This window comes from Protopterus annectens, chromosome 12.part0 (assembly GCF_019279795.1).
Source record: "Protopterus annectens isolate FY-2018-M chromosome 12.part0, PAN1.0, whole genome shotgun sequence".
In the NCBI taxonomy this organism is placed as follows: Eukaryota; Metazoa; Chordata; order Ceratodontiformes; family Protopteridae; genus Protopterus; species Protopterus annectens.
Window position 1 is genome coordinate 375,865,776 of NC_056746.1, and position 72,089 is coordinate 375,937,864.

A 72,089-nucleotide genomic window follows, 5' to 3' on the forward strand; every position below is an offset into this window, starting at 1 on the left:
TTGTTTCCTGAGGCCGAAACCGGTCTGTTCAATGAAATCTTACTATTAAAATGTAATATTTCTCACAGTTCACCTGTTGCTGGCTTTTTAATTTTTTTATTTTTGAATTACGTGTTTTTGCCGTGCAACTTCCTTTATGCAGGGAGCTTTATTCTGATATTCTAGTAGATCTCACCATCCAGTTCTCTTAGGTTATTTGACCAGAGGTAGCCTCTACCTTCTTTAACTTGCAAACTCAATCTGAGGTAACAGGGAGAGGGGAATTGTGGGTAAGAGTTTAGCCCAAGAGTTTGAAGCTGATGGGAGCTTGGAAAATGGCCGGCTCGGTTCCGAGCTCAGAACAGATACCCATGCGTAATGACTGAACGAGGATCAACAATACAGATGGAACATTATGGTAAGACATAACTTCTTTTTCTCAGGAGAAATGGATGCACCCCCAAGTGGTGCCCACAGTTTTTCATACACACACACACACACACACACACACACACACACACACACACACACACACACACACACACACAAACACACACAAACACACGCACACACATATCTTTCACTGTGGGTATTGAAGCTGCTGCCTGTCTTGTTACATAATTTAGAGAGCACAGTACTAGTCACAAGTACCACAGGAGAAGTCTGACTCTTAATGGGAGATATTACACTTTTATCAGGATGACCACATCAGTGTATTTCAGAGAGGGTGTTTCTCTGAGAATTGGGATAAGGAAACTGTAAGAACAGTTAAATGTATTATTTTTAGGGAAGTGGCTACACCACAAAGTGATACATACAGTCTCACATGCACAAGTCTTCTATATAGGGTATTGAACTTCCTACTCACCTATGTTACACAATCTCGAGAGCACTGTATTAGTCACAAGCATCACATGTCTGAATCTTAATGGGAGAGATGGCACTATTGTCAGGATGACCTCATCAATGTGTTTCAGAGAGGGTGTTTCTGTAAACTTTGGGATAAAGGAGCTGTAAGAACAGTTAAATGTCTTTCTCTCAGAAGAAGTGAATACACCACAAAGTGATGCATACAGTCTCATATATACACAGTGACACAGCTAAGTCTTCTTTATGGGATATTTACCTTCCTTCCCATCTATGTTACACAATCTAGATAGCACTGAATAATGAGAAGTCAGATTTTTAAGGGGAGATATTGCACTTTTGTCAGGATGACCTCATCAGTAAGTTTCAGAGATGATGTTTCTGTAAAAATTTGGATAAAGGAATTGTAAGGACAGTTAAATGAATTATTTTCAGGAGAAGGGGATACATCACCACGTGATACATACAGTCTCTCTCTCTCTCTGACACACACATGTACAAATGTCTTCCCTTTGGGTATTAAACCTCCTACCTGTCTAGGTTACACAATCTAGAGAGGACTATATTAGTTGCAAGTGCCACAAGAGAAATCTGGATCTTAGGGGGAGAGATTACTCTTTTGTTAGGATGACCTCATCAGTGTGTTTCAGAGAAGATGTTTTTGTAAAGATTGGGATAAGGGAGCTGTGAGAACAGTTACATGTATTATTCTCAGGAGAGGTGGATACACCACCAAAGGAAATATACAGTCTCTTTCTCACACACACACACACACACACATGTGCACAGACACACACACACACACACACACACACACACAGATGTCTTTCATGTTGGGTATTGAACATCCTACCTATCTAGGTTATGAAATCTAGAAAGCTATGTACTAGTCACAAGCACCACAGGAGAAGAGGGAAACTGGACACTGGAATACTGTAAAAATCAGTGCTTGAAAGAGATGGTACTGTATATCACACGCCATGCAACAAATACATATGTATCCACAGGACAATATAACATCACTCTGATTATCCCATGTGATGACATGATTTTATAATGAAATGTAGAGCCTGTACTTACTATACATTGTGTTACTGTGAGGGACATTGACGTTCCACATAATGGGCTGACATACACATAGACTGTTGCACACCAGTGGATTATCAATCAAACATTTCTATGACTTCATGTTGGGATGATTGCACACTTGTATTGTCTCATACTTGCACTATGTGCATTGGCAATACAAACATGAAAGCTGTACATAGAACAGTGCACTGCAGAAATACAGTAATGGATTTTTTGAGAATAGGTTAACTAAGCTGGTAGCACAGTGCAAGTGTACAGAATGTATGACAGATATAAAAGCATTAATTAAATGAATTGACATCATACAGAAATCATGGTCATCTTTTAACAACAGTAATACAGACATGCGAACTTTGTGCAACAGAAAACTATAAATCTTTAATTTTCTCTTTTTCATTGTATCCTTTGTATGCAGTACTGCTAAGCTGATTTATGGTATTGATGGTAAAGTGTTAGTGCATGCATATTCATATCTGAAGTGTTGAACTTACAATTCTAATTAGCAGTACTCTGTCCTGCTCTGTACCAACTTCTGTGCTAATATCTTACAAGACAGCCTTCACAATAGGTAGCAGGCAAATTAGTGCAGCAGCAGTGTAATGATGCATTAAGTAGGTGTTTAGTTAATGTTTACAGACACAGTACTCAGATAAAACATCATGAAACATGCTGTCATTCACATGTATTCAAGCTTTTTCAGCATGCCAAGAAAACATTTAGACCTGGCTATTATCTTAGCACAAGATGTAGAAATTCATAACTGTCATAGTTAATATTTGAAAGTGGACTTTAGTGAATGTAAATGTATGTATTCATCTTAAAAAACAATGTAAGAAATTTATCCTTGTGGAAGTTTTCTAAATCCTGTATGTCTAGTTAATCAGTATATATTAAAAAGCAGAAAAGGATCAGGAAATGGTAGTAGAAGTAGCAAACTTACTTCTACTACCATTTTCTAATCTTTTCTGCTTTTTAATATATAGTGATTAACTAGACATACAGGATTGGGAAGACTTCCACACAGAGAAGGTTCTTACACTGTTTTGTTTTTGACCCACTATACTTGTATAGTGTATTGTTTGAGACTTAGGGGATACCAAACTGATTATTTGTTTTATGTATTCATCTATATTACCCTATTGACCACTGTAATCTTTACATCCATAAACTTGTTTAAAATTACATTAAACTGACTAAACATAGCTTAGCATGGTGGTGTGAAGTGAGACCCAGTAATGCGGACAAAGGCAATCAAATCCAAAGATATTTCCATAAGCTGTGCACTTCCATTAAGCCTTCTTCTCATACGTTACCCATCACCAGGCATTTCACAAATGCAGAGGTGGAAGAATAATGATACAGAAGGAGAAGATATATCATCTGGGTGATGTTGAGGCAGGGACAAATATTATTACTGAAGAAGTATAATGGTGGCTCCCAACAATATCTAGTCAACGGTCATTGTTGAAGTGACACACCAACCCCATGTGCAAAAATGGGATAAATGGGCTTGTGGATGGATGGATGGCTGGATGGATGGATGGATGGATGGATGGATGGGTGGATGGGGTTTACACCTAAATTATTGAACCAATGTCACTCAGTAACACTTAGCTGATGGCTGGATTAGAACCCCTGAAATTATTCAAAAATCCTTATACATATGTGAGTATTAGCTCATCATGCCACAAAGGAATCACTACTGCACAGCATTAATATAACATAATTGAACCACACTGAATACTTACTGGAGAAGGAGGGGTGAACAGAGGGAGTGAGAGACTGATGCAGGCAGGAATAGCAACAATATGTTTTGTGGGACATGTATGAACATCTGTATGGTGTTTTACTCTTATTAAATAATCATTAGTTTGTCATGCTCTGTACAATAAACTGATTGCTACAGGTACAAATAATGGGTGGAAGAGAGTAATAAACATGTCTTGCTGTACTATTCCAATGTTATGTTAAGGAAATGTGTTACACGTAGAGAAATACAGATGTTTACAAGTAAATGTCTGCTAGGAATATGAACTGTTATGAAGTAAGAAACTGACATAGAGCTGTAAATGAACCCATCACACTATGCCAATTATCTCAACATGCCATATAGGAACTGTTATTTTAATATACCCATCAGCCTAAGAATTGTTTTAATTAACTGTATCAAAGTACTGCCTTTAGTATGGCTGTACACTGTATTCCAATAGTGCAGTGGGTTTAAGCACATTTTCATTACAGTAACTAGACCACTGCAGATTAAATTGAAATCTTCAGCTTTAGCAAGAAGTTAAACAACATTCACCATCACCAAGTAGCACAAATATTGAGGACATAAAGTTAAGACTTTTCCATCGGCCATTTCTGGCCATGTGTGCTGTATGTGAATCTAATTTTTGACCAGATTAAAAATGTGAAAAAGGGGTGGGTAGGACAATGGTGAAAATTGGATGGCCAGCAGACCATAGAGCACAGGGAAAGGAATACAAGTATTTGCAAGCAGGTCATGGGAGAGCACCATAGTGATCTCCTTTTTCACACTGTATATATACAAGTGTACACACAATTTTATGATTTTGTAGAGTCAACACACCAGTGATGGGTGACAACATAATAATGTTGTATGGTCAGTTGGACTGAGAGAATTGTGTCAGGATGAAACCTAGGTGAAGTGAAGATCTATGCATGGAGAATATTTTTTTTTCTGGGAGAGGCTCTTATTTTTTTTGGGGGGGGTGGAATGTTGAGAAAGGTGCTTAGGAATGAGAAGGTTAGCTTGGTAGGGTAGGTTAGGAAGCATCCAGAGACATACAGGACATACAAAACAGGGATGGTGATGGAGACATAAGATTGAGGGATACCATGATTGGGGATAGGTTGCGGACATTGAAGGTGCACCCACTTCCAACTTGAGAACAATGAGAATCTATTCCTCACCCTCAGAACTGTCATCACTTTCTCCTGCAGCAGGTCCCTGGATAAGTGCTGAATGTGTTCTCATCTTTGCAATGTGATACAGGATCTTTTCAACCCTATCAATATATGCACCCAGTTCTCTCTCCATTATATTCTACACCAGTGTTGTCAGTTACTACCAGTTGACAAAATCATCACCTCCACTACTACTACTCCCAGAGAGTACCACTGCAGCAGCAGCTGGAATAGAGCTACTTGAAGCACTTGGAGAAGGTAGAGTAGAGATGTGGAGGCAACACTGACAGGTTGTGGCCCTGAAGTGCCCCATGTTGGTGATGTCATCTGTGGGGGTATGGTGGGCTGAGCTGCAGTGGTCGATGTACCTCTCTGTGCTGTTAATGATTAATTAAACTCAGCAATTTATGTAGATAACAGATTGTTAATAAATTATAGTGCCCCCCCCAAAAATAGAAAAGGTTTAGGAGAGACAAAAAAAGAGATAATTAGATATATGCATGTCACAGTACTATATATTTTAAGCAAACTTGGTTTAGCAATACATAAACAATTATAATAAATTACTATTGCACACCTTTGCAACATTAATATATTTGATGGAACGGTATTTATGTGTCATTAAATAAACAAATGTCACTGTTCAATATAAGAAATAGCTGCCATTATTTCACTATGCCAAATTGGAATTATGCATTTTTAAATTAATAATTACAATTACCAAAATGTAATTCTTTCTGTTAAGATATTATAAATAATTATTAATTAAAAAAATGTTGCTTCTGGGTACTGAACTGGTCAGTATTCTAATCACATAATGCAAGTAGCAAGAGTTACTGGTGAAGGCATGCATTCTTGAGATGAATGTGAGGTATGCTTGCTTGAGATACTAGTGTTTGAGGGAATGATAATAACATCATGTCATGAATTATTATATGAATCATAATTACCCCATGCCTCTTTGAGTTGATCCTTCCTGGTGTACCTCATGGTTTGCAGCTATCTCATTTGCAGCTGTACAGCACAAAAAAAGAAGTATACATGAAAGTATAATGAGTAATTGTGTTGGCTGGGTAGATAATTACTGCCATATCATAGACAGGTTATGGGTCAGGATACTAGCACAACTAATGTGTTCCCAGTCTTAAATTCAGCCTTCCACCATCTACGGTGGGAGGAAAGCCCTGCTTGCACTTTTAAGGTTACTATAGTACTGATGACATTGTTCCCCATTTTGTGTAATGCCATTTGCAGTGGAACCAGCCTTGGCTAAACTATTCCACCTCAGCTTTATACTGAGACTCATTATAATCCTCCTGCAGCAGCAGCCTAAGGCTGTAGCACTTCACAAGGAGTGCCACAAAATATTCTGGACTCCTCAACACTCTACATTTTTGCTCTAAATTTAGCATATATCTCTCCCTCACCAGCCATATCTGTAAAAGTCAAGCTAACAAATATGTCTGAACTGGTGCCTATTTCATATCCCACATGTTACTGGTACACAAAGATGGACAGCCTTGTCAGCTGCATTTGCACAACTGAAAGCAGATCGACTCCTTGGCAGACACATTGATACTATATATGTCACATAGCAGTAAAGGTATAAATCATGGCATTAAGCTATGCCATGTGTGATGCTCCATGTACTCAACAATGGACTGCTTAATGGCATGGTTTTTGAGGGATGCACTTTGGAAGATGAAAGATGCTGAATTTGTGACATGCTGGAGCTAACCCAATGTTAAAATGCTATTGTAACAGGTTGGAATTGAACCCATGGGACAAAAGCTGCAAAAATTGCAGTGTAATGTATTAACTGACATTGCCACAAGAAAGATTTCTTATCAGTTTAGAAATCTGACATCTAGTGATCTCTGAATGAATGGAGATGCACTTCAGACAGGCCTATATGTGTGTATTTGTAAATATGTCTTGGAATACATTCCTATGCAAAAGTAATTATTTTTGCAAGTAATTATGGTTCAGATGGACATAGTTGAATGGTATGATTAATACAGTTCAGTTTATGTTACTTACATACTTCAAATGACATAAGGGTCCTAAACTCATAGCTGGGATATGTGATGAGTCATAATGATTACAGCAACAGTACTGTGACCATCATAAATGTGCAAGTGGATTTTATATGAAATATATTCATTGTTATGTCTAGGAAAATAGACACACATTAGTTGTGTTTATCTGTAAAATATTACGCATATATGCAAAAAGTACAGTTTCATTATACAAGGCTTACTGATACATTACTTGCAAGAACAGATTTAACATTATCAGTTTTCTGTAGTGTTACATTCCTATTCAACAAATTGTGAGTATGGGCCTCTTATATCCTTTTTTAAATGCATCTTGTAGGTGGAGTTGAACACTTAGTAGGCTGTACTATTTACCTAAAGTCACTGTACTTACACCTTGTTCCACAAAGACAGCTCTATGAAAGGTGTAATTTCTCCTCTTAGTATTGCCCAGAGCACTGAGGAAAGCACACCATTGGCAGGTGTGTCTGAGATATCTAAGGCAGCCTAAAAATGGGAAAAAAGTGGAAAAGCAAATATTGTGAATTATCACAAAATGATCTCTAAATATTTGGACAATGCTTCATGTGCCTTATTTCTCTCAGTTCACTTTGTAGCATAGAATTTGATATATGTCACATGCTTTTACTGAAGTAAGTAGTTTCCTTGTTGTGGGGAGTGCACGATGATGCCAAGCATGTTTGAACTACCTAAGGTAGCATTTTCACTTTTCCCCTTAGTGCATCCTATTTGTGTGCTGCCAAGTGAAGGGCAAATGGAAAATACATTTGAAGAGGTATAAATGGTAGTGAAATTACAGAAAGTAAATTAAATGCAATGCATGGATATATGTAGTGACAACCCGAGCAAGAAGTGCATTCAAGTGAAAAGTCTTCCTTCCCACATCCCCTTGCAACATCAGATGTATACTTTGTGGAACACATTATCAGACTTGTAGTTAATGAGAAATAATGTGAAATTGGAGAGACTAATGATCATATGTTGCTAGCAATAGTGACAAAAGTTGATTTTTATACAACACAATGGTATCACAAAATGTTATTTAATATGTATTCAGACAATCCTCTGTAAAGGTATCATGTAAGTGGATTCAAGACCATGTATCATATATCCTTTATCTATAAACTCACTGAACCTACACCTTATGCCCCACAGAAAGTTGCATGTCAGGTGTATTTTCTTCCCTGAGTACTATCCAGAGTGCTGACAGCCACGTCACCTTCCTGGTTTGTGCTACCTATGGCAGCCTATTCTAAAATTTTCACTTTTTTCCTTAAGCCATGAATGTGATTTTTATGCTGTTAAAATGGCAAGTAAATGATACAAGAAAAAAAAAACATAAAAAACTATTGCAGATCATTTGAAATGATTGCTTTCAATACCCTTGTTATGTTACAATAGGGACCTGTAGGAATTTGAATCCTTAAACAAGGGTATTGAAAGCAATCATTTCACACCATTTCCCAGAGTTGCCACAGAAAAGGACATATATTAGCAAGGCAAGAAAGAGTTTAGAATTATAAAGTAATATTGAAGTTGCAACCAAAACACTTTATGAATGTTGTCTTTTCACATTTGACTGTGAATATCTGGATGACTGGGATACTTAAGACAGCTATCATAGGCATGTGCTCAAAGGATATTAAACAAAGACTGCAGACACTACAGTTTTTTTACCTTAATTTCTGTCTGGTACATTATCTATGCTTTCATAATTGCAACTCTAACTCCATTTTTTTTTGCCATATTTTATCTTTATCACTGCTTATAGTACTCCCTTTAATAAGAACAACATTTCCTATGGGCTAGAAACTTTGGTAATTTAAGCCAGCATTTAATGTTAGAACTGTTAATCTCCTACAACAGCCAATGTACCTGCAGACTTTTTTAAAGTCTTTTCTCCCTGACACACCCTTATTAGGAGTATATAAAAGAAGAGAGACTGTGAAAGCTAATTGTTCCTGCAGGCAGGCTAATCAGAGACACCTGAAATCCATTAATAGGGAACACTTCTCATTGCTCTTCCTTGCATTGCTAAAGTGTGTGCATATAATCTTGAAGATCCTTAAAGCATGTTTCCCTTCCTTGCACTTAATGCAACTTTTGGTATTCAGGAGTGCTAATGATTTACTCCTTATATGCATGCTCACAGTGCTCACAGTGCTCACAGGACTGACTATGAACTATATATAAATGTAATTGTGTAGCTAATGCTTTTGTATCATACTGGGAAGACTATTTTAAAACATAAAGCTTGATCTTGCTAAGAATACAAGACTTTGGAGATTTATCTATTTTTCTACAATTCTGTATTGTCAAGGTATGTTGCTGTTTCTTAACTAATGCTTTTAGTTTAACATTAAAGGTTGAAGTGCATTGACTGCTAAAAGCATTTGCATAATCTAGCTTTACTTACTTTATTCCCTTTCTTTTACCATAGCCATATTTGGATTTCTACAGTTATGCCAATGAATGCTACATGATCAATTTCTTATTTTATTTATTGTGTATGTCATGTATTAATAGTTGTTGCAGATTATTGTATTGTAAGCATGTAATAAAGTCTAGTGTTTTTATATGTGTTAGCAGGAAAACAGAAATTTGTTCTGTTTGTATATTTCTACCAGACTGAAGTCCACCGCAGTGGATATGGCAGTTGTAGCTGACTGGTGTGAATTTTCTAATGTTGCATTTATAATTGTTATTGTTAATGCAGTGATGTATTACAAAGTTTAAACATCTGTTATTTCCGTTACAGAAATATTCTAATATCTGTGCTGATAACTGAGTTTTTAATATACTTCTTTTTTTGTTGAGGGTTGGGGTGGTGTTGGGAGGTTGGGGTATATTAGGGGGCCTAATTTGTATGCAATCATAGTGAGCACTTAACACATAGAAAGTGCTTGGGTGCATGTTACATGCATACAGTCACACAGAATTAAGCTCACTGCCATCCTGTCTGCTTATTTTGTGTCTGCTTTTTGTTTAATCTCATACAGGGATATGGTACCCAAGAAAACATCTCTACCCTGTAAGCCAACATACAGTGATGCAGAAAATGAGGTCATTATGCAGGCCTCACATTGACATGGAGCTTTTCTGTTAGGGAGAAGTAGAGGTGACCAATCTTTCTGAGACAGGATATGACAGCAGGTGGTTAATGACCTAAACACTGTTGGCATGGTTGAAGCTACTCCCAGATTAGACACCAGACAACTGACCACTTTAGGGCCACTGAAATTGCCAGGGAACAGGTAATTGTGGGAGGGTCCAGCTACCAAACCATCATAATCTGAAAGTGAGAAGTTCCTGTCTGCCATCAGAGAACAAGATAGCTTGTCAGAGGGCTCCACCTGACTCCTTGATGTTGGGGCAAATGTGGATGACAGACTGAGAGTGTTACAAGCAGACTTCAAGGTATGCAAAAAGCAAGTGTAATTGTTATACCTTTATACACATATATCTTAGATGTCTTATATATATAATCTATAGAGAACCTTTTTAATCTGCACTTGTGAGGGGAATTCTCTCTTGTTTCATTTCCATTGTGATACTTAGCAGATTTTTTTGAAGAGTATGTTAAACTACTTATTAGATGCTAACACTACAATACATTTACTGTCATTTAGAACTGAATCTACCTTATATACAGTATTAGCAATAAATAGATGTGTGCTTACCATATGCAGGTGGGTTGGCAGCCTGCAATCTAGAAATACCTGTATGTGAGGAATGGAAAGGAAAAAAGCTTACCTTACTCGTGAAAACTTAATTATACCTACTCAACATGGCTTCCACCCCCACCACAGCACCACTACTGCACTTATTTCCTTTACTAACTTCATCTCCCTAGCTAGAGACAGTGATAAATGATATACTAGTGTTCTGCATCTTTTTAGATCTCTACAAAGCCTTTGACACTATCTCTTATCCCATCCTCCTCTCCAAACTCTCTCAACTCAACTTCTCCTCAGCAACTATCTCCTAGTTTAATACCTACCTCACAGACAGACTGCAATCTGTAAAATGGCTCTCTGCTTTTTCTCCTTTTCTCTCCATCAAAATGGGCATCCCTAAATGCTCTATTTTAGGCCCCCTCCTTTTTAACAATTTTACTAGCCAACATCACACATCCTGCCCTCAGTCTTCCCATATACAGTACACAGATGACTCCACCATTATTTCTACTGCTGACAGTCCCACTGACCTACTAACCCTGACACAAACATCTTTCAACCTCACTGAAACATGGCTTACTAACAACCAACTTATACTAAACCCTAAAAAGACAAAACTTCTTCTCTTCCTCCCAAAATCCCTTTATCATCTTAAATCCTCATTCACCATCTCTTCTCTGAACAACACTATGATCATAGCTGAATCACGCACTAAACTGCTTGGTGTTATAGTGGGTATAGCCTTTAGGATACTAGCTACAGGGACTTTCCAAAGACCAACTGGGGATATGATGGGGGTCTCACAGGCATCAGCATCAGCATCCAGGGTACTCCACCAGTTCCTAGATGCTATGCTACCACATGCCAGTGAGCACATATCTTTTCCCCTCACCCCTGAGGTGAGTGCTAGCAATATGCAACACTTCTACCATGTAGCACACTACCCTGAGGTACTGGGTGCCATTGATTGCACTCATGTACGCATCAAATCACCACCCGGTGAGGAGGGTAGAATCTACATCAACCTCAAGGGGTACCATTCCATCAACTGCCAAGTCATGTTATCATGAATGTGTGTGCTGGCAGCCCTGGCAGTTATCATGACTCCCATATCTGGCATGCATCACAGCTGTACCACATGTTTGCTGGGGGGACATCCCACATGGCCATTTACTGGGGGATGCTGGCTATGTCCTGGAACCATGGATGATGACACCCATCAGAAATGCACACACACACACACACACACACATGGACAAATACCATAATGAGGTACATGCACAAACTAGGAACATCATAGAGCATGTGTTTGGGCTTCTGAAGTCATGGTTTTGGTGCCTTATTATATCTGGTGGAGCCCTGCAGTACTCTCTAGCCAAATGTGCACATATGTTCACAGTATGTGCCATGATGCACAATATGATCCTGTGGAAACAGCTGCAGAAGGGATACACAGTCCCCCACCACTACCTAGGTCACCACAGCTGCAGTCCCAGGAGGACTTGGAGGAGGAAGCCCCTGATGATGTCCCTATAGGCAGATGTAGGCATGCCCAGTATGCCCTGGATTTGGCTAAGAGACAATGCATAGCACATTCACTGACAACCTTGGGCCCTAGGGACTACAACCTTACTCCTCCTCACATACATATAGTAAAATTGTTGATACCAGGCAACACACACAATCTATACCTATCCATGTATTGGCTGCATACTGCCTGCATCACAGAGTCAGCCCTGAACTACAGTTTTGTCAACTGCTGCATTCACAAGGTAAGTTCCTAACCTACACACTACTTCTAAGGATTACTATAATATGGTATCATGTGTATGGATCTGCTGCATTTATGCAAAGAAATATAGTGGGCTATGTGGACAGAAGTAGTATCCTTATGGGACTACAGATACCCAGTCCAATAGTATGTGTTTCCTAATAATCACTAGACTTCATGGTTGGAATATTCACTACATCACTCAAGGGAGATGTTAAACAGTGGGGTCACATGATATTTGAACTACTGTCTATCCCAGCAGATCATGTGCTGTTGTTCTGCTCACCTCCAACACAGCAGTGTTCCCATATAACTGCTTTAACAGTAAGTCAGCAATGGTATATCAGCAGACCAGGCAATCTCAGATCTCTAAGACAGAACTTGATCATACATTGTATGTCACACATAAAGTAGGAATAACAAAGTACATATTTATGCTATTGATTGTGTGATGAATGACTCTTCTCTGTCTGGCAGCCTGTGTGGCTCAGTGGACTAGGAAAGTGCTTATGGGTGAAGTGTGATTGGTTCTAATCTGGAAGTAGTCACACCTTTTGCATTTATGTTGGTGTTTTTACAGTCTGTCATTCTGTGTGTGGGTAACATTATGAATTTCAGTCTCATATTAAGTACAGCAGACAGCTGGGGAATGCCGTGGACATTTTGAGTGAAGTGCAGTACTGCAGAAACAGGAACAGGTGTCAGTGCCTGTAACACACAAAATTCCGGACTACAGTACAGGTAGGTATGGCCTGGACTCACTTTATAAGTATTGACAGTCCCACTGAGCATGCCCAAATGCTTAGTTAAAATGAATGCAATTCTACTGCCCTTTCATCAAAATGGCCTGTTATGTACACATATGTCTATACATACAGACATATACCTATACATATCTGTCTGTCACTATCTCTCTCCCACAGACATAGTATATTTATCTCAATGTAGTGTCAAATAGATATATACATATATATATATATATATATATATATATATATATATATATATATATATATGGCTATATATATTAAAATGATACATAGACTCTCTCCATATATCTATGTAACTCATATACATATCATATACACATGCAGCTGCATTTATATATACTTCCTTGTTTTTTATATATATATATGTATATATATATATATATATATATATATATATATATATATATACATAAATATGTGTGTGGATGTCTGTATTGTCCTACATACCCTAATACAGTAAAGAGTCAATTATCTAAACTAATTGGGACCTAGGGTAGTCTGGATAATCAAACTGTTTGGATAATCAAACATATAATTGAACTGGATAAAAATCTTCTAAAATGTTTTTGATGAACATTAAATAAGAAAAATAAAGCACATTTACTGTAAGTACAAAACAGTACAGTATATTATTTTAGTACAACCAAAAACACATACAAAGTGAATACGTATAATCTTTACATATTCAGACTTTATGATTTTTCCTACTCAAAAACTTTGGAAGGCTGCATTTGGATAACATTTCAGATAATCGAAGTTTGGATAATTGACTCTCTACTGTAATGGTGAGTAAATCTGCACTATCACACATCCATACTGTTACTCAAAGGATCAAAACTAAGGGTGAAACAGTACATAATCATAGGTTCATAGGTTCATAGGTTGGTACTAGGCTATCAGCCCTAGGGCCTATACAAGCCTAGCCATAACAATTCCCTGGCTATTTCTTCCCACACTATTTACTTCCCTGGACCCCTGTCTAGCAGGGTGACTGACGTGATCCCCGGGGTGAATTTCCTTTCTCCCATCCAATCGTCAAGGTTCCTTTTGAAGAGGGCCAAAGAGGCACTCTGCTTGACATGTATGGGCAATCTATTCCAGAGTCTGGGGAGTCTCTGGGTCAGGAACCTATCCCTCCAGCATGTTTTGTTTATTGTGATGACAAGGTTTAGATCCCTGGAGCGTGTGGCTCTGAGGGATTGGGATTTCTTTAAGTGTAGCATGTCCAAAAGCTCTGGGTTTGACATGGCCTTGTATGTTAAGCAGAGATCGCCTCTGAGTAGATAATATGCGACAGAGTATAGCTGGAGTTTTTTAAGGGGGTCAGCATAGGGCATCTGCTTTAGGCCTGTGATTCTTTTAGTGAGGTATTTCTGTGGCCTTTCCAGTTGTTGCAGATGTCTTGAGAGGTACATACCGAACAGGGCATTGTATTCTATAATGGGTCTAATGAGGGATGAGTACAGTGGGACAATGACCTCCTTTTTTCTGGATGAAAAGCCCTTAGTGATGAGGTGTGCCACATAGAAGGATTTCCTGACTGTTGTGGTGATGTAGTTATTGAAGGTGAGACCACTGTCCACCTGTGTCCCTAAGTCTCTTATTACACTTTCGGTGTTTAGTGTACTGCCACCTATATGGTAATTCATGGATACATGTTTTTTTCCCAAAGGGGATAACTATACATTTCTTGGCATTAAGCTTGAGCCCATGGCTCTGGTACCAAGCATCTGTTTCTGTAAGGCCCTTTTGTAGAGTATCCACATCATTTGGGGATTCAATAATGGCTCCCAGTTTGCAGTCATCTGCGAACTTTTTAGCCAGAGTCCCTTAGTGTTGGCCTGTACTTCAGAGATGTAGATGCCAAACAAGAGCGGTCCCAGGACTGAACCCTGAGGTACTCCACTTGTCACTTGTCTGGAGCTGGATTTGGAGTCGCTTACTTTTGCAGTGTGGGTTCTATCAGTAAGCCAGTTAGCAACCCATTGGGTGATGTAGGGATTAATGCCCAGCTTAGTAAGTTTATCTATGATTCCAGAGTGGGGGATGGTGTCAAAGGCCTTGGCAAGGTCTAGATAGGCTGTGTGGACCACCTTACCCTTGTCCATGGCTCTGGAGACTGATTCGAAGAAGTCAATCAGGTTCAGGAGACAAGATCGGCCCTTCACGAAACCAAACTGGGTGGGGTCCAGTGTTTGAAGGTTGCCAATGTCTTTGCTTATAAGTTCCATGATAATACGCTCTATGGCCTTGCAGATAAGGCTTGTCAGACTGATGGGACAGTAGTTTCCGGGATCCAAGGTGGATCCCCCCTTGTGGAGTGGGATAACTGCAGCTCTGCGCCACTCAGTGGGCATGAAACCTGAGGTGAGGCTATGATTAAACATAACACTTAGGTGAGGTGCCAGTTCATATTGTAGTTCATGTAGTACACAGCCTGGGATGTCATCTGGTCCCATGGATGCTGTATTCTTAGCTTTGGAGAGTGTGTTTTTTACCTGTGTGGCCATTATTACCGGAATTTGGCAATCTTCCGGTATTGAGATGGGCCATTTAGGGGGTGAGAGGGGGTGAAGTTGGCACTGAATCGATCTGCCAGGATATTGGCAATATCCTTGGGATCAGTATATTTAATGCCATTCTGTTTTAGCACAGAGCAGATCTGAGCATTGCCATTTAAATTCTTGACATAGTAATAGAATGCCTTGTGGTTGTCTTTGGAATCTTTGGCAATTTTATTTTCATAACTAGCTTTGGAGGATTTTATGAGGGATCTCAGTTTCTTACTGAGGCTGGTAAGGGAGTTTTTTGCATCCTGAGATTTTCCTCTTTTCTGCAACAGTTTCTTCCTTTTGTTGTAAAGTTTGTTTATGGCAGGGGACAACCAGATTGGCTTCCTTTTTTTGGATGAGAGTATCTTGGTTCTATTTGGGATGGCACGATTCATGCATGAGTGGATGTGCTTGTACAGTGCCTTAGTGTAGGATTCAGCAGTTGCTTTCAGTTCCCGTCTGCATGGGTGTCATGAAGTTTGTCACTTCTGACTTGAGTAGCATGAAATTGGCTTTGGAGAAGTTTTTTATGGAGGTTTCCTTACTGGGGGGTGGGGGGTGGGATGTGGATGTTAAGGGTGATTAGCTTATGGTCAGACCTGACTAACGAAGGGGTGACCATAGATGTGGAGCATCGATTTCCCATGTTGGTAATGACCAGGTCTAGGGTATTGGAGCCCCTGGTGGGACTATGGATTAGTTGATCCAGGGCGTTTGAATTTATGAATTCCAAGAACCGTTGGGCAAAGGTGTTGGTACATGAGTAGTTTTCCCAGTTAATGGCAGGGTAGTTAAAATCACCCAGTATTAGGGTGTTTGGTTCTATCTTAATATTTTCCAGTATGTTTAGAAAGGTGTAGTGAGAATCTTGGGGTATGGTGGGGGATCTGTAGCAAGCTACAATTTGGATTGCAGTCTTACCTAGTGTTAGTTGCACCTGGAGAATTTCAGATGCATTGTGTTGGGCAACTAGCCTGGTGGTGTGAATATCCTTGGTGAATATTGACACTCCTCCACCTTTAGTGTTTTGGCCCTGGTTTGGTGGCCGAAAAGTGTGGTAAGAGTTGTAGCCTGGTATTGCAGGGGTGCTCTCTGGAGCCTTGAACCAGGTCTCAGTTACTGCACAGATATCAATGTTCTCCATTTTTACGAGTGCCTCGAGAGAGTGCATTTTGAGGTTTAGACTTCTAGCATTGAGTAGCATTACCTTCAGATTTTGCATGCTTGTACCTGTTACGGTGGTGGTTTTGTCCTTTGAACTTTGCCTAAAAAAGGCACTATAGGGTTGGCAAGAGCCTTAGCCAGTAACCTGAATCCCAGGGGCGACAGGTGCAGACCATCTCTGGCAAAGCATCGTGGTCTGTCAATCAAGTCATCCCAGGCAGACAGATACTGGATCCCCTTTGAATGACACCAGAAGCTTAGCCAATTGTTGAAGTCAATCATTTTGTCCTTATATTGTGGTATCATTCTGGGCGAAGGCAGGATGCTACTCAGGGCTAGGGTCATACCTGCCTGGGCCACATGATCCGAGAGCTCTTCCATGTCTATTTTCATGTAGTCCAGGGAGGTACGTCTCACGTCATTTACTCCAACATGGACAATAACAGAGTCATATTTGTACTTGTTATGGAGTGACTTGAGTGCATGCGTTATGTGGTGGATCCTGGCACCCGACAGGCAGCTGACTGTAATTTTCTCCTTGTTCAACCTGGTGAGAGGGACATCAGTGTGCCGGACTATAGAGTCACCTATGACTAAAGTGTTAGGTACATTGTCTTGCCTTAGGGGCTGTTGCTGGGTGGCACACTGGTGTTGTGAACTATGTGACACTTTGGTTGTGATTGGTGTTTGTTTGCGTTTCTGCTTCAGAGGTCCTTGTTGCTTGGGCAGGTTACAGTTAAGGGCCTCTGCATATGTGGATTTAGTGTTTTTATATTTGGGTGTTGGTGGTGTGGGTTTAGAAGGGCTACGTGTTGCTTGAGGTGTAGTGTGGGTGTTAACCTTCTCCTTTTGACTGTCTAGGACAATCTTGGGTGGAGAGAGCTTTGTTTCCATTTTGGCCATGTAAGTGCATCTCTCACAGGTTGTAGTGTTGGGTGGTAGGAGGAGAGGGTTGTCTGTGTACATGAGGCAATTGCTGCATTGCCCCAGTATGCCCAGATTCACCAGGTGAACAGGAGAAATCACAAGCTGACCCTTGGACATGCCTGGTTTGGTGCTTTTTTTTTTTTTGTAAAGTACAGGAGCTGTTTTCCCTTACCTTAGCAAGGTACTTTGCAATTATAGGCTGTTTAGTGCCTACTATTAATTTCCCATTAACAAGGAGAGTTGAGTGCTTGTATAAGTTTAAGGCTTCCTAGTGCTTTCCAGCAGGTATTAGAGAAAGTGCTAGTAACAGGGATGCTTAAAGGTAAGATGAAAAAAATGCACACTGCAGTGTGCACTAGAGAAGTTAGATGTGAAAGTAGGTAACTTAAGTTTTACCTGTTTAAAAAGTTAAGGTTTAGTGGAGAGTTACTATTTTTAAAACAGCAAGATGGGTTGAAAGGGGTGGTCACTTTTGTATTCTGGTACTATGGAATACAGTAGGATGGCCAATAAATTTAAATAGTTGAAGGGGAGGGATTTCAAAAATGATGATTTTGTGATTACTCCCACAAGCCAGTGAAAGTAGAGAGGAAATGAGATATATGGTCAGATTAACATAAGAGGCAGGCAACTAGAAAGACAGTAGTATTTAACAAGATGACTGCAACTGGGTGGGAGGGCGGGGAAAAAAATTCTGAAAATTCTGCCTGACTCAGAAGAGAGAGAGCTGTGGTCTCTTTTGAAGTTTTAATATGCTGTTAAAGCAGAATGCAAGTAAAACACAAGGTAAAGAAAGCAAACCACAGTATTTAAAATATAGAAAGGCAATAAAGTAATACAAAATACAAAAAATAAAAGCAAACTAACCTTTCCTTCACAGCAAAGTGTAGCAGAGTCTGGGTGAGCCTTTCTGGTAAAGCTCTGAAATGTTTAGTTTTACCCCTTAAATAGAAGGTTTAGTTCCTAGCACCACCCCGTCAGTTAACAAATGATTAACCTTAAGTGACCTCTTCTATCTTATGAATGAGTCCTTAATTGATCAGTTCTAATTTCTGCCTGACTCAGTTCTAATTTCTGCCTGACTCAGAAGAGAGTGAGCTGCGGTCTCTTTTGAAGTTTTAATATGCTGTTAAAGCAGAATGCAAGTAAAACACAAGGTAAAGAAAACAAACCACAGTATTCAAAATATAGAAAGGCAATAAAGTAATACAAAATACAAAAAATACTTACCTACAAACACCTGTGCCTGCTGGATGTCACCATGTAGACAGATACAGGTGAGCAGGTGGTATAATGTAGAATGTTGACAACACAAGCATGAGAAGACCACATTGTTCCTGCCCACAGGTTTGCCTATCTAAGTGGAAAAAGCCACATATGGCCATACTGGTAACTGTACTCTACACACATAGCTAGGATAATAACAGTTATCTCAATGCTAGGATACTAGATGCAGATAACAGTATGAATCACTATCATTCTGCAGGCCACAGATGCTGTTCAAAACAAGCCTAGTTTTTGTAATGCTCAAGTAATGTGCCTGCAATCATGTATGCAACAGAATTAACCTGTGGCACGTGTGATAAGTACAGTGAGCTATAGTGTGTAAGACTAGATGGGTTGGGGTCCTAATCTCACTCAATACTACTTGGGGCATGTGAGTATCCCCCTGTAAAGCAACTGACATGCCCTCATGGGCTTTCTACCTGCAATGGTTATACACCTTTTGGCCCTGTAACTTCCCTGTAACTTGCTGCTGGCTTCCAAACAGCCCTCTTCTACAAGGCCTGGTGATGTCATCCCCCTTAAGACTACCAGCTGACAGTACTGTAGCTGAATTACCTTGTGGTGTGTGTGATAAGTAGTATGATCTATAGTGTGTAAGACTAGATAGCAAGGGGTTTTAATGTCACTCCAGACCACTTGATGCATGTGTGTATGTGTGTGTGTGTGTGTGTGTGTGTGTGTGTGTGTGTGTGTGTGTGTGTGTGTGTGTGTGTGTGTCCTCCAAAGAAATGGCCATTCCCTCATGGGCTATATGACTGTAATGACTATACACCTTTTGGCCCTGTAACTTGCTGCTGGCTTCCAAACTTCCCTCTTCTACATTGCCTGATGATGTCATCCACCTTATGACTATCAGCTGACACTGCTGTAGCCGACTTACCCTGTGGCATGTACGATAAGTACTGTGAGCTATAGTGTGTAAGACTAGATAGGAAGGGTTTTAATTTCACTCCAGGCTACTTGGTTCTTGTGTTGGTGTATCCTCTTCAATACACCTGCCATGCCGTCATGGGCTATCCACCTGTAATGGTTATGCACCTTTTAGCCCTATACTTTGCTGCTGGCTTCCACACAGCAGTCTTCTACAAGGCATGATGTCATCCACCTTAAGACTACCAGCTGACAGTGTTGTCACAGACTTAAGCCATAGTGAGTATGATAAGTGCTTTGAGCTATAGTATGTAACATTAGATAGATTGGAGTTCTAATCTCACTCCCAGCTACTTGGGTGTGTGTGGTTGTGTTTGTGTATCCCCCTGCAAAACAACTGATATGACTTCATGGGCTATCTACCTGCAGTGGTTATGCACCTTTTGGCCCTGTAACTTGCTGCTGGCTTCCAAACAGCAATCCTCTGCAAGACCTGCTGATGTCATCCACCTTAAGACCACAAGCTGACATTGTCATAGCAGACTTAAGCCATGGTGCATGTGATAAGTGCTGTAAGCTGTAGTGTGTAACACTAGATAAGTAGGGGTTGTAATCTCACTCCTGGTTACTTGGTGTGTATATGTCCATATGGCATAAATATGATCACCTTAGTAACTTAGAAATAGGTAGGCTTTTGAAGTATTTTATTTGTAGCATGTGATGTGGCCCCCCCAAAGAACTGACCACAACAAGGGCTGCCAGTGTAATCAAGCATAATATGTCCTAAACTGATAGTACTAGCAGACATGAGCTGTGTTTCCTGCATCACTTACTATGATCTGTGGTGTGTACCAGTACATAGTTAAGTGTTCTTATCTACATACAGCCAATTGCACTATGCGTGCCTTGGTGTGTCCTTTAGACAGTGATTGGAAGTGGTGCTAGCCTCAATGTAGCCATGTTTGTGTGTGAGCCTGTTAGAGCATTTCATAACTGGTTATGGAACCATAGTATGTTTGAACTTCATTAGTATAATGGCCATACAGCCCTTGCAATTACAGGTATCTTTATACCCATAGTTTCAAGATCAGCACATATTGCCACAGTCCATGAGGGACATAGGCAGATGCCCTGTGTTGAGATGTTGGTCGCCCAGCCAGTCATACAGATAGCATGTGCTGAGGTACACTGAGGTGCTCTGTGTGGCATTAGGCAGGGCTCTGTTTCAAGGGTGTGTTTAAGTCTGTTAGACAAATCTCTCCCACAAGCATGTAGTACTTTTGACACATATGAGGTTAATGTCCTTACAGTGAGTTAACCATCTACTGTGCCTCCTATAGATAGGCAGCATATGCAATAAAGCAGAGTCACACATTGCCCCATATGCAAGGCACAGATCACCTCTGAGTAGTCTATATGCCATAAGTGACAATGACACTCATAGCTGACGATCCCCATTGAACACACACATTTAGTTGTGAAGTGTCCTTGTGGGGGACCATACTGTTGTGTGCAATTTCCAGTACTGCTTGGAAATGTACATCAACAAATAGCCATTCCACTCAGATGTTGGCATGCTGAGGGAAGAGTACTTGGAGGTTATGAGTATGTGACTTACAGGTGACTGTGGCCTCAGCTATGCCATACGATTCCTGCCATACCACTGAAGAGACATGGTGACCTGAGGCATATTAGGTGTAAACCTATGTGGCCAGGTCTGTGTGCCCAGTTATTTCACCCCTGAATATGTACATCACATGTTGCGACTGATGTGCTACATACCAGGCACATAGGTCTAACTGACGAAAATGATACTACATTTATATTTGCATGGAGTTTATGGTCATTAGTATGTCAACAGGCATGTGTTTTCAATACCCTTTTGCAGAATGGTGACATACCACAAAGACTGTATGAGTGCTCACGATTTGCAGGCCTCAGCCAACATTGTTAGCCACAGTTAGTCAGCATTCACGTGTATTGTGATTAAATGAATTCCAAGCAGTAGAGGACCCAGGACTGCAGCCTATTCAGCACTGTTGTTTACAGATCGACTATTGCAGGTGGATGCCCCTATGTTGTGTATGTGTGCCATCAATGGGTCACTTAGTGACCCCTACAATGGCAATATCGTGGATGGCTAAGTGGGTGCTTTGCAAATGTTGCCTGAGCAGGGGATATAGTCAAACAGCTTGGCTCACTCTAGGGGGTTGTAGTCCCTGATGTACCCTCAACCAGGTCCTTGGTGACTGCCTTGGATATGTCCACTTGTAACAGTCATGCTATCCCTGTCACATATCCAAACTGTGTACAGTCAAGTGTGAGTAGATCATATATATGTGTGCTAATCAGCTACATGATGATTGCCCCTACGGGCATACAGATATGGATGCTTAGACAAAGAGGTGTATAGTTATGTTGGTCAGTTGATGCACCATCTCTATGCAAGGGTATAACAGTTGCCGTTGTCAACTCAGCTGGCATGCAGCCAGTGGTGTCAGTATGATTGCAAGGGTGTCTAAAAGGTGTTAGTAATTCTTATCAGATCACATGCGGGATGCAGCCTGGAATGTTAACATGTGCAATAGATGCTGTGTATCTATGAATAAGAGGCCATTTACAAATTGGTATGTAGACATGGAAGTTATGGGGCAGGTTGTAGGAATATGTCACATTTGGTGGGGGCAAGGAAGTGTAGTTGATGCAGACAGTCTGTGAGAACAAGTTAGGTATGAGTACAGACCCATCATACGTGGCATCATGACGTATGAAGTCACCGACAATCTGGGTCTGTCCTTTGAGGTCACACATGTAACTACACTGTGTGTTGTGGTTCTGCTTTTTGTGGGTGGCTACTTTTGTCACTTACCATGTCTACACAACATCACAACAACACTATGTGCTTTTCTTAGCTGAAGAGGTAATGCCTCCATGTTAGGGGGCACCCTCACCCCAATTGTCACACAGAAATGTCCACCTGTTATTGTTCAGCCTGCTAATGGCAGTTGTCCACCAGTCAGGTTTGCTGAGCCATGACAAGCCTGTGTCCCTCTTGTCATGTACAGCCGAGTTCATGCATTTGTAATGCTGCTGATATACTGCATGAGTGTAGAGCTCTGCATACTTGTGTGTCCCATCTGAAGGGGAGGTGCAGTCATGATATGTTAACAATCCCACAGGAGGTAATAAATGGCTTTCTTGACATATGTGTCTGTATTGTCTGCAAGGGGGCTACATGCTGGTAGTTCTTAGAGACTGATCTGTCACCAGATCTCACCAGGGAGGACCTCACATTGGGGGGGGGGGGCTGTACTGGTCATTTATATTAGTAAACACATGATGCAGTACATTGGTTCCCCATGTGGGGATGTCACGACACTGGTGCAGGGCATTGTATGTAAGGACCTGGACCATCTTTTGTGCAAGTGAGCCACAGCACAGCTAACACAGTGTGTACATAGTACATTTACCTAATGTGTTTGTGCTCTATACAGACACCTTGCATGACTCTCTTCTTGCAACATGCTGGAAGTGACTGCAATACTTACTTGCACAGAGGACAACTAGCATGTAGTGCCAAGTAGTGTCCCCAGATCTCTGAGTCATGTCACCTGAAATGCCATGATAGGAGTTACCATGGATACAAGCACTAACACTGTTGTACACCTACTTACATTGGACCAAACACTGTTACTTTTGCTCAAGGCCAGATCATGCTTACCGACTGTAACCGGTGGAGCCCATTGACTGTTACACTATGCAATGGATGTTGGACATATGTCTCACTCCACCAACCATAGCCTGAGAAGGTGTATGACAATATTAGGCCAGCAGGCCTTGCTGGAAACTGTGGATGTCATGTACAGAGTGTTATGTCAGCTGATGGATATGCAAATGTCTGGCAGTCATACTCTGGGAAGATAGCATTGGGAGACCTACACTGCAATGATGCCAGTCACCAGTGGAGGTCACCATCCTCCATTATTGGTGTTCCCCATCTACATACTCCCTCTCTGCAGTTACCTCCACTGTCAATAACCTTTGACTGAGTACATTAGCAGGTGATTGCATATTAGTAGCTGTCACAGAATCACACACAGAACCAACAGCTATCCAGTATGGAGTAAGACACAGTCAGTTGTTCTCTGAACCACTGACAAAGACTAAATGCCAACAACTGCACAATACTATCCTGTGGGAAGTCATCCACCCCTGCAAAATATTGTAGTGTCTGCACACTGCACACAGTTAAGACATTACACATGGAGTTATGGACACAGACAGTAATATAGTTTTAAACTTTCACTGGTTGGTAAGATGTGGGTATGCATTCACTGTTGTGCAACCTATACTGACAGATTTGGGATGTAAATCCAAGACTGTCACTGTTATACTAACTGTGGTAATCATCACAACTATCATTGTGTGCAATGGTACCCTTGCTGTGTCACTATACAGGCATATCGTACAACTGCAACAGCCTCACAGGTTCCATAGTACACCAATACACAGTGCAGATAACATGCCCTATAGAGTCTGTGCCACAACCATACATGTGTAGTCTGTCACCTACATGCTTTGGAGGGGGTGTGTATGGCTCCATACAGGGAGGTGTCGGATCCCACTCTGTACCTCCAGAGTATCCATGACAAGATGAACACATGCCTCACCTGTTCTACAGGTCTACAACATTACTGTGGTATACCTAGACAGGTATGTTACACAGACAGTACACCCTTCATGAAATAGGCCCCCCCATGCATGTGAAGCACACATCTGCTGTTACATACATCATGTGCAAGTTACACAATGGGATGCAGAACATGACAATCATAACTGGTATCAGGCAACTGTCTGCACTGGACACAGGATATTTGTAGATGGGTCATCTCCATCACCACAGCTTGTAGATTTGTTACTTCCCAAAATCCTGGTGACGCTTATCAAGGGTACCAGACCTTTTCACAGATAAAGGATGCATGAGTACACGGAATGCTGTCATTGTCCTTGTTAGCCTGTTATACATATATGAACCTATGGAGCTATGACTTATAGTGCTGTACCTTGCTAAAGACATATTTCTGCTGTGCTGACATGCCATCCTGTGCTGCTTTATTGCCACTGTGTATCCATAGATTATCTGAACAGACCCCTGAAACAGAAACATTAACAGGTCTGTGACACACCTGTCATTGTGTAACTATACAGTCATTACAACATCATACAACATAAGGTACACAAACGTATATGGTGTTCTCATGACAAATGCCAGCATACAGTATCTGTTAACCACTACAAGTGGCATGGCAAAACAACACTGCATTACACAAGTACATGTTAACTAATATAGTCACCATGTGCATCAGACACATAGCTTAATTATCCTGCATCAATAGCAAGGATGACAGAGATGTGGCACAGGTATCAGCACTTGTGCAGGGTGTTGTGTAGGGGTGCAGGTGGCCTAGGCTGACCCAAACAGTTGACAGCACGTGTGTAAGTCAGGAAGGGAAGCAGGTAAGATAGACCATGGAAAGGTACTATGTGAGTCTGTAGGTGACCTGCATTTGACAGTGGTGTGTGAGTGTGTGCATGTACACAGTCAAGCTCAGTGCTAGCTATGCATGTGTGTATGTTGGACAGCTTTGTCCTGTACATGGTAGATTTGACAGTTCACTGTCTCTGGCCTGGAACATGGGAACTGGCTCTGCCAGGAGTTGCACTGACACCTCCATGCCCAAAGTCAGAAGCGGTGCTAGTACCTGATGGTGACTGCTGTCTGCTGGGTCTGTGTCCCCAACAGAAACACCCAGGACCACGTGCCCATGGCCTGCCATGTCTTGGTGTGGACAACACACTCCCCTCTGTAGCAGTGGATGTACTGCCACTATGAGAGCTTGAATGTGCACGGCCACGTGGACTCTCAGCAGATGGGATTGCTGACCTACATCCACAAGTCCGATTCTCAACTCCAACCACACATTCCATCACAGACAATGTGCAGTCCAAGACAGACACTGTCTCAGCCCACCTTATGTCCACTGCATCAGTCAACTGATCCAGGGTTTCGCCAATGTGGTGGAGGCAGTCATGGATGTCTGACTATGCTGCATCCATAACCCTAAGCATACATCTGGTGTTCTGTTCAGAACATGTCTGTGCCTCCATGATGGCCTGAAAAATGTCCCAAATGACTCATGATGTGACACCTGTAACAGGTGGTGGGTGGACAGCAGGCTTCCTACAAGCACCCCTGTCAATCCATCTATGTGAGACCTTGACAGCTGTCTGGCTATGGCCAATGTCTGCACTCACTTGGAGCCATAGTTGCCACACTTTCTTGTTCAATGTTCCCATCCTCTGACTGTCCAATATCTATGGCCTCAAGGGACTGGGTATCTGTGGGCACACTGTGTGTGGTGACAATGGGGGCAGAAGAGGGATGTCAACCTCTGGGACAGATTCAGCCCCCAAACCCTCCACCTGTGCCACACTGTGGCCATCATTATCATCAGAGTCTGAGGAGACACTGACATCAGGTTGTGTAGGGGACAGAGACCAACCCCTTCTGGTTACCTGTGATAAGAAAGGAAAAAGCACCACATTACTACCTGCACTAGTATGCTCTGTATTACTATTTTGTGATATATGTAAGGCTCTATACACTGTTTTCACTATGACAGACCTATTGAAAACCCAACCTCATATAATAGGACTTGAGGGAAGTGCTCTTCCTACTAACAGCTGTAGTTACTTGTAAATAAACTCTCATTACACTGCAATCTCATCAGTAACAGTGAGGTACACTGTTGACATTAGTGTAGACTCTGCACAGTTGATGCACATGACACTCTGTACTGTCCTAACAATACTGTCACAGCTATCAGTGTGGTCACATCTACAAGGCATAAGTATGAGTCTAACATGTGTGCAGTCAGACAATATGTGTGCATTTGGCAATCATGCCAACCGTACATCAATGCAGGCAGCAGGCCTAGGATGACAATCTATGGATTACAATACTACAAACAAACATTAATAAGAAAACAGTGTCATGCTTATCAGAAGCAGGACCATGGGCTTGTGTGATACCTGACAGACCTGTGAAAATTTGAGGGACAGATAATGTCAGTACCACCACATGTTCCATCACTGCAAGCTAATATGTCCATATATCTTACATTTACAGTAGGTACTGTGTTAATTGTTATAGTGGTCACAATATGAGCATGACAGACAAACTGCAGTTAAACTTCCCCCAAAAGAGACATACCTGACACCCATGAAAGACTATGTATGCCCTCACACACTGAATGCTGCAGTATCACAGTTCTGATCAACCTGAGCTTACCTGCATGCTCCTCTGCCATGGAAACTGTTGCACCCACATCCACAATGTAGGGTGAGATGGATGCCTGGGAGCTGCTGTGTGTGCCTAGATTTGCCAGGAATTCCTCTGTGGTTGTGAGTGGTTGTTCCACTGCAGGCCCACCACCAGTGGTGCCACAATCCCAGGCTACATCTGCCGCACTCTGTGTGCAGCATTGATCATGTCCATTGCACAGTGTCACACCTGTTCATATGCCTTGTTCTGATGACCTATGGCATTGGCATCACGGAGATAGTCAGCCCCCAATGTCTCCCGCTGTTCCCTGTTGTCCCTCTCCCTGGACAGTAGGACTTCATGGTGGTGACAGTGCCCTTCCAGGTTGTTATGCATACATGTTTCCTGAAAGACAACAACATGTGATCACGTCAGGTTCACGTAAATGGAAGTACACATGTAGAGATACAGCAAGGACAGAATGGCTGGCAATATCCACTGCTTGATCACACATCTCATATTCCACAGTGTGCAAACATAAGCGTGTGGATAAAACTAGAATACTATTGATAGTCAGGTAGTCCTATATGTGCCATGACAGATACCGCTGTATGATCATATGACCCACACTGCAGTCTATTTTAGTGTGTCCCCAAGGCTTACCCCCCCTCGATAATATATGAAAACAACTGTGGCAAACAAATAGCAGTGTACGATTACAACCACTATAAAGAGGGAGTCCCAAGATCCCAGTGTGCCACACTGACATTATACAGTCCACCTTTGAGGTATTGCACTTCTTCTGTATGTGGAATAAATCTGGACATCATTGACGTGTCATTATCACAGTTCTAACAATGGCTTATTGGTGTGATCCCTATTCCCCTTAAGTATATTCACACATCTGCATCCTGATGTAAACGAAATGGTTACATACCTGATGGAGTGCAGTATTCCTCTGCTGATATGTGCTAATAGTTAATATTTTGCATACATGTGTTCTGTGTGAGGAAAGTCTCATACAGACTGGTTTCCCATAGCCAGCTGCTTGCCTTTATAACATGCTTCTCAACAGCAGGTGATCACCTCTTAACAAATCTGTGGTTCTGAAATGCTAATTGCAGCCAACACAGATGATATGCAGTATCATCAGCCAATCACATGCAACCACAGTACAATAAATAAGACCTTCATGTAGATTAGGGACCCTTTTTGATATGTTGTGCTGGACATTACTGGGGTGAGGAAACTACTTCATCACACTGGGTAGGTCTTAGCAGCAACTTTTACATTGAGATGGGTATGCTACAGGCTGCAGCTGCTGCTGCAGGTAATATGCATTTGCAGAGAGTGTTTACACTTTGGAGGACAACAAGCTGTAGGAGTAACTGTGGGAGCTGTGTCAGCCATGTTCTAGAGGCGGAGCCAGAGTGAGGCAACACTTTCCAGATCAATTAAGGCATGTTTTTAAGGTAAGTATTTTAGGCAACAGTATCACTAACAGAGTACTAGGCCATGTTTGTTGTGTCCTTGACCAACATGGGGGATAAATATAACAATACTATAATTCCACTGCTACACACCACTGGATTTGAACCCAGGACTGAGTGTGGCAAAATGTACTATTTGCAAGGCATTTAACAGACTGAGCTACTAAGTTGCTGCCCTAGACGGTGTATTTGCAAGATATATGTGCACACATACAGGATGTGACAGACATTTTCTACATCCATCAGTATGTGCATGGCTTTACATGGATTTAGTTCTGCACCAGGGTGCCAGTTGAACATGTATTTTGCCATTAATGCCTTTGCAGGTGTCTTTCTACATATTGCTGATAAAAGGGAACATTTCATTATGATGTCTTTGGGTTTCCACTGCTGTAGTATTGCAACAGAGTCCAAGGTGCACTCCCATTTTTTCCATTACTTTTTAATCAAGTTTGTGCAGCGTGGTGCTGCACACAGCTCTGCTGAAACATGCATAATGACTGTAACTGCCAATTACTATATTTTGTTTAAACCACCTGTTTTAATTAAGAGTTGTAGCATTGGCAGGTTAATGCAGTGGTCTGCAAGTGTGATGGTCTTGGGTTCAAAATAAGGCACAGGTGTTTATTTTGTAAGTATGTATTACAATTTTAAAAACACATATAGTCAATATAGCTGTATTAAGCTCAGGTTAGCGAAGCTGCATGACGCAGCACATTGAGCAGCATCGTGATAAAAATATAAAGAAAAGAAAAATGAGGAGATAAGAAAGTGGTGAAATGGGATGCAAGCAGGGGAAAACATAGTGAAAGGCAGGTGAGTATGTGCAGGAAGGGTGTAGGAAAGAACCATAGCTATCCATTTCTTGTACAACAAGAACTGTGCACTTTGACAGAATTTGTACATGACTTTGAACTCTCAACCCCAGAGAGGGAGAGAGGTGAGAACAACATAACTACATTGTCAAGCCAATTGGATTAAATAACATGTGTCCAATGGACACGTGCAAAATGGAGAGCTATGTATGGGATGATATTTTTTTTTGGGACAGGTGCCCTTTTTTAAGGTGATAGTGGAATGTTGGGGTAAGGACATAGGTATATGTGGGGGAGGTAAGTTTGGTAGGTGAGAATGCATTTGCAGACAGACAAGACAAACAAGCAGCTGGCAGGGGTGGTGTATGACATATGAGGGAGTCAACACCTTTGATAAGGAGGGTGTTGTGGCTCTAAGTCTCATGTGCCTCCACAAGGCAGCAGCATGACTCACTTCCCCACCCATAGGACTGTGTGCATTGTTCATCACTGCCCCAGACCTAGCAGTGGTGGAAGCTAGGTACCAGGGTGAGGCTGCCCTACTAGGTTGGCCAGCATGTCCTCAATCTGGTGCAGGCAGCTGTCAAAACCATGATAGAATATCCTGCACACCAAAACCAACAGCACTTCCCAGGTGACAACACCCCCCAACCACTGCTCCAAGAGGGGATCCAGCCCAGTCCTGTGGGCTGTTACTACCTGACACCACAGGTAGTGCAGGGGCAGCAGAGGGGGCACCATCAGTCTGGGACTCCGATGTGCTGGGACCCAGTGCCACAGCCGGATAAGGCAAGGTAGGTGGATCAGCCAGAACTGGCCTACCTTGAAGTGCTATAGTAAATGAGGTATAGTAATACGTTAAGGTTAGTAATATCCAAACCATTGTTAGTATTAACAGAATGAAACATCATATTTATCCATCCAAATACATATTAATGTATATTGTGTGTAGCACAACATTAAGTAACATAATAGTCAGTATGTAAACAGCATGCCAGTAAGAATTAAACCATATGACCAATAAAACAGATTAATAAAATATCTTAATATTGAATCATAATAACACATAATGATAAATCACATTTTGCAAAAATATAGTTAGTTTAACAAAATATGCTAATATCAAATCATAATAAATAACAATAATAAATAAATGAAAATAAGGGGTGGGGAGAGACAGAGAGAAACATTCCATTACTAACAATGCAAACTATATCCCTGAAAACACTGATAATAAATACTCTACAGACGTGTACTATCAGTTTTGAGTACAGTGACTACAATTCTCCTATAGTTGATGTAGTACGAACATACCTCTCAAGTTGTTAGCATGGGTCAGTATAGGACACGCAATAACAAATGCAGGTAGACAACTACACAGAACACTTTTACATAAAGAAAACTTCTATAACTACCAAGGTGTTCTGTAAGTGGAATTAGTAATACATTGCATTCCAGGTAATCTTTATTCTGGTAATCCTGTGATAGACAGGTTAGGCAGTTTTAATTACATTATAAGAAATCATAACACTTGAGAGGTATGTTTGTGTACAGTACATAAACTAGACATCCGTCATGCCTTACTTGGCAGGCATGGGAATATTACCCAATAGCTGTGACTGCAAGGTACATCTCCAAAAATGCAACAATTGACTGCAGCAAGTTAGTACAGACATGCAAGGAATACAGCTGTACTGGAAATATGTATGCAGATTTATTTAGGAGTCAGCAATGCTGCTTAATGCTTTATTGGTATTTCTTATAAATGTCTGTGAAATGTAAACACAATCATATCTGCTCATAACATGGGCTAACTCAGCCATATGCCTTCTGTTCCCAGAGTAGGAGGAAATTAAAGCATTATGTGACTAAATTTGTTTTGCATTCTAGAACTATTACAGTGTTATACTTGACTTCAGTGACAGTAGAACACACATGCATGGAATACAGCTGTACTGCATTAATTAAAATAGATTTCTTTAGGAAGCAACAATGCTGCTTAACACCTTATTGGTATTGCTAATAAATGTCTGTGAAGTCTGCACACAACATCTGCCCACAGAGTGGGCTATCTCACCCATATACCTTTATTAGCTGGAATAGGAGGAACGGAGAGCATTATGTGACTGATACTGGATTGGAGACAGTGTTACACTTGACTGCAGCAACCTTACCATAGACATCAATGCATACAGCTCTACTGCAATGGTTATGACAACACAATCCTGCTGTACACCATTTTGCTTACTGTTAGAGGTATTGCTTATTGTTTATTGCAGTGAAGTTTTTATTGTTCATTTATTGTACTATAGCTCTAATTGCCCATTTATTGCACTAAAGTTCTACTTGCCCATTTATTGCACTACAGTTTTTATTGTATATACTTTATTGCAGTAAATGCTTTACTCTTTCTTGCTTATTGTACTACAGTTAGCATAATAAATCCATACTCACCACACTCATGTTGCAACCTGGCCAGGCGCCCAGCATGGGACTCAACATTGCAAGCCCTCTCAGCTGCAGCTGTTGGAAAATAATCACACCATTATGCATACCAGTTTTGCAGACATTTAGCTTGCAGTTTGATAAAACAGTGGAAAACATACTTACATATATGTGGGGCATTCCCAGCTCATGCCTCTTGGACCCAGGTATCCAATATTCCCCTCTTTTTCCTCTTCATGTCATCATAATGGTGACACCACTGCTCACCAGTGCAGGAGATATCAGTAGCACTGGTAAGTTCCCTGACCAACTGGATAAGGGCAGGAGAGTTATGATAGCAATGCAAATGGAATACATTAACAACATTTTAACATACTTCTTGACAATAATTGGTATATGGTAGCATCCAGGAATGAGATTAATGTAGCTTATAGAAACATCGATTTGTTTTTAGAGGATGCCCTTCTTCAAGGTATTACCCCGGATATATTTGATTTTTTGCCCAACAAGAATCCACTAATTCATTCTGTGTTTGGTATCCCAATAGTGGACAAAAATGTGTTAGAGTCTCTGTACAGGTTAATTGTTGCTGCCCAGGGTTCCAAAACCTACCCTTTAGCTGTGTCCATTGATAGGAAATTGAAACCCCTACTAAATTAGAACCCATACATTTTATGTGACTCTTGGGATTTCTTAGCTAAAATAAATAATGATATTCTTAGAGAACAAACATGCTTTTTGCCAGTAGATATAGTAGACCTGTTTTCCTGCATCCTCAGTGAAGCTGGATTAGAGTTTTTGGAGGAAGTGCTTTTATAATGTCATCCGTTTGATGTTAATGAAATTCATTTTCTGTTGGACTTAATGGAACTGATATTGGCTAACAACTTCTTCTTTTTTGAAGGAGAATATTATAAGCAAGTTAGTGGGGTACCGATGGGGGCAGCTTGCAACCCCAGTTTTGATAATCTAATTATGCTATACTGGGAAAAAAATTGTTATCAATTCTAGTTTTGCTTCACTATGGTCCTTTTACATCAGATTTTTGGATGACATGTTTTTTTTTATTTGGAAAGGAGATCATTTAGAAAAAGAGGTATTTTTGGATTACTTGACTTGTACAACAAAATTTCTGAAGTTTACACACAATTTCATTGAAAAAGCCATACATTTTTTATATGTTCAACTTACATGGGAGAACGGTGGCTTTCTGTCTAGTATATATAGGAAAGAGACATTCTCAAATTGTTACCTTCATTTTGATAGTGGTCATGCTAGGTATTGTAAGAAAAATTTGGTGAATGGTCAGTTTATTAGAGCTGCCAGAATGACCTCAGATTATTTATTTGAGAGAGAATTAAAAATAATGACTTCTCTGTTTTTGGACAGGGGGTACCCCTTTGAATTGTTAAGGTCACTAAAGAAAGAAGTTGTAAAGAATAGGGGTTCAAATGTATGTGCATCTTGTGTAAACAAGACTTAGTAAAAGGAATAGGTTTAAGTAAGTAATTAAATTCTCATACTTTTCAACAAGCAAAAGCTATAAAATATAACAGTTTGAGTCATAGAGTAAAAAACATAATTTCTCAGAACTGGACCATTTTGAAAACTGACAGTGAACTTTATCAACATTTGGGTGACAAACCTACTTTTATTTAGAAAGTACATAGGAATATTATGGAAGTGTTGGAGAGGGGCAAGCAAACTATAAGGATAGGAACCAGAAAATGTGGTAGGTGCAATTTTTTGTCTATATATTATTGAGAAGGAAGCGGTGATTTAGAATAATATTGCCCAGACAACTATCAGATTTAAGAAAGGTGACTATAATTCAGTAGGGCTGGTATACTTGGCCCTCTGTAATCAGTGCCTTTTGTTTTATGTGGGAAAGACAGAAACAAAATTTTCCAAAAGGATTTATGAACATTTGTATGATGTGAGGAAGGCTAATCAGAAAAATGCACTATATAGACATTCTATTTCATGTGTTGGTTTCAAGAAGTTTGTTTTTGGCATCAAAGAAGTTTTCCCTCAAGACAGTAGAGGTGGGGGCATGGGAAAATTGCCTAGAATATAAAGAGCTTCTCTGACAACTCAGACTGGATGCTACATGAAAGCCAGGTCTTAATGACTGTGTTTCAATTAATTCTGTGCTTAGGATGAGAGTAGCAAAATTGTAATTTTATGGGGATTTTTTGTTAAATACTTAGGAACAACTTGCACATTAATTGTTTTTTGCTATTCATCATTTTTTTTTAAAGTTTTAAGTGATTTATAAAGTTTTTCAAGATACATTTTTTTTAAAAAGCTGTTCCTTTAACTGTACTGTGACCAATTGAATAGCTTAAATAATTGATGTAATAAGGGGTATTTAAAAGGAGTAATTGGTAAAGGTGTTTTAGTTCTGATGAAGTCCTAGTGGATGGACGAAAGCACTTAATTTTTGTTATTTTCCAATAAATATCTGTGTGGAATTGTATTTGCCTTGAGCTTTGGATACCATGTAATATTATTCTGTTCGCAGTGGAAAACATACTTACATATATGTAGGGCATTCCTGGTTCATGCCTCTTAGAACCAGGTGTCCAAGATTCTTTTCTTTCTCCTCTTCAGGTAATCATAATGATGATGACACTGCTCACCAGTGTGGAAGATACCAGCAGCATGGATTACCTGGCCAACTAGTCTCAGACCTCTGCCTTACATTCCAAGCCCTGGAACCCTCCCTGCAGCAGCGTGGGTTCATAATTTTTTACATGGAGCCCAACAAAGACCCTGGACTCCTGAACACCCCATCTCTGTGCCCAAAAGCGTGCACCTTCACCAGTACCGCCTGCCATATCAACAGTTGATTAGACTCTAAAGAATGGTGCAGAATTCCCACCTATTGCATGTCATTGTTGTTTTCCTGCCCTTACACGTCACTGAGCAACATTTAAAAAAGCATGTCATTGCTTAGTAGTGTGCAAACCAGCTAAGCACAGTTAAGCAGCATGAAACTCACACAGCTGAAGTTTTAGCTAAGCTTAGCACTGCACAAAGAGCAATAGCCATTACCATGTTTAAGCAGTGCTCAGCACAGCAGTGCCATATTTCAAAAATTTGTTTTGAAAATTAAACATATATAATAAATGACATACATCTTATCACTGCTCCAGACTCAAACCCAGGACCTACTAAGCATTAGGCTGTAACTATGCCCATTTAGCTACTTGGATATTATGAAAATTAGTATACCTTCACATATACTACTGGGCTACCTGTCAGCATTGCTAAGCACCACGCTGTACCACACAAGCAGATTTAAATATAGACCCATAAATAAATAATTACATCCAGTTTCTATTTTTATATGTCTGGGAGCCATCGGCTATGTCTGTATGAGCACCGCTCAGCTCTGTGGTGCTCTGCACCGTGCAAACAGCAATTAAAAAAAAGACATAATTATGATAATTAATGACATCCAGTTTTTATTTTTTGATGTTGGGCAGGTGTCAGCTGTCTACATGTGAGCACAACTTGGCATTGCTGCACTCTGCGCCGTGCTGCATTAACATAAAGAATGGAAAAAAAATCATAAAAATAAAATATTGCACATCTAAAACAATTCACAGCATTTCAACAATAGTGGAGAGCAGTACAGGGAGCCTCACCCTGTATGCATCCACAGCCATGGGTAGCCTCTACATTTCTCCCTACACTGATTCAATATCCCTGTTCCTATGATCTCCCTTGGCAGCATGTTGTCATTAATATGCATGGTGCACTGCCGAGGGGGAACTGTGACTGTGTACATGGATACATTCTGTTTAGGCTCTACACAATGCCTACACCAATTTTATTAAATCCTGGGGATTAAGTATTTGAAAATCATCCTGATTTTAAGACGGACTTATCAGATATGCAGTCCAAACTATTACGCATTTCCGACTAAATGTTTAGCCAGTTTTGCAGAAAATAAAACAATTAATTTCACATTTATCTACCAATTCAGTGTTTAAAGTTGTGATTACATTTCTTATCATTATTATTAAATTCTCAAAAAAATGTTGCTTGATGCTCTTTTTTCTTACAAGCAAGCTTGTGAATGAGTCAAACTTTGTAAGCTAAGGTTTTGTTAAAAAGTCAGCATTTTCTATTTTTTTATTCTATTTCCTTTCTACTTAAGTTTTTTTTTGTTCCTTCTCAATGAATACTTGTTTCTTTCATATCTCATTTGAATTCCATTTCTTTTTATGTTTCCTTTGAGATTTTGTTAATTCCCATTTTAATTTATATTTTTGATCAACCCGTTCTATTTTCTTCTTAAACTGTGCCTGTCTAGGCACAGTTCTTTCTTGCTTTTGTGTGTGTGTATCACCCTTTTCTGTCTATGTCTTACTTCCTTGTTTTCTGCCTGCCCTCTGCTACCTGCCTTTTTCCTATTTTCCCAACCACAGCCATGGTGTCTTCCTCATCTACATTTCTGTTTTGAAAATAAAAAGGGGCCCTTTATCCCCCCAAAAATAAATCCCCACCACCATTCATGCCTTATGCTTACACTTCTGCAATTACATGCGCTTCTTGCTCTCTTCTTTCCTATGATCCTGTCTATCCCACTTCCACTCCAGTTATATATGAATAGGGTTGATCATTTGTTCTGTGCACCCACAATGGCCTATCCGTTGGCTATTGTTTTGAACTGTGCGGTCCTTTTGGTTGCTGCTACTGACTACACCTCTGTGTTGCTGTCTGCATGTGTTGGTGCATTCTGCCTCAGACATAGTAGTGCACCTTAGACTTGATGTGACAGACATTACACGTGTGCTCTGCTGTAGCACTGCTCTGGATACATACGATCATTGTGTCACACTTCATGTCATTGTTGCAGTGCTGATGAATTACACTGCCCTTTGCTTGGTATGCAGGAACTATCCCCTACCTGATAAATCTATAATTGCCTCTCTACTGCATCATGCAGTGAACTCCTTGAACCTATGAATGACAACCACAATCTGAATTGGTAAAAATTCAGAAATAATTATAGAGCTTTTAGATATCTGCCATTCTCTTTTCAAGAAATGTCACCCAAACAAATGCAGTCTATGCTCAACGCTCAGCAAGTTTTCAAACTTTGTGGAGTCATGCATATGCTTTGAATGGTTATAAGCATAATAGTTTCAGGAAGAGAACTGCCTGTATAATCAATCAGTCTTGAATTTGATGAGTATTAACAAGTGTTTATACACCAACACAGATAATTGCTTTAACTTTTCCTATTGACTCAATAGTTTTGGGTGTCTCATTAATACTGTTTTGAAAGTCATTAGCAAATATTTTGTTACATGTTTGTGACAGGTAGCTTCTAAAAATAATGTTAAATATATTGAGGAAATGCATATTTGAGTCTAAGAAGTAAATTTTTGATAAGAAATATATTCCTGTTAGTGATGGTGTGCTGTATGTGAATTACAGTTTCATACCTACTTCTGATAGCTTTCTCTAATCATATCATTCTACACTGAAGGTTTCGTTCACCTAAGTATGCTGTTATATTGTTTTCACTTTGGGGTCGGAGCCTGTGGGGTTGTAGCCCTAACAATGTTTATGGGTCAGAGTTTACCAATAACCAGCGACATCTGAGACATTAACAGTAAAATATTTTAAAGTTAAATGCACCACCAGTACAAGTGCCTGCAAGACTAGCATTGTGCTACTTCTCTGGAAGGTGACTCTGTATTGCGACTGGCATCTCAGAATTGATTATCTTTGATTTCACCTTCACCATTGTTACAACCTGTATCATCTTTCATTCCTCATTTCCCATTGGTGCAATATACATTTGCAGTCTTTCTGATGGGAAAAAGCATTTTACCTCCTTCTCTCAGTTCTGTGAATGTTTAACAGTCAAAATATTGGGCATGTTAATGTAAGACAAGATAGGAAAGTATATTATTGAGTATCTGTCTCTTTAAATGACAGGCTTTAACAAGGGAAAATGGCATGATTTATGAATGCATTGCACTTTCAAGATTGTTTTTGCATAATGTTAGACAAGGACTGTGTGTTATGAATTATGATGTAAGAATGTATTACAGTTGCAAGATTGCTTTTGTATAATGTTCCAGGAAAGGTAACAAGGCCTGCACATCACAAATTATACAAAATGCCAACACAGTCTGCTTAGAAATAGGAAAAGAACATTTGATGTTAAACAAAGACCACAAGACGATCACAAATTTGTATATATTGCACATATTGTCATTCCTGCTTAGTTGATTAGATGTTCACAAATTAAATATAGCAATGTGATCAAACAGAATAAACAAAATGTTTGATAAGTAATAGACATTAGGTCTGGACAGACACACACCATGTAATCCTGTATGCTGATATATGGGTATAAACATATATGACACATAAGACTAGTTTCAGTTTCTATAATATCATGTAGTCTCAGGAGCCAAACTGAAAACCAGAAAGATGGGAAATGCTTGTGATTTGTGATTCTCACCATGCTTTGGTATAACATCCTGATTTTGCATAAAACTTGTATAATATGTTGTATGATTAATATGACTGATTAAAAAAATGAAAAAAAAAAGAATTTTCTTTGCTAAGCTGAGTAGGATGAGCATTTCTTCAAATAGTCCAAAGACGTTGGAACAGACATGCTTTAATACCTTTTATTGGACAAATACAGATTTTGCAATTACTCAGTCTTTTCAGCTGGCATGAGGCCTTCATTGGGAGTTTTTAAGTTACTGATGTTAATTAACTGATTCATATTTTCTGTTAACCAAAACCTCTGCTCACAAAGGTTGCTTGTTTAGACAAACTAACAGCTTATAAATAATAACTTTTTGTTTTCCTTCCCTGGATTTTACTAATCTCCCTACATATCTCTTGTTTTAAGATTTATTGTCTCATTAAATGTCAGAACAGTCTGAGTGGTATGTTCTCTGTTTAATGAACACGCTAATGTAACATGCCAAACTTTGATTTTATAGCATGTCATGACTCTGTTCTATACTTTCAATCTCTCTGTCACACACACACACACACACACACACGCACGCACGCACGCACGCACGCACACACACACACACACACACACACACACACACACACACACACACACACACACACTGTTTGTCTCTGAGGTGTAGCAAGAGCTGCATGTTTTCCATCCTATCATTTTTCAAGATTTCTTTTTTGGCCAATTAGAAATAAATGATGTACTTTCCTTTCTAGGCACAACTTAATATTTAAGCACTGTATTTAACATCAGTAACTTAATAACTGCTGATGAAGGGCTCATTCCAGCTCTAAAGCTTGAGTAATTGCAAAACCTATGTTGGTCCAATAAAAGGTATTACATCACACCTGTGTTCCAGTGTCTTTTTGTATTCTGCTAGTGGGCCAACACAGCATTTCTTTCTTTTTTTTATTTCAGGTAATCCACTAATTTTCTAGAGGCTAGAGGTTTTAAGAGGAATATCTTTCATTCAGCTACCCCATGTCCCCTACTGCCCAGTTTAATTGCCACACATTTAATAACTAAGTAAAATCTATGTTCAGTGTTGTATGGCCAGAACATGTACTGAGACAGTTAAGTGAAAAATGCTCAGAATCCACTGAAGGCAGTTTATTATAGAAGTATATAAAGACTATAAAAAGGCAACTATTGTCTGAATATAGCCTTTGTATGTAGTTTGTAGACAGAATAAGCCTAAATTGATAGGTGGGATAAGCCAGTTTTACTTGCCATCAGAATATGTGCTCTTATGTTTTGCGAAGCACATGCTACTAGTGAGTGATTAAAGCAAAAGATGCTGGCTGCCATTTTAGCTTCAAACAAGAGCAGCGTGTATACTGTACAGATGTGACCCATAGGCTGAAACTGTGCATTTCAGCTTAGACAGTCTTTGATGCTGAAATTAGGAAATGTGTAAATTATACACCATTTATTTAAAATGGTCATAAATGATTCAAATGAGTTATTCAGAAGGCTGGCTATTTATCTGCATTAGAAAAAAAATGTGATTATGTACAGCTTTTTGTTTGCATTTTGTAGAAACTCATACATTTTCACTACTCTTTTATTAACTAAAAAACAAAAATTGTGTGGAAACTTAGATTTCTATATTTCAATTTCACTATAAAATGATTTATTAAGGAAAGAGCTGTCTTTAGCATAGTTGTGCAATGAGTGTGGATTCAGAACATATTCCCTTTATGTGAATGGCATAGAAATGTTTTGTGTTATTGATGTTTGAGTATATAAAGTGCACTGCAAAATCTGGAGTTCAGCAGGACTGTAAATCAACTGACGAATCATTAAAACAAATTACTTGATGATATTTTAATTTAATCTAGAGTAATAAACTAATCCTCTCAGTAATAGAGTGATGACTGTTAGACTGAAATATATTCAAATAAAGGGTGAAGACCCAGTAAACTTTAATCTTGGCTCTGTATGCTATAGCTTCCAGCTGATGTCATAGGCATAACTATTGCACGCTACTTAAAGGACAGAGCTTTCAATAAGCATACCTATATTTAATATTTAATAGTGCATGAGGAGTGGTGATTACATTCCAATATTCAGAAAAAGACAAACCAGTTAAGTACAAAAATAGCTATAATTCCAGAATGGGCAATGGTGTCGAAAGCCTTCGCAAGGTCAAGATAGGCTGTGTGAACCACCTTACCCTCATCTACGGCTTTGCTGACTGCCTCAAAGAAGTCGATCAGGTTCAGGAGGCATGATCTGCCTTTCACAAACCAAAACTGGGTGGGATCCAGAGTTTGGAGGTTACCAATGTCATTATTTATGAGTTCCATGATGATACGTTCCATGGCCTTGTAGACCAGGCTTGTCAGGCTAATAGGTCGATAGTTCCCAGGATCAGTGGTGGCTCCCCTTTTGTGGAGTGGGATAACTGTTGCTGTGCACCATTCAGTGGGCACAAAGCCTGACGCAAGGCTATTATTGAACATGGTGCTTAAGTGGGGAGGCAGTTCGTTCTGAAGTTCGTGTAAAACGCAGCCTGTGATGTTGTCTGGTCCCATGGATGCTTTAGAGAGTGCAGCTTTTACCTACGTAGTTGTGATTACAGGTACTCTGCATTCATCCTGTATAGATATGGGCCCTTTAGGGGGTAAAAGGGGGGTAAAGTTAGCACTGAACCTATCTGCCAGGATGTTGGCAATATCAGTTGGTTCTGTAATTTTCTTGCCTTTGCGCTGTAACTCAGAGCAGATCTGGGTGTTGCTATCGAGATTCTTGACATAGCTATAGAATGCTTTGTGGTTGTCCTTGGAATTAGTGGCAATTTTGTTTTTGTAGCTAGCTTTGGAGGATCTTATAAGGGATCTCAGCTTCTTACTGAGGCTGACCAGGGAGCTCCTCCACTCATGGGATTTTACTCTCTTTTGCAACAGTTTCTTCCTTCTGTTGTACAGTTTGTTTATGGCAGGGGACCACCATGCTGCTTTTATGAAGTTATTCATCACATACATCACTTTTGTGATTTTCTAGCATGCCAGGAGGTAGTTTCAGATAGAATATGCTGACTCAAGTCAGCTTATATTGTTTTAGTTTTACAGAGAATTGATGGATCTTTTTCAAACCCATGTGTGTATGTATCTCTTTCTGAACTCAGGTGGCAAAAGTCAAAACAGAAATGTAGCCCTTGACTTAAGGAATCTACTCAAGAAGGGACATCTAATACCCTGTATGCTATGATTTCACCCAAAAAATAAGGCTAGGCAAAACATCGCTTGCCTATTTAAATAAAACCCCCCAAAATTGATTCATGATCTGTTATCTTTCTTAAAAGCATCACATATGTTCAATAAACATAAAAAAGTAAAGCTTCCTTCTTGTGTTTTTTTATATAATTTGAATGTAAATATATATATATATATATATATATATATATATATATATATATACATACACATATATATATATATATATATATATATATATATATATATATACATATATATATATATGTGTGTGTGTGTGTGTGTGTGTGGGTTTACTATCATTATGTCATCTCGCACGTGGTCGAATCCACTTGTATGATGTCTTGCATCCCAAACAATGGAATGTCGAACTCCAACATTTCTGACTGTCCTATCTTGTCCCCTTTCTGCGCCTATGCTAATGCTTGTTCCTGGGTGCAAAGTGGTAAGGAATTTTGATGTTCAGAATTTGTGTCGTGTATTCTGAAATTCAGCATTGTGACTTTCACAGAGGTACGTCAAACATATTCCTACTTTCCTGCCTGTGAATAAGCATAGTGATAGTAAACTCTCTCTCTCTCTCTCTCTCTCTATATATATATATATATATATATATACATTTATTATATATATTTATATATATATATATAGGACCACTTCTGAATCTCAAAATACTGAAATACTGAATTTAATTATCTCAAGACTAGAATAGCAAAAGTGCACTTGTTCAAAACTGCATATGTTGCAGAATCTACTGTAGGTGTGGTGCAGTCTCTTCTTCATTGAATGCTGTCACTTTAAGGTTTATTGGTTTCTGGGTAGTAAAGATGGTGGACGATGTCTGGTTATGTTAGGAGATTCAGGTAGTTTTGTAGTTTGTAAGGGTTTTGGCTAGAAATGTGTTTTTTTTTTTTAGTTTTTTGGGGAGGTTTAGGAGTAGGTTTTGTGAGTGTGTGTGTGTGTGTGTGTGTGTGTGTGTGTGTGTGTGTGTGTGTGTGTGTGTGTGTGTGTGTGTGTGTGTGTGTCTAAGTCTTGAAAGTGATGATTATTGTACATGTGTAGTGTGTGTGTTTTTAGTGGGATAAGTGTAACAGTATACAGTGGGAGTGTATGGAGCACAACAGGTTTGTTGCTTTTTTCATGTTAGTGCAACCTCAAAGTTGGTATATATAAGTAGTGGAGGTGTGGGGGTCCAGGGGCTACAGTAGTGTTTTGTGTTTTTGCTTTTTGTTTTTGCATTTTTATGTCTGAGGTGGGTTGGGTCTTTATTTGTGTTTTTTTTATTTTCGATATTTTGAAAGTTGGTGTTTTGTTTTTTTCGTTTTTGTGGACGTTCGCTATTCTGGTCTTTAGATACTGAAACTTGATATTTCAGTAATTTGAGATTCAGAAGTGGACTTATATATACACACATATATATATATATATATATTTATATATATATATATATATATATATATATATATATATATATATATATATATATATATATATATATATATATATATATATATATATATATATATATATATATATATATATATATATATATATACATATATATATATATACATATATATATATATATATATATATATATGGATTCCTATTACAAGAACAAAAGTTCACTACTTCGAACTTGTAATAGGAAGCCTCACTTCTACGAAAGTTCACTTTAATGAAAGTGAACTTTTGTGTAAGTGCACTTCACCGAAAACACTGCAGCACAGTGGAGGACATAAAAAACAAGCTATGTCCTCCACTATGGTGCAATAGTCATGGACCTTAGGGTTAGGGCACGGGTTAGGGTAAGGGGATAGTTAGTAAAGCTATCCCTTACCTAATAATGCCCTAACCTTAAGGTTCGTGACTATCACACCATAGTGAAGGACATTGTTATGTCCTTCACTGTGCTGAAGTCATCACGGACCTTAGGGTTAGGGCACGGGTCATGGTAAGGGGATATATATGGATGCCCCTCACTGGTGTTAATGGTGAGGACTGAGGCTCCTTGACTGCTGAGCCAGTGCACAGGTGTCACAATATATATAAAATATATATGTATATAGGCATATATATATATATATATATATATATATATATATATATATATACATATATATATATATATATATATATATATATCAACCCTCTGAAAGTGCGTGGGACATCAAGGTGCTCGGAATACAAATATACAGTTCCAAAAAAAGCATCCAGCACTCTAAATAAATCCAAAGGCCAAAGTTGTGAGAAGTTTATTAAGCACCTGCCAAACAAAAACACAAACCGGTCGCCGGTTTGTGTTTTTGTTGGGCAGGTGCCTAATAAACTTCTCACAACTTTGGCTTTTGGATTTATTTGGAGTGCTGGATGCTTTTTTTTGGAACTGTATATATATATATATATATATATATATATATATATATATATATATATGTGTGTGTGTGTATATACATACACACACATATATATATATATATATATATATATATATATATATATATATATATATATATATATATATATATATATGCGCATATATATTCTTATAACTATGCACCAATAAATGTATATACTGTGTTTGCATATTAACCATATACACTCACTCAGCTCTCAGCATAGAATTGTCATGTAATGTATGGAATATTGCAATTACACTTCTATTTCAGGAGAAACTTTGTTAAACTCCATTCTTATGTAATAAAGGCCCTTAAAGTTTTGTTAAGCACCTTTCAGTGCTGTTAAGCTCCAGTTTCATGCTAAAGCATAACAAAGGCCAGTGCTGTCCACAACAAAACAATAATAAGAAGCAAAACAGCTTTAAAAGTTTTTAGGCACTTTTCTGTCATACACTGAAAGAAAAGACAAAACAAAAATGTGACAGAGCAAAGTGCCTAACAACTTTAAATCTATTTGTTTCTCAAATGAACACGTCACTTCACTCTGCTCATTGACTATATGGCAGCAGTAAGTGTTTTATGGGTTTCAAAGTTGTAAAACACTTTGAGCTCCTACACATTTCTATACTTGATAGTACATATAACTGATAAAGCTCCATGCACTATTAGGGAATATAATGACTGTCTGTGGTTATAACTCGTATTATATGCTCTCAACATGGATGTCAAGGTTCATCTTTTGAGCTTTGCTTTGTTCTGCTCTCAAGGTGAATTTCTTGACATCCATATCGCAAATGTAACACAAATTGATTAAGATCAGACACCTAGTTATAATCCTCTAAGTGGTCAATACATACCTTATTTTGTTTGTTTGTTGTATGACATGACTGCTTAGTGTTATGTTCTATTTGTAATTGCAGGATATATTCTGAATGACTGCTTGTGCTACTTATTGGGTAAGGTAACAAAATTACTGTTGTGGGTAGTTGCCAGGTAACAAACAATGGAATTTTGTTTTTTCACTAGCCACCCAGATGCACTTCCTTGCTCAGAGTTATACAACAGGTAAATGGAGACCGAGGGAATCAAACCTTGGGTTACAGAATGAAGCATATCAAGGATATTATAACCTTAAATTTAGGATACGGTCAAGAACATGGTTCATATTAACCTATTTATCATGCCCTATAGCTAATGATAAACTTATTATCACCACAATAATTATCCAGCATTATCTTTAGCTACTTTGCCACTGTTTAAACCTCCTGTGGTAGCTTATTCTAGTGCTTAAATACCCTTGTTACAAAACCAAATAGTTGTAATTTTATCGCTTCAAGAGACTTAGAAATCCATGTTACTTATAGACCTGCAACCCTAGGCTGTCAGAAAGGTGAGGATCATTAGTCACCTCAAACACCTTAATCATATCTCCTCTCAGTCTCACATAGGACTATGTGCATAGATTTAATATCTTTGAATCTATCTAAGTAAGGCATACTGCAAAGGAAATCAAGCCTTATAGTACAAATGACTTTGAATCCATTTTAAAAAACAGCCTGTATAACCAAAGCCCCTGAGGCAAAACCGCATGCCCAACACACTAGTCATAAGTGACTCGATAGTGATGCGCACTGATGTCCCACTCACTAGGTTGAATAAGGAGAAAGTAACAGTCAGGTGCCAGGATCCACCAGATAACTCACATACTCAGGTCCCTCAACGACAGGTACAAATATGACTCTGTCATTGTACATGTGGGTGTGAATGACCTGAAATGTACCTCCCTGGACTACATGAAAAGAGACATGGAGGAGCTCTCGGATTATGTAGCCCAGGCAGGTATGATCCTAGCCCTGAGCAGCATCCTACCATCACCCAGAATAATACCACAGTACAAGCAGAAAATAAGTGATTTCAAAAATTGGCTAAGTTTCTAGTGTCATTCTAAGGGGATCCAGTATCTGTCTGCCTGGGGTGACATGAATGACAGACCTTGATGCTTTGCCAGAGATTGCCTGCATCTTTTACCCCTGGGCTGCCGGATACTGACCAAGGCTCTTGCCACCCCTATAGTACCTTTTTCAGGCGGTGTTCCAAAGGCCAAATTACCACCATAACAGCTACAAACAAATGCAATTTGAGGGTCATGCTGTTCAATGCTAGAAGTCTAAATCTCATAATGCACTCGCTCGAAGTACTCCTTAAAATGGAGAACATCAACATTTGTACTGTAACAGAGACCTGGTTCAAGGCAGCAGAAAGCATCCCTGCACTACCAGGCTGCAACTCATTTCACACCTTTGTGCCCCAGAACTTGGACCGAAGATCCCAAGGTGGTGGTGTTTCCATATTTATAAAGGATGCACACACCTCCAGACTGGTAGCTCAACATAACACATCTGAGATACTTCAGGTGCAGCTAACACTGGGTAAGACAGCGATTCAGATCATAGCCTGCTATAGGTCCCCAACCATGTCCCAAGATTCACACTCCACATTCCCAAGCACCCTGGAGAATATTAGGGTCCAACCTAATACTCTCATACTGGGCAACATCAACTACCCCTCCATTAACTGGGAAAACTACTCATGTACCAATACACTTTCCTAACGCTTTCTGGAATTCATTAATTCCAATGCCCTGGACCAGCTCATTCTTACCCCCACTAGAGGTGGCAACATCCTTGACCTGGTCATTACTAACATGGGCGACTGTTGCTCTACACCAATAGTCAACTCCTCCCTGGTTAGATCCGATCACAAGCTAATCACCTTGGAAATCCACATCCCTCCCACCCCCCCAACAAAGGTAGCCACCATGAAAAACTTCTCCAAAGCTAACTTTGGGCTCCTAAAAACAGAGGTGGATAACTTCACAGCACCCATGCAAATGGAGAATAGTTGCATGACCGCCAAATCATACACCAATGCACTGTACGAACAAGTACACAAATGCATGGATCTCTCCATACCCAATAGAACTAAGACACTCTCAAAAAAAAAAAAGGTAGCCAATCTGGTGTTCCGCTGTCATAAACAAACTCTACAACAGAAGGAGGAAACTGATGCAGAATAAGGTGAAGTCACAAGACTGGAAAAACTCCCTTATCAGCCTCAACAAAACATTGAGATCCCTCAACAAATCCTCTAAAGCTAGCTATGAAAACAGAATTGCAGCAGATAGTAAAGACAACCACAAGGCCTTCTATAGTTATGTAAAGAATCTCCGTGGCAACACCCAGATTTGCTCTGAGCTACTGCAAAATAGTACCTCCTGTACCGAGCCAACAGATATTGCAAATATACTGGCGAACAGATTCATTGCTAACTTTACCCCCCCCCCCAAAGGACCAATCACAATACCAGTAGATTGCCAGGCACCCAGTATTACTGCTGCATAGGTTAAAAAAAAAACTGTCCAAGGCCAAAAACACAGCTTCTATGGGACCTGGCAGTATCCCGACTGTGTTTTACATGAACTACAGACTGAACTGGCACGTCATCTGTGTGCCCTGTTCAATCACAACCTCACCTCAGGCTTTGTCCCTGCTGAATGCCGCACTGCTACAGTCATCCCTCTCCAAAAAGGAGGAGCAACTGCAGACCCTGGGAACTATCACCCCATTAGCCTGACGAGTCTGATATGCAAAGCTATGGAACACATCATCATGGACCTAATAAACAAGAATATAAGGAATCTCCAAACTCTGGATCCCACACAGTTTGGTTTTGTGAAGGGTAGATCATGCCTGCTCAACTTATTTGACTTCTTTGAGTCAGTCACCAGAGCTGTGGATGAAGGTAAGGTGGTTCATAGAGCCTAGCCTGATCTGGCCAAGGCCTTTGATACCATTCCCTACTCAGAAATCATAGAAAAACTTACTACTAGGCATCAACCCCTGTATCACTAGGTGGGTTGCAAACTGGCTCACAGATAGAACCCACAGTGTGAAAGTAGCTGACTCCAAGTCAGGCTGCCGACCAGTCATGAGTGGAGTCCCACAGGGTTCGGTCCTGGGTCCTGTCCTGTTTGGCATCTACTTCTCTGAAGTCCAGGTCAACATGAAGGGACTCTGGCTGACAAAGATTGCAGATGATTGCAAGTTGGAAGCTATTATTAACTCCAAGTGATGTTGACATCCTACAGAAAGGCCTCAAATGGACCAATGACTGGTGTCAGAACCATGGCCTTAAGCTCAATGCCGAAAAATGTCTCTTCATCCCCTTTGGGAAAAACCCTGTTCCCTTGAATTACCACATTGATGGTAGTCCCCTGAACACAGAAGGCATTATAAGAGATCTGGGAACACAGGTTGAGAGCAACCTCTCTTTTGACCACCACGTTGCCACTGTGGTCAGAAAGTCCTTCTATGTGGCACATCTCATTACTAAGGGTTTTGCATCCAGGAAGAAAGAGGTCATTGTCTCCCTCTACTCTTCCCTCATTAGGCCAGTCATCAAGTACAATTCCCTATTTGGCATGTAACTCACTAGACACCTGCAACAACTGGAGAGGCCCCAAAAGTACCTTAGAAAGAGGATCCTAGGCCTTAAACACTTGTCCTATATGGACAGACTTAAAAAAACTCCAACTATTCTCTGTCTCATATCACCTACTTAGAGGCAATCTTTGCTTGACTTACAAAGTCTTGTCTGACCCAGCTCTGTTAGAAATGCTGCATCTAAAGAAATCCCAATTCCTCCGCACCCCACACTCCAGAGACCTCAACCTCATTACCACAATCAACAGAACATGATGGAGGGACAGGTTCATAACCCAGAGACTGCCCATGCTATGGAATAGACTTCTCATACCTGTCAAGCAGAGCACCTCACTGGCCCTCTTCAAGAGAAATTTTGATGAGTGGATGGGAAATTCACCCCGGGGATCACTGCAGCAGCTCTACTCAACAGAGGCACTAGGAACTAAGGTTGGCTGGCACGATCCTATTGGCTAGGCCTGTAAAGGCTCCAGGGCCATTAGCCTAGCATACACCTATGAACCTATGAACCTATATGATGTGCCCACCTATTAAGTCCTATACTTAATAATATAGTAGATTATGATCGCGTTTCCAATCTTAACATATATATTATGTGTTTAAGACATGGATCCTAAGAAATCTTAGCATTCATATTAGAAACACATAATATGTCATTGCAGTCTGAGATTTGATCATAATTCTTTGTAGTGCATGGAGATTTATCTGAACTGTGTACTACTAATTAGCCAAAAGTTAGATTAAAAAAATGTATATATATACACACACACACACACACACACACACACACACACACACACACACACACACACACACACACACATATATATATATGTGTGTGTGTGTGTGTGTGTGTGTGTGTGTGTGTGTGTGTGTGTGTATGGATTCCCTTCACAAGCTCGAAGTTTCAAGACTTCGAAGTGCAAATTGTTGAGACCATAAGATCAAAGTTTTGAAACTTCGAACGTTTTGAATGTAGATCGCCATACAGCACAGAACGGGAAATGTACCATTTTCCTCACTGTAGTGAGATCTCAGAGTTGGTATATTTATTTAGCAGGGGGTGTGGGGGTGCATTTTTTATTATTATTTATTTTTTTTTTTAATTACAATTTTGAAGTTTCAAAACTTTGATCTTATAGTCTAAAAATATGGAACATGGATATGGAAAGAACTGATTACATGGACTGCTATAAACATAACAAAGAACTTTAGAGGAGGGCTGTTATATGTAAAATAAATTTGTAACAACTTTTAATGCAGATGAATTGGTGAGTACACAGATGCATGACTTCACTCATTAACAACTCTGTGCTGTGTAATGTCAGACATCTAGCAGCCTACACATATACATGCATTCCAGAGCATTTTCTGAAAAATCAGGTTTAAAGGCATAAACAACAAAATGTAAATATTTTGTGAAAAAGAAAACTATTAAAATGGTACAAACAGCATTATCAGTAAAAAAGTCTTCTTTACATTGGTAATGTTGAATGCATTCACAGTATTTACAGGAGTGATATAATATACTACAGTGCATACAAACCCAAAATGATAAACCACATTGTCACCGGAAACTCTGCAACCAACACTTACATTGTCAGAATGGCCTTGTTAGCTACGCATAAGCTTTCACGTGACAATAAGAAATTCCTCTCTGAGCACATTTTTATTGAGATATTTACAGAAATGTGAGAAAGTATACTACATTGTACAATGCCAGTATAACTATCACTGAATATCACTTAAATTGTGGAACTTATGTGAAAATATCAATAATAGTTTTCTTCAGATTCATCTAAGGTTTCACCTAATACCATTTATTACTTTGTGAGCCACTTGTTTTGGGGAATATTAAGTACACATGGGCAAATTGCATGCTTTCATAATTGTTAGCAAGCAGATAGCAATATCTCCTGTATAGTGTACTCTAAGTAGGCATTAGCAATATATTTTTCTGTTTGTACCCATGGCATTTCATACCATTCTCTCAATAATATGACAGTCTCAGTTACAAAAATATGTATAATAAGTAACAAACAGAGATATTTTTTCCACTGCAGGACATCCTAGATGATCAACCTTAATGTCATTTTGTTAGGTGTACATTGCCCTTTTTGATACTGCCAATTATTAACTAATAAGTCACTTAGTTATGAAAGCAAGAACCCAAAAAAATGTATGGATGCTGTTAGGAGCTGTGAGTGTTAACTGGAAGTATACAAAAAATGTGCTATAGGCTAGAATGAGTTAAAGCACATGGTAACATTTTTGCTTGAACCCAATAGCAAAATTAATGTGAAAATGTTAGAGCTTTGCTGAAGAAAATAAGAAAACTGGCACTGTAATAAGATTTTATAAAATCCGATAAGTTAGTAACTTTAGTAGGACAGCCATTATTTGATGATACAATGTTTAAAATAATTTGTCAGTTTTTAAGTCTAAATTTTCAGTAGAAACAGGTCTACTCCTGCAAAATACAAGGTCATATGTAAGGGTCTATATCAGCTTATCGAAAGCTGATGATATCGAATGCTAGTTGATCGTCCACGAAAGGTCGAACAACCAAAATAATAAAGACACGGAACAGTGATATTTTTCCCAAGGAAAAAAAATCGCTGGGCCATTGTCAGTAGTTTGCCATTTCCTCCACTGTAGTGTGACCTCAGAGTTTGTATATCTAAGTGGAGGGGGGTTCTAGCCCCCCACATGGGGGGGTGTGGGGGGCAAAGCCCCCCACTTTATATTGTGTTTTTTTTTTTTTTTTTGCGGAACAGAGATTCTTTTTCCCTCGGAAAAAAAATCGCTGTTTCATGTCTTTGCTGTTTTGGTTGTTCGACCTTTTGGGGTCAATCAACTAGCATTCGATGTCATCAGCTTTCGATAAGCTGATATAGACCACATATGTAATGTGTTCATTTGCTTCAAGTGTGTGCTTGGGGGTTATGGTTCTAAGTTCTGTGTTAGTAATACTGAAGAGAATGCCTCATTCAGAAATGAAAAAAACATGCATGTTCTAACGCTTTAAATATAATTGCTATATGGAGTGTGATAAAACAACCTCTAGAATAATTGAGGCAGGACCTTGTAATTGTTTCACAACCAAATTAATTAAGTATATTGTAATAATAGAAGGTAGGACAGTTCAAACTCTGCTAAATTCTTGAATCGTGATTTCCCTTGTCAAGGATTCCTTGGTGAATAAGAATAAGATGATTAGTAACCACTAAAAAGCAGAGGTAATTTGCACCCATGGTTACACATATAGAAATACAACCAAGTCTATAAACTTGTTACACTCTGTGGCTGTAACCCCTGATTTTACAGATCATGTAATATTAGGAAAATATTTTCCTATTTTAAAGCAGTACTGAAAATGACAGACGTGGGAGACTACCGACGCAGCATGGCAGGCTGATACATTTAATAACCAAAGGGTAAAACAGCACATTGATGCACCAGTTTACTATAGGAATTGGAGAGCAAAGCAGTGGCACATATACAGAGATCCTGAATCAAAACCAGAAGAAAGGAGTCGGGGTAGAAATTACAAAAGGAGTTGAATTTAGTTGTGGTTATACAATACAATAGGATCCTGTCTGCTATAAGAAGCATATTCCACTGATAAAACAAAAGAAACCTCAAAATATAAAAGATGTCCGTAGAAGAACTGAAGGTAAACTTATAAAACTTTGAAGCAAAAATCAGATAAAGACAGAGGTATGCACAAAAAACTTGCTAAAAGCATTGCTGAATAGAGATGATAAAAAAGACAAAGAAAGGCACAAGCCTAAGTGCTTCTAATGTTGTAAAGGTTGTCTCCTCAGATTTATAAAAGGAGCTTTGGATAGTGTTAGTCATACCCTTCTGTATCTCCTAAGTATGGTCTCCTACTGAGTCTGCATATCATTCACCACTCACCTCACAGGATAGTCTCATTCATCAATTTCATATTGACTGATTGAGAGTTGATATTCACACTGTATATGATATATGCAAGTACTGCAGTTTGTCATTCATTCTGTAAATAATGTCAAGCATCTGTTGTGTTTACCGCAGGACGAGACTGAAATAGGACCAATGGGATCAGTGCTCTACCATGGTTTACAAATTCAGAACATAATAAAAATAGATAAATCATTCAGATTCATTATTTAAAACTCTGACTAATGATGTTGCCTAATGGTCTAGATCCGTATGTTTTCTATTTTTTAAAATAGTCTGACATCAGCTTTGCCACATTTACAGGCACCGTACATCTGTCCCATATCTGAAAAAGTCCACCCAAAAAAGAATGTCTCAGATATAATTTAGTAGTATGCAGCAAATGATAATCAGCACAGTAATAAATACATTTTCTATGCCACCCTCAAGAAATTACAGGAGCAAACAAATAAAGATAACTTACAAATGGAAGGTGTAACACAGTTTGAATACCCAGGAATGTGGTTGGACTCTGTGTTATCCCTCGAAGCAAGCATCCATACATAAAAAATAATCAAAGCAGGGAATGCTGTAGACAGTTATAAGAAGATAGAGAATAAATTCCAAAAGATATCATATTTCCACTTAGACTCCTGTCATCTCATATATACTCTGGTGCTTTTATCAGATGTAAAACAATTCACACAACTAGCAAGTCTGCCCTGCCTTTCATAACTAATTGTTCTCTAATTACTGCATTTCCTAGTTCAAAACCAATAAGATCACTTTCACTCATTCACACATATACAAAATATTTATTCTTTCAAGTACAGTCTCTGCTCCCAGGCTAAAAATACCACATTACTTTCTAGATCTCAGATACATCCGACAAACCTGTTCAGGTTCATCAAAAATCTGGCTCCCTACATCTGGAAGCTGCTGCCATATAATATGAGGTCCAAAACTGCTCCCAGTTCCTGTGAAACTAGTTCTCTTAAACACCTCATATAATAAGCCACATATAAATATCTCAACTGACTAATCCCAAGACAGTTAGGAGACACCCAACAGCCCAACAGCACATACAAATAGCATCACAAATTCAGTCAGATATTTGTAAGTAAAAATAACCCTGTTTCACAAAAATAATTTCTAACAAACTATAGAACACTAACAAAGGACAGACAATACCTTCTTAGCATTCTTTACTCTACAAATAATTTAGCTGCAACTGACAAACTTTAGGATACAGTACGTTGAGTGGGAATACATATAAATACAAAAAACTGTTGCCAGTCTTGTGATAAAGTTATTTGACAAGTTAACTTCAAAGATTTTATTTTCATTTCATCACTAATATATACACATTTTACTATACTGATTTATTAATATACTTTTTCATTTTAAAATGACTGCCTAATTGCACTGCCCTGTGTCATAGCTGAAAAGGGTTTACTGCAACCTAGCCAACTGGTTAACCAATGTATGAATTAATAGAATAATATAAATATAAATATAAATGAATTAATAGAATAAAAATAAAACGTGCTTAGAATACATAGATGACAACGAGTTAGCACCAAGGAAGGAACTACCATAGTTGCTTATTCAAAATTAGATCAGTTAGCTCTATATAGTAGTATCAGCCAAAAACAAAACAATTTCAGTGTGTGTAATCCATCTTTCCTATCTACTGTCATTTGAGGCACATATTACTTGTTAAATTAACAAAAACAGAAAGTTTGCATGCATCATCTAATATTAATGCATTCTGAGAATTATTAATAGTTTAATGTTTACACGACTTATGAAACTGCAACAGCTGAAACAGACCTGTACAGGTTCAAGCAGATTATAAGTGGGATCAAAGTTATTTAATAGCAAATGGATATGCTAGTATTATTTTAGCATATTTTAATTTATTTATTTAACTTCTTTCCTCAGGGGTGTTGCAGAATGAGATTGTCAGTATTATTTGGCCTGTGACACACCTAGAAGATGTGATGTGCACCTACTTTATAATGCTTAAATGTGTCATGTACAACTATAATACTAGTAAAATATCAGTAAGAATTACTGCTCTCACATGCATCATAGCGGCTGTCTTCCTTTTGTGTGCTAATGCCATAAATGTTGTTTTGAAATAGCCTTTGCTTTATAAAGATCCCTGGAAATGTTTGAAGTTCTCAGTAGGGAAAATTGTTTTGGATATTATTGATCATATTTGATGTACTGATAAGCACACGGCACATCAAAGTACACCTGGGTATTTAATAACCTGTGATGGTATGCCTAAATGAGCTGAAGGAAGGAAGCAGACATAATCTGTAATGGCAAAGAAGCCTTTATTCCATTGACTGTATTTTCCTTGCATTAAAAAATCATGTTATATGAATCCAGCAGAGAAGAATCTTGTGGAAAAGGCATCAAACATTTAAATATGATACTCAGGCAATTTAAAACATGTCAATGTACAGACTGATTTGAAGGAGCAGAAATCCAAGTCTGATAGCAATGAAATGACAACACAGCAACAGCACTGGAAACTTTGGCAAGTCTATGATCTAACATTGACCCATTTATCTTTCTACGGGGATCAATGGCTTAAAGCAATTGACTGCAAATGAGCTATAGTCTGCAGACTTGCGCAAATCCAGTAATGCCCAATTGAGTGTTGGAAGATTTTGATCAGGGTTTGTAACCAGAACAAACTTTGCAGATCATTTAACAAAGGAAACAGCAATGAACAGAAAGCTTTGTAATGTTAACAAAAATGGAATAACTATAGCATTTTGAATTGTTTTCACCAGAAATGGAAGACAGGTATTCACATATAACTTAATTAGGGGAGGAACCTATAAACATAAAATCTTACATTCAGCTTTTGGTTTTACATATCCTGAAAAATAAACTATAACATTTCACTGGGAACAGTGGAGGATCTGTCACTGTGCTGCATAACCTTTTCATATGTATTATACTGTGATTCTTTTTGGGAATTGATTATGCCATGGTTAATAATGCATTTAAAATCACTTCCTGTAGTGGCGCCATTGCTAAAGCATCAGCGTGCCACATGATCAGCATGGAATAATAACATCTTTTTAGCAGACACATTATTCACCATGTAACTACCAATCCAAGGACATGCCATACTTACTAAAAGATGCAGTATTAAATATTGGATTTATCACTAAGTCTAAAATAAATGTTTACAGTATGGTACCCACTTTTATTTTGAAGTGCTTATGCTTAATTTATTCATGTATGAAAGTTAATAATGTACTAAACTGGTAACACTTGTATCAGCAGCTTTTTTTTCAAATACCATAAATTATGAGCAATTGTTTCTATACTAAAGGCTTATGAAGGAAAATCTAGAATTCATCTTATAACTTTCATGGAACAAATATTCTCATACTAAAGGCTCATGGCAGAAAATCTAGAGCTCATCTTAAACCTTTCATGGATTCATTGGTTAGAGAAGTATTTGGCTATGCAGAAATAAGACAAGCGCCAAGAATCACAAAACATCAAAAAGTATCTACAGAATGTTTTAAGGCTGTCTACTGTATATGAATGACAGATGTGTTATTCGCATATGGAATTATTATGTAGATATTGGGAGGCTAGCACACTTGGAGGCTACATATCATGTGTTGCCTAGGGTGCAGCAGAGGACAGGATTAGGCATAAAGACCTCCCACCTGTTTTAGATTCAGTAAGCAAAGTTTTGTGGTCAATAAATTTGAATTAGCTAATCAGGGTGCACCCCAACTGTTTTGGAAACAGCAAGTGTTGCAGCTGATTGCAGTGTATTAATAAGGTATGGATCCACTTGTCTTACATGATCTCTCACTTTGGTGCTTTGTGGCTGACACTGAGGGTGGTAACAGGAACTAGATTCTTCCAGTTCATTGCCATGATAAGTTTTATGCTAACCTCTTACTTTTTTGGTATACAGACTAAGAGAGCCACATGGTATTTTCTTATCTCACCACCACTAAACTCCTTAATTGACATAATATGTGCATTCTCTAATGAGATCTGTTTAGGTATTTCATAACAACTGGATTTCCTCATCTCTGAAGTCTCATTTATTTATAGCAATCTCATTACACAGTGAATCACTTGCTTAGCTTGCACTCCACTACAGTGTCCCAGAAGTCTCTGTACATGGGCAGACTGATTGGCTGTTGTTAGTTTGGGAGTGTGATCTTTACTTGCAGCCATCCTTTGATTCTGTAATTGTTAAACGCTTATTCTGTGCATGTGAAAATAGTCTGATCTGTACTGTGCATTTGCATACAAGACATATGCTCTTCCCCTTTGGTTACTGTTTCTATCCCAAACATTGTTGGTCCTTCTTCGCAGTGTCTTCTGTTGTCCCTTGTTGTATAGGACACTCAAGCAGTTCCTACAGGGTTGAACTTTGGGCATGCTCTAATGGAAGGGAGGTTGTCAGTTAATTTTATATTTAGCTACTACTAAAGGTCTAGATTATAAAGATGCATGCTGTTTTACCTGTAATGTAGTTAATAATTCAACTCTAATGATCACTGATGTAATAGTTAACATTATTAGACTGCATATTTGTCATAGTTAATCAACATTACTACTGTATTGACAATGTAACTGAGTAGGTGTTGACTAGATGTTTACATTTAAAAACAGTGCTAGCCTTTTAAAAATATTAGCAAATGACCTAAAATAGAAGCACTTTTCTTACTTTTTTAATATGGGCTCTTGCAATAATAAATCACATATAGTTAGCGATAGGATTCTTTATATACTCTTATTTCAGTTATTCAGCCATATATTCGGCCTTGAACTGGTCTATCTTTATGAGGAAACCAGAACAAAATCAGTAAATCTAAGAGGAACAATACAAAATCTAAGGTCAAAAATCACTACTATGCCTAAATAACAGCAGTTGAGAAGTATGTTGACCACTGTCCCTGCAGATGCTGCAACATATGCTGTAATGATTTACTGTATATATTGCAGTTTTTTCATGCCTGGCTTTTTTAAATATGACACATTGGCAAGCAGTATATGATTTGAGTGTATGTCGTCTATGCTTCTTCTGATTTTATTTAGTTCTATTTTCTGTTTTGGTCTGCTTTCTTCTAACAGATGTTTTCTGTCTCCTACTCACTCATACAGCACTGATAGAAACAGAAGCCACAAAGGATCAGACTGAACTATTTTGGAAGGAGTTTTGCTTACCCTTACTTTTTTTTTGTTTTAGGTTCACAGAAGTGAGAGAGTTGCTGTTGATTTTAAAGTGCATTTGATGTTATTTTGGCTTCTGGCTGGTAAGGTGGCCATTAAAATGTATGTCAGCAACACTATAATGAAGGTTACAGTTTTTATTAGTGTTATGGATCATGTTAGTTGAACCCTGTCCCCGCTCTGTGGCACTATATACAAGAATGGCCAATGTACACAAGCTGCCATTCTATGAATAGTACTCAGATTTATATGTGCTGTCAGATTCATTCACATGTGATCATAGAGCCTATTCTATGCATGAAGCAAATTCTTTTATTCTTTGCTTGCCCAGTCTAGTCCAATATCTGCACTGTAGTAGTCTTTTTCTGCAACTTATACCACGTGCCAGCCTTAAACCTTAATTGCCCTACCTGTGAATCTCACCTAAAGCCCTTATTAGTGCATGTATGTCTGAATACTGAAAAATGAAAGAAAAAAAGATGGGGAGGGCTGGCATCACATTAAATTGCATCACTTGATGGGAAACGTTACTCTGACAAATGGTATCATACAACTATGACTTTAGCAAATCAAGAATAGATGAGTGAAAATTAATTTTTCACATCACAATACTTTATTGCATTTTTGTGATTTGTGCAATACCATAAAGTGAACAATTACCATCAGTTTAATAATATAACAAAATTAACAAGTAATTTGTTAATTAAGAAGGCCCATCCTGTCCCCAGTCTACATCAATGTATCTCATGCATGACAGCACATGCGCAATCAAGTTAAAAAAATCCATTGACCTAACTAGTCAAAAATCCAAAGGCAGAGAGAGGTGAGAAAATATCAACAAACTCTAATTCCTGTGGGACCTTCCCTTTTTAGCATATGTTTTCTTCACCCCATGATAGGAATGATAAAATGTTTACCAAAAAAACTACAACCACCCTGCTGCAGACCCCACGAAGAGATCAGTGTCTCTCCAACCTAACACCACTCTAATTAATCGGCTGCAATAACACCTTTATCTTTAACCAGACCGGGAAAACAAGAGTCCGGGTCTGAACTCTCTGTAAATACAAACAGCTAAAGTTAACTTTGTACCTAATACCACTCTAAGTAATCGGCTGCAATAACACCTTTATCTTTAACCAGACCGGTGGATACACTGTTATATGAAAGGCGCAGTCCAGGTCGGAACTGTCTGTAAACACAAACAGCTAAAGTTAACTTTGTACCTAACACCACTCCAAATAATTGGCTGCAATAACACCTTTATCTTTAACCAGACCAGTGGATACACTGTTATATGAAAAGTGCAGTCCGGACCTGAACTGTCTGTAAACACAAACAGCTAAAGTTAACTTTGTACCTAACACCACTCCAAGTAATCAGCTGCAATAACACCTTTATCTTTAACCAGACCAGTGGATACACTGTTATATGAAAAGTGCAGAACGGATCTGAACTGTCTGCAAACACAAACAGCTAAAGTTAACTTTGTACCTAACACCACTCTAAGTAATCAGCTGCAATAACACCTTTATCTTTAACCCGACCAGTGGATACACTGTTATACGAAAAGCGCAGTCCGGGTCTGAACTATCTGCAAACACAAACAGCTAAAGTTAACTTTGAGTATGTGTCTACCTGTTTGACCTAATATTCATTATCCCCTGGAGAGCACTCTGCTTTGGCTTGTAAGCAGCCCCCCCCCCACACACACACACACACTCACACACACTCGCACACACACACACACACACACACACACACACACACACACACACGCACGCACGCACGCACACACACACACACACACACACACACACACACACACACACACACACACACACATGCACACTTCTTCCATTTCTCTTTTATTCCCTTCTGTTAGCAAATAGTATGCATAACTGATCAAATACTCTGTGTGTTTGTTAATTTAATTGAGAACACTGTAGCCTACAGATACAAGGTTATGCTGTTTTTCCATCTGATAAATGGTTAAGAAACGACTTACAGCTTCATAGCAGTTTTTTGTCAATTCTGATTTTTTTTCTTAAACACAAAATTGCCTTTGATTGGATCTTGGCTCATTAGCAGCAGTACAAAAGAACTGCCAGCCCACACTCTTGTTTTCCCCTCCCCCTTCCTTGTTTATTACCTTAAGCCAATCCCAAAGTTAATAAATATTACCTGTGGCAGGCACCATTTTAGATTTTACATAGCTGGACTAGGTCTAAAGCACTAATAGCTCCCTTCCAATCAATATCTAAGAAAACATTTATTACCTAATTTGGCTTACTAAGTCCCTTACTACCCATTAAAGAGTACCTCAGTGGAAAACTGCTCAAGAAAGCTTAATGCTTTGTGTGAGCTCTTGAACACTAAGTGTCTTACCAGTGCATAAAAGTGAAATTTACTTTCATAGCCATTAAACTATAAAATGTAAAAAAAACGTGACTCTGTAGACCAAACTGTTATAAAAACAAGGACCTAATACAAAGTTACAAAAAAAATTACTTTTAGCTCCAGTGCACTCACGCAGTATACACAGACCCTTACTACCTCGTGGTCTGGTTCAGCCCTGCTCCGTTCGCCCTCGCTGCGCTCGGGCTTTCTCCGCACCCCACCTTACCCCCAATTCCCACCCCCCAGTACAGCTAAATATATAGAGCTACAGCCACGCCCCCTCTTTCTGCAACCAATCAGCCATATCCAAGTCATAAATAGGCTCTCCAGTACTTAACCCCTCTATCCTATTAAATAGTTTAAACTGGGGAAAAGTCAACCTCAATAATCCCAATGTTACTTGCAATGAAACCAGTTAAAATACTACCACTATACTCTCTGCTACCCTTTCTGCTTGACCCATATCTTCTTACTGCCTATGAATATAATACATACCCAGGTTTCCACTACCCAAAATGCCAAACCTCCACTTATATAGCTGCACACAAGCTTGAACATTTAATACATCCCTTCCCATCTAACTCCTTACTTACTAGGTATCAGCATCCCATTAGAACAAGATATGACAACCCTAAAACCAAAAGATACCAAAGTCTATTAATTAAAATCTGGAAGCTCACAATCAGATTACAATGCAACCTGACAATGGATGCAGATATCCATTCAAATCCTGGCCTATCCTCATCCACTGGCTCTCAGTCCTTTACTAACTGTCCCACTACTACACAAATCTTAGAAAAAACCCCAAACTCACTCTTGATCAGTCACCTAAATATCAGACATTTAAACAATAAGTTTCAACACCTACATGCTCTCTTATATGGTCTTTCCCCAGACATACTATGTCTAACTGAAACCTGGCTAAAACCTTCTACTTCAGATAATGAAATTATACCACCAGGCTATAACATCCTAAGGCCTGATCGAACCAATAGGAAGGGAGGTGGGGTAGCTGTTCTGCACAAATCGATGCTTAAAGTGTCCAATAATGCCCTGCAAACATCCCTATTTGGCAATGCTGAAATGCTTATCACTAAGCTCCACATTAATAAGAACAAATGTATAAATCTTATCTGTGTGTATATTCCCTCAGGCAATAACATAAATACCCTCGAAGATATCCTACATTGGTTATCCAGCAACTACCCCCAAGAAACCATTGTGCTTGGGGTCTTCAACATAGACTGGAACATGTGTTCCTCAGAACCCCCCACTCACCACATTTATGGATTTTCACAAGTAGTATCCTCCCCCACTAGGATCAGTAAACCCAACAATAAAGTAATTATTCTGGATTGGATTCTTGTTAACACCAATCCCCTCAAATACAAGAGTGAGACCTTACCTGATGATGTAAGTGATCACCTCCTCATCTATTTAATTAGGCAAAAAGCTGATATCCACAACCAGTCCATTTTTAAAACAGTAAGGAACAATAAGAATTTCAACTGCACGAATTTCCAAAATTAACTCAAATCTTGCAATTGGTCAGTTCTGAAACAATTACCACTTGAAGAAGCAGTAAATTACTTTAATACCAAATTCTTATCCATCCTTGACATCCATGCACCAGCATGGACTATTAGAACCAAAACAAAAGTTGCTCCTTGGCTCGCAAAAGAAACCAGACAAAAAATGCTACTTAGAAATAGGGCTTGGGCTAATTCGCAGACCATAAAAAACCCCATAGATCAACTTAGATACAGACAGCTAAGAAATGAAACAAAAAAATCCACCACATTAGACAAGAAAAACTATTGCTGTCATCTACAAGAAAAACACCAAAACAAACCACAAAAGTTTTGGGTAGGTATAAACAAACTCCTTAGTCCAGGACAATCCTCCACTCCTGCCCCCTTGGATTCTAACCAAAACCCCCCTTGAAGAAATTGCCAATACCTTTAACAGCTTCTTTACAACAACCATCTATAACCTAGCTAACCAATTATTCCCCAGATGCCCATATTCTCCGGCCACTACACCCAGCTCCCAACTCTCCTTTAACTTCAAACCAGTTTACACATCTTTTGTCCGAAAATTACTTGGAAACTAAAGCCTACCACCCTGTCGGCTGATCTACTCCCTGCAGAATAACTACAAAAAGCTGCAGATGCCATAGCATACCCCATTAATATCCTGATCAATAGAACTATAACTGGTGTCCATCCCCTCCATCTAGAAGATATCCCATGATAATCCATGTCATCCCACTCCATAAAGGGGGCAGCTCTACTGATCTGTCAAACTATAGACCCATAGCTATTCTGTCACCCTTGGCTAAAATTATGGAAAAATGCATCCATAATCAACTCCTGTACTATCTTATCCAAAATAATCTAGCCAACACCCAACATGGTTTTAGACCATTCCATAGTACAACCTCATCCCTCCTCTCCTTCTCTAATGTCATTAACCAACACCAAAACAATAATAAACTTTCCTCTGCTATCTTTCTTGATCTTTTGAAAGCCTATGATATGGTAAACCACCAAATACTCATAAACACTTTGAAATCCATCTCCCAGGAGGATAAGGCCAACCATTGGTTTCAATCCTATCGCAGTGGTAGACAACAAGCTGTCCTATGGTAGAGCAAGTATTCACCCTTTTACCCATCACCCTCAGAGTACCCCAAGGCTCCATAGTAGGTCCACTATTATTTTCCATTTTCATCAATGATTTGTATAAGGTCATCCCAAATGCAACATGCATTCAATATGCAGATGACTCCACTTTAGTATGCACCGACACTTCACCTACAGAGTTGCAGATTCTATCCCAAAATACTTTTAACAGTTGAAAAGTGGATCCTTAACCATCGTCTCATGTTAAATCCTAATAAAACCAAACTGCTGCTTTTTCCCCCACTCATAGGTCTATCCCTACGACCTTTACATTAAAATCCAACAATGGCACCATTATTTCCCCAGATTCCTCAAGCAAACTCTTAGTCATTATAATAGATAATAACCTTAAGTTTGATCTGCATATCAATAAAACTATTAAAACAGTTAATAAAAAACTTGGCTCATGATATAGAATCAAGCCCTTCCTAACGCCATTAGCCAGAACTGTAATTGCCCATACACATCTACTCTCCACCCTCTTCTATGCTTCCCCTCTATTTACAAACCTCAGCAAAACTGACCTTAATAAACTTTCTAGCAGCTACAATCACATTGCTAGATTTGCTACCGATGCAGTCTATAGAACTTATCACCATCACAACCTAAATCTAATAGGATGTCTTGAACTGCTTAACCAACTAATAGTTGCACAAAAGCTCCTCTACCAATCAGATAATACACCTGTACTTAAAAACCTCATCACCATCTACAGTAACCTTAGTGATCTTCGTTCATCGGAAAGACTACTAGTTCAAACTCTCAAATCCAACAATGCAGCCAGAGAATCTCTATTTGCTAACTCTGTTGGAAAAACTTGGAATTCTCTTCCTGCTAATCTTACATCTGAACTGTCTCTACCTCAGTTCAAGAAAAGTCTGATTCAGTACTTTAAAAAATGATGGCTATGTCCTTGACCTAATCCAGACTAACTCTAACCATCACTCGTGAGCACATGGAGGACTTCTACCTACAGTTTGTTTCTTAACTTATATATCCTTCTACCAGGTTAACCTACTAGGCATTCAATACCCTATCATTCTTAAAAAGACTGTCTAGAATTTTCCATATGACTAAAAATGTAATAATTTGCTTGTATATATATGTTTGTTGTGTTTGTTTACATCTGTGTACAAATATTTTTATTTGTGTTTTTTGTGTTTTAAACTATAAAAATGTAACAGTTTGTTGAATGTGTTTTTTGGAGCTTTACTTCCAGGGCCTCCGCTGAAAATGGACATGTATCTAGTCAGACTATCCCGGTAAACAAATGTAAATAAATAAATAAATAAAAGTCCTTTGGAACAATCTTCAAGCAAGGCAATGTCACACCCTTTACTACTGTCCATTTTCAAGAAGGTTGTGACCCTATCATTGAATGCTTTGGGGGTGTTTTTGGCCCCAGTGCTATAAACTGAGTCTCCAAAATCCATCAACATATTCTTGTTACATTTCAGATATTTTTATAGGGACAGTTCCTTACAAACTTCCTTTAAATTGTTGAATTTTAAATAAAAACAATTTTTGTCATTGTTTTATGTCACAATACTTAAACTGAAAATCATATTTCTGTATAGGAATGCAGAAACTTTTCAGGCCTAAAGTCACATTTACCTTGTTGCATTTTTGGTAACATTTGTATTTGACACACTGAATGAATAATGACTGATGCTCTGAAACAAATGCATTGCAAATATAGTTTGAAAGCTAAGATGACAGATGGCAGAATAATACAATCAAGAGAGAAAGATAATCTACATGATATCATGTCTGCCCACTCAGCAACTTGTGAGTGTATATAGAGAATTGCTGCTGATTTACACGTGTGTGTGTTTTACTGATTTTATTTTGTTTTCATTTTTGAGGTCAAGAAAGTATTGGCAAGTACAAACACAGTTTAATGTCTCTTTCTGGTGCAGAGAGGCATCTTAAAAGTCTTGCTGGTGGAGTGCCTTAAAGAAAGAGTTGGAATGGGGAATTTGCATTCACAGACTATGGAATAAAAGAGAAAACATCCCAATGGGTGGTATTTTAGGAAGAAAAGTTCTGCTGAGAGGTCTATCTGGAATCTGTTCAAAGTAGTTTGTGTAAGCATAATGTGTCACTTTGGGACAGATGAGTGTAGTGTAGAAACTAGACGCCTTTAGTAAGCATATATTAATAATACAAATACTTTACACTAGTTTCATAAATCTAGACATTCAAAATGAAAATATATACCATATGTAGTAGATGAAAACATTGAAAGTTTTGTATTTAAGCATTAATGGAATAAATAGTGACAGCAAAAGAAATCCTTTTATAAACACTTGAAGATCATTCAACAAGGGTGACAATCCCTGGGATTCATTAATAATCGTGTAGGCCTTGTATGAAGCCTACAAAATAACAGCATGTTAACGCAATGAGCAACAACTCTCATAGCTTCAATAGGTTCATAGAAGGTTACTAGGTTAATGGCACTAGAGCTCTTACAAGCCTAGCAATATTTATTCCAAGTTGCTCCAAGTCAGTGGTTAGGTGAGTGAGGCTTGCAGAGGTAAGGGTCTATGGTAGTTAATATCAACTTGCCATACCTCTCAACTGTCCAGATTTCTAGCTCATATTTTTGGTCTGTTCCTTATAAAATTTGTAGTTTTCTGAAAAATCACTGAGGACTGAAGTCACTAAATAATGACAGACATTTGAGTGTCATACTTCCTTTCCTTCAGAAAATTCACGCTAGCACAAATCCTATTATTCTAGCAACTTTCAAAGTTTATAACAGCAATATTTAAAATATGTCCCTATTTTGAGGCCTTTGTCCCCCATTACTTTAGACTATGTCCAGATTTCTTGCACTAGGAGGTTGAGAGGTATGCCTACTTCTTCTTTCCAGGAGGGACACGGCCACCATCCGGGGAAGTGAATTTGTGGTCACCTATCCATTGATCTAGGTTGCATTAGAAGAGCATCAGGGAGATGCTCTGTTTCATGTGAATTGGAAGCTTGTTCCAGAGAAGTGTCAGTCTCTGGGAGATGGATCTATCTCCCCAGTATGATCTGTTCATTTCAGAAGCTAGGTTAAGATCCCTGGAGTGAGTGACCCTTGTGCAGATTGATTTACAAATGTTTAGCATTTCCATCAGGGCCAGGTCAGAGACTGTTCTATAAGCCAGGCACAGGACACCTTTTAAGGCAGGCAGAGGTCACCCTCATTGAATATGCATGCTGCTCATCACATTTACACATATCCAAGCACCATTTCAAGGCCAGCAGCAGTGTTGTTGACCATGAAATGGTGCTGTGAAGCATGAGCACATAATGTAAACAAAACTCCTTGCCTGTAGCAAACCTATTATGTGAGTATGAGTGGACAGCTTATATGAAGTAAGGGCAAGTGGACTATAAGATGTTAGATGCAGGGGACATGAAATTAGGAGAATGTACACACAATACAATGTTAATAATCCAGAGATTAGTATGAGGGGAAGATAAATGGAAAAATATAATGCAGTCAGATGTGATGATGTCACGAAACATTTTCAACAGAAAGATGTCCATATTGATGGTAATAATAAATAATCCTGCTTCCAATTGTTTACCCATGTACAGTATGTGCTAACAATGGATGTGAGAGTGACACAATGCAACATTGTAAGAAAGGGAAGTAAATGTGATATTTATGTTCATAACATGCAGAGATAACATTTGAGAAGAATAGTGGATGCATTACAAGCTCTTTGCATAAACAGCAGTTACTGAATATGAAGTGCATATACAGGGAATGTATGAGTGATGACTGACTATAGTACTGTATGCTCTACTTCATCCTGTATAAACAAGGCACGGCCCATACAGCTGCTGTGTCAAGCACAGCAAAGAAGGACATGTTTGACCATGTTATCATTTGACAGCCATGGATAGTGGGGTATATTACCTTGACACACTTATTAAATAAGCATGCATTTTATATTCATGCATATCATAAACACCAATACAAATACACAAGTAACAAACAACAACATAGATCTGATGATACTGCAATAGTTCAAGGTCTCTGCAAATGGAGTGCATCTTCTAAGTGATTATACTAGTCATGCTCACATGACATTACAGCAAACACTGCCATAATAGGATATAAACCACAGAAAGTGTCCTAAAACAGGCCCATTAACAATTTATGATGATCTGGCATCGTACCACACAGGAAGACATCTTATGAAAGTACTCATGTCCTATAAAGCTGTGCAGTGAGAAGAAAACAATTACAGTAATACATAAATGTTTGGAGGAAGACGTAATATGGTGCATTCTTATTTGGAAATTAAGTAATGCTTGTTAACAATGAATGACATGCTCAACATCTGCATCCTGCCAGACTAGAACACAGTCCAGAACAGATATCATAATAATGCTTATCAAGCTATGATGCCACAGAAATAGGCATACTGTCTGTGTCATGACAAACACACCTGAAGGACTTACATCACTTCCATATTGTAATAGGACTGTCTCCCCTACTGTGGAGGGTGATGCCTTAAAATGTTGCCCTCTGTCTTTGCCACAAATGCTTCCTGTGCCTAAGCCACTCTTCTCTGACACAGTAATTCGACAGACAGCTATTATATGGTTCAAACCCCTGCCTGTCATACTACACAGACCTGTGTGTTGACTGCATCTGCCATGACATAACAATGGATATTGTCACAAATATATGAAATTAATGTATGAAGTAATAAGGAACATTTGAAGATAATTAGTACAATATAATTTTTTCAGAATGAGGTAACTATGTTAATTGTTCATACCACTGTGAATAGTGGAATATCAATGTTTCTTGGCCAAGGAAGCTGTTCTTGTTGATTTATCACAGAATTGAAACACACTGTAGCTGAGTGGGTCTATATTACAATGTCGAACTAAAACAAGTTTGAACATTGTAATATCAAACCCTAAAATCTGAAAGTTGAAAATATTGAAGCCACGACACATCGACTCTTTTCCCAGGGAAAAAAATTGGTGGGCTGTTTTCGGGGCTTTGCTATTTTCTCCACTGTGGTGCAATCTTGGAGTTAGTATATTTAAGTAGGGGGGGGGGTTAAGTTTTTTTTTCTTTTTTTTTTGCCACAGAACAGCAATTTCTTTCCCTGGGGAAAAACATCGCTGTTCTGTGTTTTCCATTTTGTTGGGTTTTGGACTTTAGGGTTCAATATTACAACAATCGAACTTTTGTTAATTCGACATTGTGATATAGACCCCATCTCAGTAGATATGCTATGCAAGTCATTACTGAATGTATATGATGCAGGAGCACTCACACCATGACATTTGCAGAATAATTGTTTCATTGGTAGGATATTACAAAATGACTTTATATTTCATTCTCCAAAGTACAAATTGAGAATAATAACTTCATGCAGTGTTGTTTTGTAATGTCAGTATTTTCGTATAATGCTGCCCTTGGGTGGAATTGAACAACAAGCTATACAAGTCCACCAACTACTGACATGTGCATGAATCACATGTGACACAGTGGCACTCTCAGCAAAGCTGTGAGACTTCATATGACTGTGTTGCAATTTGTGTGAGATAAAAGGACTGGGAGGGTCTTCTACTATCATTGTACACATTATAACACTTGTCGATGTCATTCATGCATAACTGCATTAGGACACACAGTGCTTACATTCAGTGACTGTAGGTTTTGAACACTTGCCTATGTGATGAAAGAGGCTACATGATATTGGAAAGAATGAACACACCAATATGTGTGCAAGTGGTGCTACAGTTGTGAGATATTTGGATATTTGAATACATGACATCATGTTACTGCAGCAAGAGATATGTGTGCCTGTAATTTCTTTAAAAGACTGTGGTTATATGTGTCTTTGCCACACAACATTGCCTGCTGCTAGGTATACCCAAATACATGTAAACTTTAAATGCAGTCATTACTTTTATGAGAGAATGGTAATCATGCACAATGTGTGGATAATCATGGATTCAGGCTCATGCCTTACTAATGCAGCAGCAAACAGAACATTGTCTCATGTCCTTAGACCATAGGAAAAGCCTTAGTATTTCCCATGGGAAAGCCAAATGTCATCCCATGACAACATCATTATTCAATAAAGGATTTCTGTATGAAAAATGAGAAAAAATTTGTTGTAGTAGGAATCCCCAGCCATACATGTACACAGCAGATAGCTGGTTGAAGGTGTTGTTACCTACCTGAACATTCACAGACATATTGACACAAGTGAGCCAAAGGAGTAATAACTGGATGTGAACAGACTACCTAAGATCACAAGGTACAGAACACTGCCTGAATCACACATTCTGCACACAAGATGTTGTTTTACAAATGTGACAATGCACATTGGAATGGATTGTATCACATTCTTTCATACCTTAATGGTTTTATAAAAACATAAGAAGGTGGTTGAAGTGCACAGTAACACTACATAGTTAAACATACTACATGCATTAGAAGCCTTCTCTACACAGCATGACAGACAAACACACATGCCCAGTAGCCAATCATTTCTACAGTTTAGACAGCACAGTGTCAACAACCAGCACCACTGTGATGTAGTTCATTTGGATAGCATGATTTACTCATTGTGTTTCCAAAATGGTTATTGCCTGGGGTAATACAAATGTATAGGGTAGTCTTTTGCTGGTGAAACTATGTCTCCTAACAGAAAGTTTACAGAAGGGGTATTGTCATGGGCACAATTCTACATGACAGTGCACACAGTCACAGTAGTTAACCGATGTTGGATTTGAACCCTCTACCAATTTAATTACAGAACCTATAGAACACAGAATTAGCTGCAAGCTCCACAGATAAAGTCTGAGTTGTAAGGACAAAGAGCATTTTTTTTGACATGATGACCTCATCAGTGTGGTGCAGAGAAGATGTTTGTGGTAAAAGTAGCATAAAGGGATGGGAGCATCCTCTCCCACATTCAAATGTTCAGCACATATGTTCAGGAAGCTATACTTACCTGACATTGAAGCCAAACAAACAAGTTCCCTACTCTGAGATTTGAATTTCCTACTTATCTAGTTGTACAATTTAGAGAACACAGTATTTGCAGCAACTTCCACAAGAGACGTCTGACTCTTAATGACAGAGAGCGCACTTTTGACATGATGATCTCATCCATGTCTACAGAGAGGATGTTTCTATTAAAAGTGAAACAAAGTGCACAGAGAGCTGTGTCCAAAGTTAAATGCATTCTCTTGAGTGGAAGTGGATACAGCACATTTGACAGTGAGGTGTTACTTATATGTCACTACAACTCCCCCACTCACACACACAAGTTCTTGGTGGTGAGCACTGAATTTCCTACCTAGCTAGTTACACATTCTAGAGAGCACTGTATGAATGGCAAGCTCCACAGGAGAAGGCTGACTTTAACACTGTGAAAATGCACATTTGTAAAACGTCACTGTTTGCGGAATCTGTTTAGGAACAAATGCATGCGTGTAGGCAGACCAGCATAACAGTACTGTGCTTGGCCCATGCAATGACATACTTATCTGCTAAGATTTATATATTATCATTCATATACATTGTGTTACTGTGAGGGACATGTACCTGTTTCACAGTATGGGATGTCAATGACAATCATAATTTTAAACCAGTGGATTATCAATCAAGCATTCCTGGCAGTTCATTCTGGGATGATTGTATGGAACTGGTAAACATTTACTGTCACTTGTCCACTGAAGTTCTCTGACTGGGAATCTAGCCCGGGCCAGTGCCAAATCCTATTCACTAGACCACCAGGGATCCCCCACCACTAGACCACCATTCTTTAACAATGTGCATTGACATGATAAACAGACACTTCCTAAATATGACACTGCACTAGAGTAGCAGGGATGGATTATGTGTAAAAATATTACCAAACTTTGTACCACAATTGCAAATTTAACCATTGGAGTGCAGACATACATTAACAGACTGACTTAATTGAGTCAAGATTGCTCTGAAATCCAGATGCCTTGTTTTCAAAGTTCATTAAAGACATACAGAAGTTGTACAATCTACCTGCCTGAAACACAGCACTGGCAAGCTTACTTGTGCTGCTGATGGCAAAGAATTAATACATGTGTAATCATACCTTGAGGTGTTGAAATTAGAATGGAAATTGGCAGTAGTGCATGCTGCCCTATGTCAACTTTTGCACAGATAAGCAATATACAAAGATAATCATGTCTGGATCTGATGGAGTACAGAACAGATATGTGTTATGGTCATGTTTCAGGTATCATAATTTACACATTTGTCATGACAATTGCAGTTCTTCAATCCTTATAAGTATGCTACATGTGTATTATGAAATGCATTAGAAACCAAACATGCTTTTGCTGGTGGAAACATGGCTTATGGAAATAGTTTTGAATCAAGGAGGTTTATTTGAAGACACAGAAGGGGTGGGAAGAGGTGAACAGTTCGTTACAGGAATGCACATACAGATATACTAAGATTAATTTATGGTTCTTTTCTGCACATATTTGTGTTGTTAATTTTCCTTTAACATCATAATTATTCAGACGAGATATGCACAAGACAGTCTTCACAATAAGAAGCAATCACATTAATACAGCAGTAGGATAATGGTGTCTTTCTTTTTTTTTGGTAGAGAAATGTTGGGAAAGTTGCTTAGGATTTGTGGGTCAGGTAACTAGGGTAGGTTAAGTAGCAGGCGCAGATGTACAAGACATACAAGACAGACAGGGATGGTGATGGACACAAAATGTTGTGAACACCATGATTGGAGACAGGTAATGGACCACAGAGGCACATCCATGTCCAACTTGAGGACAGTTAAAATCTAGTCCTAACCCTCAGAAGTGTCATCATTGCCTCTTATGTCAGTTGCCTGGTCAGTGTGGGACATGACATAATTTTGGCAATACAGTGCAAGACCTTTCCAACTCTGCTGAGTTGAGCACCAAGGCCCCTATTCATATTGCCCTCCACCAGCCCTGTCAGCTCCTGATGGGTGACAAGATTGCCACCTCCACAACTACTGCTCATGGAGAGTACCACTGCACCAGCAACCAGGGAATAGCTACCTGAAACAGGTGGAGCAGGAAGAGCAGGAGTTGTGGAGGCAATGTTGACAGGTTGTGACCCAGATGTGCTGGGTGTCTATGCTGCTTGTGGTGGTGCCACCACAGCTGTCTGTGGAGGAA